The 72089-nt window shown below is 35.7% G+C and overlaps 3 protein-coding genes across 3 annotated transcripts; all 3 read right to left on the reverse strand.

The window, feature by feature from the left end:
* Positions 1-28200: 28200 nt before the first annotated feature.
* On the reverse strand, positions 28201-33087 carry LOC120316936 (vomeronasal type-2 receptor 26-like). Its single transcript, XM_039363102.1, has 5 exons — positions 32953-33087; positions 30886-31113; positions 30049-30177; positions 29821-29947; positions 28201-29099 (listed from the first exon to the last, which is right to left on the reverse strand). The coding sequence occupies exons 1-5, from the start codon at positions 33085-33087 to the stop codon at positions 28201-28203; spliced, it is 1518 nt and encodes a 505-aa protein (XP_039219036.1).
* A 32-nt stretch (positions 33088-33119) lies between these two features.
* On the reverse strand, positions 33120-48039 carry LOC120316937 (vomeronasal type-2 receptor 26-like). The gene is made up of 7 exons (XM_039363103.1): positions 47239-48039; positions 45029-45256; positions 42969-43095; positions 41370-42231; positions 36452-36482; positions 34973-35212; positions 33120-33803 (listed from the first exon to the last, which is right to left on the reverse strand). The coding sequence occupies exons 1-7, from the start codon at positions 48037-48039 to the stop codon at positions 33120-33122; spliced, it is 2973 nt and encodes a 990-aa protein (XP_039219037.1).
* A 15303-nt stretch (positions 48040-63342) lies between these two features.
* On the reverse strand, positions 63343-70658 carry LOC120316938 (vomeronasal type-2 receptor 26-like). Its single transcript, XM_039363104.1, has 4 exons — positions 69858-70658; positions 67914-68141; positions 65009-65135; positions 63343-64244 (listed from the first exon to the last, which is right to left on the reverse strand). Exons 1-4 carry the CDS (start codon positions 70656-70658, stop codon positions 63343-63345), a joined length of 2058 nt encoding a protein of 685 aa, XP_039219038.1.
* Between the last annotated feature and the right edge of the window lie 1431 nt (positions 70659-72089).

The following is a 72089-nucleotide window of genomic DNA, read 5'->3' on the forward strand; positions in this document are numbered from 1 at the left end:
ACCCTGGTGCTCACCTTATTTTATATATATATATATATATATATATATATATATATATATATATATATATATATATATATATAATCCAAATTTCTTTTTCTGACAAAGAATTAAAGAATTAAATTGGGAGACTAAGATGGCCATCTTCTCCAATTTAATTCTTTAATTCTTTGTCAGAAAAAGAAATTTGGATTTGTAATGTTTCGCACTTGCGACTTGAGCCTGCTTAACGCCCCTAGTTGGGGGCTGCAAGGCAAAAGAGATTGTAAAAAAAAGTAAAACTACAGTATAGCAGTTAAAAAATGTCAAGGTGTAATCAATTAGACATCTGTCTGAAAAACTTCCTGTATATATATATATATATATATATATATACACTCTCACCAATGTACTAACATCCAATGGATTCCATAGAAATAAGATTACAAACCTAATCCAAAAAGAAACCCCCACTAAAATCCAAGACAAAGAACAAGAAAACGGCAAAGCCCTCCTCCCATACATAAAAGGCACCACAGACAGAATCAGTAAGATCCTCCATAAACACAACATCAAAACAGCATTCTGCACAAACAGAAAAATATCCACCATCCTTAGAAACCCCAAAGATAAAATTGAATTAGAAAATCAAGGAGTATACGAAATCCCATGCACCACTTGTCCCACCACATACATCGGACAAACCAACAGAAGAATAAGTGCACGCATTGAAGAACATAAGAACTCAGTCAAAAAAGAGGAACCAACATCTTCCCTGGTCCAACACCTTAAAGCCACAGGACATGAAATTGACTTTAAAAATACCAGAACCATTGCCAAAAGTGAACATTTTAATAACAGAATAATCAGAGAAGCCATCGAGATAGAAAAACGCCCACACAGCATGAACAAGCGAGATGATACCTCCCGCCTACCAGCCATTTGGAAACCTGCCCTTATTGACAAACGACTCCCTAACCCCAAAATCTTAAACCCCTCTGCAACTCAGACTAACCTGAGCACAACCAAACAGAACACTCCCCCAGCCAATCAGAGCACAGCCAAGCCCCTAACCATTCAGAACACACCTCCACCCAATCAGAACACAGCCAAGCTCCCATCCAATCAGTTCATACCCTCACTGGCAGTTAAAAGGAAGAAACAGCTAAAACCACACATTGCTGCTCAAAGCAAGAAGCTAAAAACACCAGCCTGAAGATGACGAATGTGACTTCGTCGAAACGTTGCCAAGACACTTCCAATTTTACGCGGGAGAAAACCCGAACAACCAAAGACCTATATATATATATATATATATATATATATATATATATATATATATATATATATATATATCGATAGATAAAAAGGCGATCACCAGGTAGTAAAACAACAAAGTTTTAATAAATAACCAACCTTTCAATAGCTCAAAATCTGCCATCATCGTCAGGGTGTAAACCAGTCAATGGGGAAACTTGCTTATAAATGCAGCTGCGCCTGCACTCGGCTCATAGATCTCATGATGGGCCCCCGCCGGCCGATCCTTGCCTCACTTACAAAATCAGATCATTCATCCTTACATCCTTTACTTACATTTGTGTCACAACCCACCTCCCCATTCCCTTGTGTCCTCAAATCGGGAGGGAGGGAACATTCTGTATTTCCCCAGTTTGGAGTATCCTTCCCATTAATGGATCGATTTTCCTTCCTATATTTCTTCCTCTGTGGACTTGCAGTTCACAGAGGAAGAAGAACATCAGGGCAAGCTGGCATTTCTTGATGTCCTAATTCACCGCCAGCCAGATGGGATCCTGACTACCGGGGTCTATCGCAAGCCCACACACACTGATAGGATTTTTCATTACAACAGAAACCACCCGGTGGCCCACAAAGTCAGCTGTATTAGAACGCTCTTTAGGAGAGCAGACTCCCATTGCAATACAGCCAAGGCCAAAACAGAAGAAAGACATAATGGGTATCCTGCAGACATAATGGAGGGTCGTATCTTTCTCATATCTGCAGACATAATGGGTACCCTTTAAAATTCATTAAATGCCATAGCACTCTATCCAGACCACCCCAAAATTTACCAACTGGGGTGTTACCATCTGTATTACCCTCCCTTACATCAGCAACATCTCGGAGGCTACAGCCAGGCTATTGGCACCCTATGGTGTAAGGGTTGCACATAGACCCAACCAGATGTTGCGTTCCTGTATTATGAGACCCAAAGACCCACTCCCCACTATTGAAAAGTCTGGAGTCATCTACACAATTAATTGTGGTGATTGCCCCAGTAATTACATGGGAGAGACTTCAAAGAGGGTCAGAACAAGAATTCAGGAACACAAGCTGGCAATAAGAAGAGGTGATACTCCCACATGATGGAGTTTGGCACAAGTTTAATTTCGATGATGTGAGGGTAATTGCTAGCAACACTTCTAAAAGTGGCAGGTTGGTCAAAGAGGCTTGGTTTTCGGATAATAGATCTATCAATAGACATGTGGATTGGCATCCAGCGCATCTGGCCATGAGGGCATGGGAGACACGTACTCGATCAGTGTGGAGAAAACACCCGAATAATAGAAGTCTCGAGTATCCATCAGAAGGGACTGATAGTGAAGAAAAGAATAATCCACAACCCAGAGTCCTCTTGACTAACAACCCACACATACACCCATCACAAATTAGAAAGCTCATCGATGTTAGTAGCCCACCCCCCAATGCTTTGGATGTCTCCTTATGTCATGCTTAGTACCTGGAATCACGGACAACATGTATCCCAATTGATACGGAGCACACTTGCCACCCCAGCAACTGTACCAACCCCCGCATCCCAGACGATGCCCCTGTTATAACTCATCTGGGAATGTATGCGAACCTAGAAGGGATGACGACTGCGGCCAGTAAAGTGGTACCTTTAAGATCTCCGCCACGTCACCATGCTGACCAGGGCTATCTGAATAGAGTCGTGCTCCTGAAGAACGCACAGAAGACGACTACTTACAGCCGCTCCATCGCAGGGGTAGTCACGTGCTCCCAAAGAGTGGCACAACAAATACAAGGGGGTGAGGGAGAGGCAGTCAGATTGGGAGTTGCGCCAGACCATACAGGCTCTATGCTAATACAGACACCCTGGAAAACACCTATTGTAATGGAACAACGTGGATCCCGGATTCAATTGTGTGATACATTGGGAACCGTGGAGGGAAACAAGAGGATGGATGAGGTTTATTACAGGGATTGTGGAAATGCTGGAAGGATGATAGAAATTAATGTGTTGGAACATGAGAACCAATGTAGGATCCCCGGGGCGAAATATTGTGATAACAAAAGTATGCCGAAAGAGTGGAGGAAAGAAGCATCTTGAAGAGTATAGGAAGGAAAATCGATCCACTAATGGGAAGGATACTCCAACCTAGAGAAATATAGAATGTCCCCCCCCCCCGATTTGAGGACACAAGGGAAAGGGGAGGTGGGTTGTGACACAAATGTAAGTAAAGGATGTAAGGATGAATCATCTGATTTTGTAAATGAGGCAAGGATCGGCCGGTGGGGGCCATCATGAGATCTATGAGCCGAGTGCAGGCACGGCTGCATTTATAAGCAAGTTTCCCCATTGACTGGTTTACACCCTGACAATGATGGCAGATTTGGAGCCATCGAAAGCTTGGTTATTTATTAAAACTTTGTTGTTTTACTTCCTGGTGATCATCTTTTTATCTATCAAAATGTATGTACCCAGGAATCATTCCTCGATTTTTAGTGTTATTTTTAATATTTATGGAAGAGCAGTGTTGCTCGCAGCCAGAAGGTGGGAGAAGCTTGCTTGCCGCATTTCGGATAACTACTGAAAAATAGCCTTTCTACACAACTGTATTAGAGAAGACCTCGCCCCCAGGTCGTTAAGAAGGAAGCCCATTGTTAACTCTTTGGATTGTTGACGTGTTGTTTGCCAGTTCCAACATGGAACTATGCGGGCACTTATTAATGACCTAACAGATGTAACAGTGATTTAACCCAATGTGTTCAGAACTATCAAGAGCAATGCTGTGCCGAACTCATGAACCAACACTTTTTGATGTTAAACCAACATATCCGTTTGGTCTTTGATAACACAAACCGACATACTACAGATAGACTCTGAAATAGAACTGAGAGGCTACGTGAATTAAAAAAGGATGCCATCCCCCTGGATAAACTGGTGTATAATCTCTCCAGTAAGGTACTCACCCACTCCCAACTTTCCCTGCTACAACGGGATGTGGTTATAATTTAATGGATGCTCGCGCCCTGGATTTTATGGCGGCGCTAGAGCCCGCAGTATATCGCATTGGAATGGAGGAAGTTGGAGACTCCATTAGGCATTGGGTGATGAGTCTACTTATAAACCATAAACATCACCAAACTCTATCTAGGGATGAATTGGAGGCTCTTGCCCAATTCAAGGAGGATGATGCCACCCTCGTATTGCCAGCTGACAAAGGGAGGGCTACGGTTGTCATGGATAGAGCCCATTATATCAGCAAGGCATTAGGGTTACTCAGTGATACAACAGCCTACAGGATCATAAGTGGGGACCCCATGGTGACTCTTAAAAATCGAGTTAATAAGGTATTTAATGCCCTGAAACGTAGCCAAAGACTGGATGACAAAACCCTTATGAAGATACGTCCTAGTGATATGGCGGTAGCTAGATTTTATGGGTTATCACAAGGAAGGGGTTCCCCTCCACCCTATTGTATCATTTAGGGGCACCCCTACATCAGGGTTGGCCAAATGGCTGAGCTGTCGCATCAGCCATTTGGTCACAGACAGCCAGACTACTGTAAAATCTGCGGAGGAATTCCTGAATAGGATTAAGACCTTGAGGATAAAGGATGATGAGGTGATGGCGTTGTTTGACGTCATCTCCCTCTTCACCTCTGCACAGGGGTTCTGGCACCTTTTTTGGATGGATCCTTGTAGGGTAGGCAAGGCGGTTGTATAATATTAACATAATATTTGGTAAATAGCATGTTGTCTGGGTTTATATTTACAAACAATCAATAACAATTCGTTTCTATAATTTTCTAATTCATATAGTAGCTTTCTTTGATTTTCTCTTCTTTCAATAATATTCTCTTTTATCAACCTTAAATTAGTATATTTCTTAGTATTTTAATAAATAGCGATAGAATATAAACAGTTTTCTAGTATTTCTACAAATAACAATTACATCAATATGAAGCTTCTTTTCTAATTAATCATCTTAATCACCTTGTCATAGATCCTGTTTTTAAAGTTCTTATTTAAATTTGTTTTCCCCACAATGTTCAAAAACATTTTTACCTGTTAAGATTTTCTTAGAGTTAATTATACTTAATTACATCCTAACAATTTTACATTTCTCATATCTTAAAACAAAAACAAAAAGAAAAGAAAAAAGAAGGAAATAATATACTACTTGAAAAACATGTTCCTCTTAAGTTAAAGTACATTTATGTCCAATTTTTCAAAATTCTTTTTAACCACATTCAAACAAATATTTAATTTTTAAGTATTCCATCTAACAGATCCACAGCTAATCTTTTAGAACTATTCAAGACATTCTTATTAATTGAAATTTTCTCAAAATCCATTACACTTAAGTATCTAAAACATTTCCCTCATATAAATCATGCCAACATTTTTATATTTCTCATATCATATAAAAAAGGTACTATGTTACTTGAGGAGCCTATCCCTCTTAAACTAAATTTCATTTATATACAAAATTTTATTTCTTTAACCATATTCAAACAAGCATGTAATCTGTAAATATTCCATCTGATAAGTCCCATCATCTAATTTCTAATTCTAACTTTAGCTCTTTTTTTGCCAAACATCTTTCCTAATTAATATGATCTGCTGGACCAAAAGATCTTCCCATAGTTTTGTAGATATTGTTGTAAATATAAGAGATGAGTCAAGTAAGGTGTTTTTGTGGGAATGTTTCACCCCTTCGTATTCCTTGAAAACCTTTTTCTTTCTCTCTCTCTCAGTTTTCTCTTACCATTTTTTGTCTCTCAAGTTCTCATAGTTCTCCTGACAGCTCTATAATCCATTTTGTCTTTTTTCTTGTCCTTAGACTTATTTTGCAATCCTGAAATATAAGTTGTCTTTTCCATATCCAATATGTCCTGCAAGTTTTTCTCTGCCTAGGTTAAATCATATTTCCTTCTATTGTTGAATTTCATCTTTAAATCTCTTTCCTCTGGTTTATGTTCAGTTATCTGCTTTACTTGATCACTCTCTTTTTATTTTCTGAGAATATTTTTGTTGTGAAGTTAAATTAAAGATGTGTTCATTTAAATTTTCAAAGTTATTTTAATTTCCTCATGGTTTGAAGTCATTTTCATTTGTATTAGTTGTAACATAGCATACATTTTCTCCTGGAAAGTACTTATTTTTTTCTTGATATGTTTTTTTCTGCAGATCTCTGATGTTCCTTCATAGCCAAAAATCAAAGTTTTCATTTCTTTCCAAATTTTTAGAGTCATAGTTCAGTAATCCAGGAAGGTCAATTTTTTTTCTAAGTTTTATGGTTTTTGCTTTCTAAATAGCCCAAAATGTTTTCTTTTCTTTATTATAGCTGTTCTTTGTTTAGTTAAAACAATGAAGGTCACAAAAAACAAATTATCTTTTCCTGGACTTGCCAGTTCCTATATTAGATCAGCTATATTTGTATATTTTCATCCACCACTAGATGTCAGCACCAATTCATTTTTCAGTTTTCAAAACAAGCAATTGCCTTCTGTTTTCATCAATATTTTTTTTACCAAGTAAATCTTAACTAATTCCACCAATTTCACACTTATTCAGATTTAAGTCTTATATTCATTTCATTTCAGTATATTTGTATCACCCATAAAAAATTAATTCGCCACTTCTGTCAGTAGGAGGGTGGAGCAAAAATCCCCCTCTTTTCACTTTTGCAGGATTTTTGCTTCTTGGTTTTTTTTTTTTTTTTTCAGGAAATCAATTATCTAGTAGAACAGAGAGAATCTGTATTCTTACCCAGTTCCAAACTCGTTGTTTACAATCAAGTTTAACTTAGTGCTTTTTGGCATTGGCTGCTTGTAGCTTGGGCCTAGACTCTGGAGGGAAGCTAGCCTTTCTTCTGTTGGTTTCTGGAGGGCTTTCCCCAAATGACCAGATGGACTGCCATCTCTCCACGATCAGCGAGGCTTCCCTCCTTTTTTGTCGCCTCTCTGGGGTGACTTTAGGCCCATTTAGGGTCCCCAAACAGAAAAGAATCAGCTGCAGGGTGAGGAGCCCCATGATTCCTCTGCTACTTGCACTACTCTGATTGTTTCTATTTAATATCCTATTATGATTTATGTTGATTGCTATTGAGTATCCTATGACTATCACTGATTGTTGTATCTTATGATTTATGATGACTGTATTTATGATTATGATTTATCACTTGTTGCTTTTATGTACACTGAGAGCTTGTGCTCTGGAGACAAATTCCTTGTGTCCAATCACATTTGGCAAATGAAGAATTCTATTCTATTCTATTCTATTCTATTCTATTCTATTCTATTCTATTCTATTCTATTCTATTCTATTCTATTCTATTCCCCATTTTTCTGATACAGAAACTCTGGGTTGATTCACATGCATGCCTTCAAATAAAGAGACAGTAGCTTATAAAAGTCTTTTTCTTTAGACTCATCGTTAACTGTAAGGCCTTTGTTTGTTTGTTGCCAGAGAATGACTGCCAAGTGGAAAGCTGTATAGAGATTTAAATAAGAAGAGTTTATTAGATGATCATTGGGGCCACATGCATGCACATAGATTACATATAGAACAAGAAAATTATTTTTCTTTCTACTTGACTTCTGCCATTCTATCATCTGCATCATTGCTATCCAAGTAAGGAAGCACTAATTAAACTAGCAGATCAAAAACATTTTTACTGAAAGAAAACTGATCAAACTAATCACCAAAAATACTTTGTATGTTGTAATTCCAGATTTCCCTTTAATATCAATAAAATCTGACAAATCAATAAATCATGTAGTAAAATTTAATGGGGAACCCTGTTTAATTACAGATAGAAATGAATTCCTTGAGAAAGGAATTGTTGTATTGTATTTAGAGGGAATTGAGTGAGAACAAGGCTAAAACTAAAAAAATAATAATAATGATCACCAAAGCACTATTTGAACTTTGGTCACAGTAATTAGATCACAGAAAATTAAATGAGGCATATCAGCTTGATTGGAAAAATTTAGTTTGAAAGTAGATCCTGACAATAGGTAACAAAACCGTACCTGTCTTGTAAAGGTAAAGGAAGTCAGATCAACTTTTCTTTAACCAAATAAAGTGTCACTTAGAGATGATTCCTAATCTTATTGAACCATGTCCAGTAAAGGACAAACAGACAACATCATTTAAATTATACTATGAGAACAGAACTGAATATGGACTGTGTGAGAGTCTTTGGCTTCAAGGTCCATCTCAGAGATTGTAAGAACAAAAAGAACACACACAACTGCCTGTGACATTGCCACAGTAACAATGATGATGTATAGAATGGAATACTTTGGCAAGATTAATATGTCAAGTACAATTTAAGTACTAGGTACAATTGTGTTTCCACAACTGGAATAAATGAAACATTGTTGACAACATAGTTTAATTCACTCTTTTTGTCAACTGCTCCCTTTTATTAAGATCTGGTCTAATTATAATAATGTAACACTTGGGGAAAAAGATAAAGGCCAGGAGCCCAGCACTAGAGGCCAGGATGGCAAAGATCTCCACAGCTATTGTATATTTCCCCTTGGTGCTTATGTAGGCAGGGACAAATGACAACCAGACACTGCAAAACACTAGCATGCTGAAAGTAATTGATTTGGTTTCCTGGAAAGTGTCTGGTAACTTCCTAGCTAGAAAAGCTGCAATAAAACTGACAAAGGCCAGGAAGCCCATAAAACCTAAAACAGAATAAAACATTGCAACTGAACCTTCATTACATTCTATAATTATTTCACTACTTATGGACAACATATCAAAATCTGGGAAAGGGGGAGAAGTTCCAAGCCATACAGTACAAATGGTACTTTGAATAAGACAACAGGAAAGAACAATGAAAAGAGACAGTCTTTTCCCAACCCATGTCCTCATCTGTGATCCTGGTTTAGTGGCCATGAAAGCAAGAACCACAGTGATGGTTTTGGCCAACATACAAGAAACAGCCACTGAGAAGATGATCCCAAAAGCAGTCTGTCGAAGAAGACAGGTCATCTTCATGGGTCGACCAATGAAAAGCAAAGAACAAAGGAAGGAGAGGAGAAGGGAAATAAGAAGGGTGTAGGAGAGGCTGCGGTTGTTGGCTTTGATAATGGGTGTGTTGTGGTACTTCAAGAAGATTCCTAGCACAAAGATTGTGCTAAAAGAAAGCACAAGAACTGATGTGACTAAGCCTGCCCCCAAAAGGTCTCCATAAGATAGATAAGTTACATGCTTTGGTATGCATAAATCCTGGTCATTGTTTGGATATTGACCTTCTGGGCATTGGAAGCAATCATCCATATCTGGAAAGCCAAAAACATATATTAAAGTCAAAACATAACAAGAATGCCCTTAGTATATTGCATGATATTATGGTGCCCCTATTGATATAAATGATGCAACTGTTATGATTGAGCTTCAGTGGAATCATTTTTTTTGGTAAAAAAATTATACTAAAGAACACATTATTATTAGATAGGCAGAAACTTTATTTGCTCATTGAGCACCAAAATAACACCCAGTAAAAGAAACAAAGCAAAGTCAACCCTTAACATTAATGAATTCCATCAACCATTTGTGAGTGAAGGTTACATTTAATGTAGTAACATTTGCTACTTTTGGAGAGATTAACCTTGTTATCTAAGAAATAAAGAAATACAAATTATCAGGATGCCCTGTATATTTAGATTAAACAGGTAATCAGTATGTGGTGAATGTTCCTATAGAACTGACAGTGCATGGACCATAGTTTCTGAAGCACCTGTAGTATATCACAGGGACAGTTTTAAGTTTCATAAGGGATATTCCTTTATTTCCCTTCTAAAACAGCTGAGGAGAACAGCATTCAAAATAACAGAATAACAGAGTTGGAAGGGATCTTGGAAGTCTTCTAGTCAAATACCCTGCTCAAGCATGAAACCCTATACTAGTCCAAACAAATGGTTGTCCAATCTATTTTTAAAAACCTCTAGTGTTAGAGCACCCACAACTTCTGGAGGCAAGTCATTCCACTGATTAATTGTTCTAACTGTCAGGAAATTTCTCCTTAGTTCTATCTGCTTGATTAGTTTCCATCCATTGCTCATCTTTGGGGTAGATCCTTAGACATTGTGAGTAGGGGAGACCTGATAGCAGTGTTCCCATATTTGAGGTGCTGCCACAAAGAAGAAGGGTTAACCAATTCTCCAAAGCAACCTGAAGACAGGACAAGAAGAAATAGATGGAAACTAATTAAGGGGAGAACTAACCGAGCCGAGGTGGCGCAGCAGTTAGGGTGCAGTACTGCAGGCCACTTTAGCTGACTGTGTTCAGCAGGTCAGCGGTTCAAATCTCACCGGCTCAAGGTTGACTCAGCCTTCCATCCTTCTGAGGTAGGTAAAATGAGGACCCAGATTGTTGGGGGCAATGTAAATATATATATATATATATATATATATATATATATATATATATATATATATATATATATATATATATATACATTGCTTACTGGTGTACACCGCTTAGAGAGTGCTCGCACTTAAAGCGGTATATAAGTCTCATAAATAAATAAATAAACCTAGAAATGAGAAGTTATCAGTGGAATGGCTTGCATTTGCAAGTTGTGGGTGCATCATCACTGTAGATTGGATAATCATTTATGTGAAATGATATAGGGTGTCCTGCTTGAGGAGAGATTTGGACCAGAAGACCTCCAAGATCCTTTTCAACTTTGGTATTCTGTTAAAAAAGGAGAAGAGAATGAAGAGGAAGCTGTCTTCTAGGTATCCTGCACCACTGCAGCAGGAAATGCACTTATTTGCACAAAACATGGTAGCTGTCCACCCAAAATATGGTTCTCACACTCTTCTCTAGTTCATTGAAAAGTAAACCCTAGGCAGAGTACATTACAATTATCCATATGTTAGGGTTAGTGTCTGAACAACAGTAATAGCTCTGATTAGCATACCAAACAAATAGCTGGTAATAGATACTTCAAGCCAAAGAGTTATTCAGAGATCATGTGGCATCAGTTAATCTAACAGCATATCAAAAGTACTTGTCTTTTTTTCTTACACCATTAAACATTTTTTGGAATAGTCAGTCACCAATTCCAATACCAATGAAATCCACTAAAACAGAAGTCCCCAACCCCCGGTCCATGGACCAGTATTGGGCTGCGGCATGCCAGCAACAGGTCCACACAAGGAAAGTCCCATCCACAGGATGCAGGCAGAACACAAAACCATGCCCCTTCCAGTCTGCAGAAAAACCTTTCTCCACGTAACTGGTCCCTGTGCCCAAAAGGTGACCTCCACCCTTATGCAGGGTATTGGGCTTGAACTCCCTGAAAAAGAGTTCAAGCCCAATACCCAAATATCCTCAGGGATCCTCCCCTTCCCAAACTCTTAATCAATGAGTGAGGGGGTGGGAAGAAGTCTGGAAAACCACAAAAACCGCTTTGAAAAAGGCTTCCGAGACATATAAAAAACAGGCAGATAAAAAAGGGGTCCCGACCCACAGGTTGAGAACCACTGGTATAAAGTTTCTTGCTCAAGCAGGGGATTGAATTAGAAGACCTCCAAGGTCCCTTCTAACTCTATTCTGTAAATAAGAATGGCCTAGTTTTGAGATCATATTTCCCTAGTCCCATATTTCTTGTTGAATTGAGAAACTGTGAAAAAATCCTAGCTTCCCCTAGCCCCAGTGTCCCTCTACTAAATGTTCCTCCCTCCCTCCCTCCCTCCAATTCTTTTTTTACCTGTCTGGTCAGAGATCTTCCCCTTTGGACATGGAGTGCACTCATAGCAGCAAAACAATTTTCCTTCAATTTTGGTCTTTCTGTAACCTGAATGGCACTTCTGATTACAGACTGAAAGGGGTCTTTCCTGTTCAAAAATAATAATTAAAAAAAAAAAACATTTGCAATATAGAAAAAAAATTCAAATGTTACACCCATTAAAGGTATAGATCAGTGGTTCTCAACCTTTTTAATGCCGCGACCCCCAACTGGTCATAAGTCGAGGACTACTCAACTGGTTGTAAGTCGAGGACTACTCAACTGCTGCAGCACCGTTTGCAGAATGGAACTTTTGGTGGGCTCAGCAGGGCAGAGACAGCCTGAACAATTCCTATTGGCTTTTGAAAGCCAATAGAATTAGACTCTGTTCAAGAGAGTCTATTCTATTGGCTTTCAAAAGCCAATAGAATAAAAGGGAGTAGCACAGCTAAGGAAAAGGGGGAAAAAATGGTGGACTGCATTGTTTGGCGACCCCCGTGAAATGGTCGTTCGACCTCAAATGGGGTCCCTACCCACAGGTTGAGAACCACTGGTATAGATACTCATTCTCTCCGATATGGCTGAAACAAAATATACAATAATGAAAAATCCTGGGAAATTTGAGAGAAGAAAATCCCTCCTATTACTTAGACTGGAGTCAATTTTGTGACATTTGCAAGCAGAAAGGTTGACAGAAAAGGTGTGTTAATTAAAAAAACCCCTGAAAATTAAATAATCAGCTCTCATCAAACATAGAAGCAAACTGTTTCCTGAAACACTCAGATGAATCTAGATCATGAGTGTCAAACTCGCTGCATCACGTGATGTGTCACGATGTATTGTGACTTTTTTCACATTGCCAGAGCTGTGAAAAAAGGCTAGCTCTCTGCATGATGCAACTGGCCCATGAGCCAGCAGTTTGACACCCCTGATCTAGGTGAAACAAACCTCGGGATATCATGTTATGAAATTTCCCCTTTTAATTCAGCAGAATTTATGTTGAGTTGGTGGACCAATCTCATTCTTTTTGACTTTAGTACTGATGTATTTTTCCATTGCATTTATCTTTTATTTCTTTATTTATGCATTTATTCCACTTCCCCTCTAGCCTAAGGCTGGGAATTTCCATCCAGAGTAACTAGGTTCTGCCAAGGAAAAAACTAAAGATGTAAATCTGATAATAAATTACTGCTACTGAAAACATTAAATCTTAGCTAATTAAACTCTCCAAGTATCATTTGCTTTAATAAAGCAATATTTTTATATATTTATTTTTTTCTGGAGTGTTAGAGAGAGGCATTAGGCAAACTTTTAGGAGCAATATTAAAATTGTTGCTATACAATAGCAATATCTACAAAGCAAATGTTAAAGAAGTGTTAAGAAGTGGACAATTCTTCAGAATGAAGGGAAGACAATATATGCACTTTCTACTGAGGTATGAACCTGAATATTCATGGCTGGTCATAATAAAATTGAACCAAACCATTTTTGAAATAAGATGAATCTCACCTGATTAAACCGGTTGGGCCAAATGATCTTCTCTTCAGAAATAATCAATGGTTTGTCAGAGAGGGTTTCTGGATCTATCCTTCCAACTTTGACTCTAAGAAATGTTTGGTTTGGAAATATGATCCAGTTTATAACATCAAATCCTGCAACTATTTCCCCATTGTTATCAAAGGAAATCTCTCCAGTACTGCTATTAAATGATATGCTCTGCAGAAAGTGGTGGAGCTTTATAAACAGGGGATAAGAAAGATAAGAATGCATTTCATTAAATCAGCATCCATATTGTAGTTAATTGTCCTTCAAAACTTGCAGTGGGCTACTGTAATGGAAACCAGCAATTCAGCAAATAAAACATTTTATACACTACTGGTAAAGTATTTAGAACTAACCATTACTATAAGATTCCATTAAAAGCTTGCGTATATTACTACCAAGGCATGTAAAATGGGGAACTTTATATTTTATTACTACTGAATGATTTTTGAGCCACTCCTAGCTTTTGTATCATTGCGAGGTTAGTGTCCGTGTTTCAATGGCATATGTTAGAGCAGGTAGTACACATTAATCAAAAACTTTTCTCTTCAGGAATAGGGGAAGATTATTATGCTTAACTTGCTGAATGCTGGCCAACCACATTTGACACGCTATTCATTTTCCTTTATTGTATCATTCCTTTGAGATTCATTGGCCAAAATATATGTAGTGGTCTACTATGTTCTTCTCCAGATATATATATATATATATTTCTTTAGTGAATTTATTAAAAAATTAGTGAATTTATTAAACAGAACCTGGCTCTTTTTCACATTTATTTGTAAGCCAAATGGCTCTCCTGTTTCATGCAGCTCTTCTACAGTATATTTCTTTGTAGATCTTCTGGGTCTTGTGAGAAGAGAATAATATCATTTGCAAATCTTAAGTGATTTAAATAGGTGCCATTGATTTTTATTCCATCTTTTGCCCAGTCTACTTTGCAAAATACTTATTCAAGGTAGGCTGAGAAAAGGATACATGATATTGTATCATCTTGTCATATACCTTGTTCTATGTTGATTTCCATTTTAAGATCATTAAGGCAAATTGTTTCTGGTTTTTTTTTTTCATATAATGATTGTAGTAAGTTTATATAAGCAGTGACTACACTTTGGTTGAGCACTGCATTAGTTATTGTTTGCTGGAATACTGAGTCAAACACCTTTTTGTAGTGAATGAAAGCAATGCACAGAGGCATGGCATATTTGTTGTGCCTTTCTTTCTTTTCTTTTTTTTGGGGGGTAAAGATTTTATTGGTTTTTTACAATAACAGTCTTAGTGCCTGATGTATAGCGTGTTGTTTTGGTTCATATTTTTTTTAGAAAAGAACATACAATTAATAATAGTTAATAAACAATCAATAATAATTAATTTTTATATTTTCATAATTAGTATATCAATTTATAATATATTTCCTTGATCTTCTCTTCGCCCAGTAGTATTCTCCTTTTACAACATTAAACAAATATAATTTCTAATATTTGATATTTTCCATATTTAAATGATTAAATAAAAACATTTTTGTCTATAATTATACCAACAATAGTCCATATGTAGCATTTTTTCTTATCAGCTTATGTTATTTTCATAAGAGTCATCTTATTGATTCACCATGTATCTTATTTTCATAAATCTTGTTTAAGCTCAATTTCTCCATAATATTCAAACAATTCTTATCAATTATATTTTTCCCAGTATTTAAATATCCAAATTTTCCATTTAAATATATCACCCCAGTATTTTCATCTTTCATATATTATAGAGATACTATACTACTTATCTATCATAACATCTATCCATAACATCTTTCTAGTCAATTTATATTTCACTTCTATTTGTAAAAATTAGTTAAATCACTATATATCTTTTTTTTCAGAGTTCTTATTAAGACTAATTTCCCTTCAATATTTCAATCATTCCTTAATCCTAAATCTTTTCAATCTTAATTTGTATTTAAAATTCAAACTTTTCCTTCATTTACAACATCCTAATATTTTTACATTTTGTATCTTATCAAAAAATTCTATATTACTTATATCTCTTATCCCACTTATTCTAAAGTCCCTTTATGGCCAAAGTTATTTGTTTATTTAGCCATATTCAAACAAGTGCTTACTCATACAATATTTCATCTGGTAGTGCAAATGCAGTCTCTTCAGCCCATCTCTAATCATCCTTTGCCAAATTGTTTTTCAGATTAATATTTTCAACTTTTTCAGTTCTTGTATTTTTGTAGTTAATTGTTAGGAGTAGAGGATACATAGTAGATAGGATATATGCTTTTTGTCTCCCAAACAATGATTTTCCTAGCAGTGTCCATTTTGTTAAGTCTTCTTTCTTCTCAGGTTTCTTTTGACGTTGTAATGCATACTTATTGTTGTATCCAAATCTTGTAAGCTTTTTCTTGTTTGTATTAAGTTATAATTCCCTTCATTTATAACTTCACCAGTTGAATTATTTTTTTTTCTAGTTCACATTCTGTTGTCTGGATTGTTTGTTCATTCTTTACCATCATTCTTTGGATGTTTTTTGATTGTAGATTTAAGTTAGCAGTATATTCAGTTATAGTATCAAAGTTATGTTTAATCTCCTCATGGTTTAAGTCTATTATAGTTTGTATCTGTCGTAGCATTGCATAAATTTTGTCTTGGAAAGTATTTGCCTTGTCTTGAAGTATTTCTAAAGGTCTTTGATCTTTCAGGCTAAATCTTTCAGGAATAGATATTAAGTGTGGTTTTCTATCATTTTTTAATGTCATATCCATCTTATCTCTCCCTTTTGAGTAGTCCTTCATAAATGCCATAGTCTCTGTAATTAGTCTTGTCAAGCTAACCAAAACTCAAAATACATACAGTCCAATTTTGTATAGTTCTTGTTTTTATATATAATTTTTGTAATCCACTGTAATTTTCAGTTGTCAAGGTTTCAGTAAAAACAATGTTTTATAACAATTCTTTCTTTCAGGAGTAAATTGTCAATTCAATATATTTAGCCAGCTTAAATCTTTCCTGTAACTTTCCTTCTCAATAATTTATCATAGATCAAAGTTTTTAAACAGTTCATAAATTTAAACCACAATCAAAGTATTTCTTTTCCTTCAAAAACTTTCCAATCTTATAGCTGGCCCAGTATGCAATCTCTTCTCTGTTCCTTAGCAACTATCTTCTTAAAAGTTATTAGAGTTCATGGGAACAGATTTTTTTGTTTTGTTTCTGGGCATTGTCTTTAATGTGCTATATTCTCATTGTCCACTAGATGTTAGCAAATATTTATTTTCCAGCTCTTTCAGACAAAAAGTTATTATTATTTTTCTTTTTTTATGTAATTCAATCAAAATCCTTTAGAATATAATCATAGCAGTTTGTTTTAGTTTCTACGTTTGATCAGATTGTAGTATTTTGAATTTAATTTCAATAAGGTTCTTTCCTCCTTAAAGGTTAATTTGCTGCTTCTGTCTATGGGGGAATGAGAATGTAGTCCCCCCCTCACTTTTGGAGGTTGTTTGGTTTGGGGATCTTTCCCAGGGACTGGTTGTAAAATAAGGGAGAAAAGATCAAATAATCTCACCAGTTCCAAGCACACTGTTCCCCGTTGTTCTTGGTAGTGCTCTTGGACTTCAGCTGCAGTAGCTTGGGCTAGATGCTGGCATGTGGCTAGCCTTTCTCCTGTTGGGTTCAGAGGACCTTCCCCGGATCAAACAAAGTGATTGCTGTCACTTTGTGATCAACGGGATGCCCCTCCTTCGCGGTCACCTCTCCGGGGAGACTTCAGACCCATCTAGGGATCCCCTGGCAGGGCAAAATTAGCCTTGGGGAGCAGAGGCCCACTCTCACATGGCCATGCACTACAAGCAGAAACTGGAAGTCCATTGTGCCTTTCAATGACTTGCTGAACAACCTGGATATGATCCATTGTATGTAGCCATTTCTGAACCCTGCTTGCTCCTTTGGTTTGTTCATCATAGAATGTTCTCAATATTTTTTTTTATATTATCTTGGTGTAAACCTTGTAAATGATAAAGAAGGCTTATTGGGCAATAGTTCTTTAAAACACTTCGGGCTCTTTTCTTGTGTATAAGAATCACTTCAGCATTTTCCCATGCATTGGGAATTTTTTCTCGAGTATAGTTTTACTAGTATCTTGCCAAGTTTGAATTTGCTAGAATAAAATTGTATTTTACATATTTTTTCAGGGAAAAATAAGGATGTAATTTTAATTATTTCTGATCATTCACCACAAATTGATAATAGAATAACTATATTTATAGTTATAAGTTAATAGCATTTTATCTACAATAGAACTGATGCTAGAATTTGGAGAACAATGACACATTTAAGCAATGCAGTCAAATTTTCTAAACAATAAAAATTAGAAGTTAACTCTAAAACTTGAAAGAAAAATAAAAATCATCTTATTGTGCAGAAAACAAAGCACAAAGTATACAAAACATGAAACTAGTGCTCACCAAACACATTGTGACCATCACTTGAAAAATATACAGTTAGATTAATCATAAATATTGGAATTTACTAAAAGCTGAATATATGTGTGATTGGCTTAAGGATGAAAAATCTGATATTGAAGCAATGCAGTCAAATTTCTAAACAGTACAAACTAGAAGTTAAGATAACTCTAAAAGTAGAAAGCAAAATAAAAAAATATATATTATCACATAAAAAGCAAAGGACACACAGTTGGTGCGCATCAAACACATTGTGACTGTCACTTGCAAAATATGCAGCTAGATCAACCATACACACTGGAATTTAACAAAAGCTGAAAATATATCTGATAGACTTAAGGATGAAACAAGGCTGATAGACAACTTTGCAACTGAATCAATGTACTGTATCTGCTGAGATGTTCTAAGCAGTCTGCTCACCTTCCATGACTCTTGATTGAGGAATTTCTGTTTCCTCACTGACCTTTGCTGGCCTTGGAAAGAGTAAAGAACATGCAGAGCATGTGCGATTGCATTGACAGCAGTGTAGACACTGTAGCTGTGGGCAGTCATGCTGGTTTCAAACACAGTCATGGGGAGTTTCTCAAGTTTCTCCTCCCCGGTGCAGATAGTCTCATCCTCTATAGAAGACACTGGGAATATACAATTAAATGTCTGTTGCCAGAAATCTTTTAAAAAACTGTCCTCTTTGTCCAAAGTTGGGTTTCTCATCTGAACAAAATTTTGGAATCCTGATATCTCCATTGATTGTACTGAAAGGGACAGAGTTCCATGCATGAAATTAATGTCCCAACTCCTTTGAAAGAGAACTGATGAGAAGTCAACATCTGCTGTCATCACCCAGACTTTTGTACCATAATCTATATTACTAAATTCCAACATGTTGAGTAAAAACCTTAAATTTAATATACTCTGAAATTCCCCATGAAGCAACACAACATTAGTTGTGCTATTGAAAACTGTTTTTAAAATTGCATGTGATCTCTGAACAGTTTTTTCATCCTCACTGAGAAAGCCATTTGGTATTTTTTCTATAAATTCAAAACAGACACTTTTTTGGGAAAACATGGGAAGAATATTCCTCCATAATATATCTGCTATATTGCCAATATTAAGGAAAAATACTCCAATCCAGGTCCAGCCAAAATGCAGAAGAAGCTGGAGAAGTCCTTTGTATTGACTAATTGTATTTGGGAACATCCAGTAAAAGAAATGTGATGGAGGTTGGGTCTTGATTTCTAGAGCAGAGCTATATGCAACCTAAATGAAGCAAGGAAACAGGAAAAGTATAAGCAGTTAGGTCCATTGGGCCCTGTGACTTTTTAAAAATTAATATTCTTCATACATTTAGAACTTGAAATGATATCATTCAGCCATTGCATTTTATGTCTGCTAAACATATAACAAATGTAATAAAATATTAGAAAAGTAAGCAACTTAAATGAAATATTAGAAATGTAATAGGTTTAAAAACTAGGCATGAGTTTTCATCAGTGAACTCACCTGTACAAACTTGTAAGGTGTCATGATGGTAGCCATATCAAGAAAAGCAACAGAACTTGGTCCCTCAATGATGGCTATTAGATTATTTTGAAGATGACATTTATAGTTAGCGATGAATGCATCTGAAGCAAAGAGGAGCTCCATTGAAGCTTTGTAAGTATGTTTTGGACTGAAATAGTCATTATAGATGTTGAAGCCTAAGGTGATGTTAGGTAAGATGAGAGGACTTTGATTAATCTCTTTCACTGCAAAAACCAAAGCTAAAATGTGTTGATAGCTCTGAGTCAGTAATCTGCAAAATGAATAAATAGAAAATTACTATATTGCCATTGGAATTTCAGAACTTTTAAGAAGGAAAGAGTCTTCTCTAATAGCTGCTATGGTATAATAAATATATTAATAGTGAAAGATTGAAATATAGCTTTAAAAAGGAAATAGAAAACTTGTTCATAATTTTAAAATACACAACTGCTTACATGTGATCCAAAAGCATGTCCTGGAATGGGTGTCTTCTGAACTCTAATATGTTCATATAAATGAAAGACTGTGAGAAAATGCCACCCAGGAGCTGGTCTCCTGAATAATAATATTTAAGAAGATTACTAATAGGTTGGGTCCTGGGGCATTTTAGCACTGGAACTCTGCAGACACTCTTAGGAAGGGGTACTAATACCAATAATCTGAATATTATGATCATGAACGAAAATCTCCCCATAAAAGAACATTTCTCCATCTTTACTTAGATTCTAAGTCAAGGCAAACCATATCTTACTAGCCTGGTAATATAGTGTCTCTCTGCAGCATCTGTATTTCTGAACTGGGATATTTAACTTCTTTTTATTTTGGTCTGTAGCATCATCAACAAATACCTGAATTCTCCACAGAGAAAGTGAAAAGCTTCTCAAAGAAGCTGCAGACCAAGTCACTATTCATAATTATAGGGTAAGCTTCTGGGTGATTCCCATGCAATTTCTCTCATTGATTCTCAATGATTTCACTACCAGAGATCATTAACTGAAAAGAAAGGTGTATGTAATTAGAGGACGGAGGAGCTGAGAAGTGGAACAAAAGTTACACTGAAAAGAAATCCAAAATTTTGGTGTGTCTCTCTTTGGTTTTTCATGCAAATTTTCTTATATTGGTGTCCTTTAACTCAGTTGAGAGACTGAAATTTAGACCCAATTATATAAATCCTTTAGGTTTTTTTGAGGATCACTAGCTATCTAGAGTCAGAAGAAAAAAATTCTTTTCTGAATCTCACACCTTTCTCCCAGATGAAGGAGATGGAGGAAAGTGGCTGTAGTTAAACAATCCTAAGTCTTTCTTTCTTTCTTTCTTTCTTTCTTTCTTTCTTTCTTTCTTTCTTTCTTTCTTTCTTTCTTTCTTTCTTTCTTTCTTTCTTTCATAATAATAATAATAAAAAAGTTGGAAGGGACCTTGGAGGTCATCTAGTCCAACCCCCTGCTCAGGCAGGAAACCCTATACCATTTCAGACAAATGACTGTCCAATCTCTTCTTTAAAACTTCCAGTGTTGGAGCATTCACCGCTTCTGGAGGCAGGTTGTTCCTTAGTTCTAGGAGTTCTTACTTCTTCTTCTTCTTCTTCTTCTTCTTCTTCTTCTTCTTCTTCTTCTTCTTCTTCTTCTTCTTCTTCTTCTTCTTCTTCTTCTTCTTCTTCTTCTTCTTCTTCTTCTTCAGAAATCAGGAGATTCAGACAATTCAACTGAGTATAAAGATTTATTTCAAGTTTAAGCTCTGTACAAGAATTGGATGATCTAGCAGTCAAGAGAAATAAGCAGAAGATAAGAGAGGTATTTAAGGTGGGTTGGACTTATGACCTATGACATATTTGACCCCCCCCCCTTTGCCTCAGCCTGGTCATCTAGTTTTATGTCTAGTTTAATGAAGAGAAGGACGAGGGGGGACATGATAGCAGTTTTCCAATATTTCAGGGGCTGGAACAAAAAAGAGGGAGTCAAGCTATTTTCCAAAGGGCCTGAAGGCAGGACATGAAGCAATGGGTGGAAATTAACCAAAGAGAGAAGCAACCTAGAACTAAGGAGAAACTTCCTGACAATTAGAACAATTAACCAGTGCAACAACCTGCCTCCAGAAGCGGTGAATGCTCCAACACTGGAAGTTTTTAAGAAGAAACTAGACTTTAAGAATCAGAGGCTTGAAGGAAAATATGCCAGAAAATTTGAGAAAGCTGGTGGCAAAAGATATAGCTCTGATTTTGGGGTGTGAACCTGAAGAAATAATGAGAGATATAGAAAACATATTTAGAGTTAATTCATGGATTGCAAAGCAAAGAAATTTACCGAGAGATGTGGTGATTTATTTTGCAAGGAGATCTTTATGCAATGAAATAATACAAGTGTTTTATAAGCAGAGGTTTCAGATTACTGATCAAGATGTCATAATATTAAAAGAAATTCCTCCAAAAATTTTAAGAAGGAAGGATTTTGCTTTTTTGGCTGATGAGTTTAAAAAACGTCAACTTCTGTTTAGATGGGAAATGCCAATTGGAATAGTGGTGAGCTATGCGAGGACATGCTACAAACTTAATACAATTTCAAAGGCGAAAGAGTTTTATATTTCTGTCCTGGGAGCAAGCTCACCATCATCTCCACAATCTAAAACTGCAGAGGTGAAGTTGGGAGAACAGCCAATTGAAGGTGTCTTATCATTGGGGGTTGGAGAAATACAGGCTGAATTTTTACATCAGCCTTTTGTGATAAAAGAAACTTCAAAGGAACAGAGAGTAACACGAGCAGCTCATAGACACAAGGAGAAGGAGCAACAGAAGATGGAGGCAAAAGTATTAACACAAGAATCCACTACTTCTGAGCCTGTGGGAGGAGCAAGATCGAAGAGATCTTCAACAGCAGATCTTCATGCAGTCTTTTCCAGGCTTCAGGCCGGAAAGAATGGTAAAGTTTCTGACTTGGAATGTTAATGGCTTGAATTCTCCACAGAAAAGAAGGAAAGTATTTCATTATTTGAAGCAATATAATACTGATGTTGTATGTTTGCAGGAAACTCATATTGCTTTAAAGGACCAAAAGTATTTGTTTAATTCTTGGTTGGGTTTACATTTTATATCCTCAGCTCTGGGGGAAAAAGGGGTGTTGTTATTTATGTAAAGAAAAACCTGTCAGCTAAACTTATAGACTCTGGATCTCAAGGAAGATATGTTTTTATTGAGTTGGAGATGTATGGCAAGAAACTTCTTATAGTGGGTTTGTATGCTCCTAATCAACAACAAAAACAGTTTTATAAATTATTACATCAAAAATTAACTTCATTGGATTATAAATCTATTATCTTGATGGGAGATTGGAATGGTGTTTTAGAAACAAATAAGGACAAGAAAAGATCTTCCATGCTCTCCAATCAAGCTAAATTACCTAAGACTTTTTTTTTATTTGAAAGATGACTTGGAATTGAGAGACATTTGGCAGGAATGAAATGTGGAAGAGAGGGACTTTACCTTCTTTTCTGACAGGCATCATTCATTTTCAAGAATTGATTTTTTTTATTACTACTGATTTATATTTTAGTGTTAAGTATATTAAAATTTTTCCTAGAACATTGACGGATCATAGTCCTGTATGGTTGGAATTATTTGTGGAGAAGGGGAATAGAAGATCTTGGAGGTTGAATGAGAACTTATTCAGGGTAAACTCACAGAAGTGTAGAGAATATCTGAAAGAATTTTTTACTTTGAATATGTATAAGGGTACTTCAATTGCGATGGTGTGGGATGCTAGCAAAGCTTTTATGCAAGGAGTTTTGATTCAAATGAATAAAGCCTACAGGCGTAAACAATTGCAGAAAAGTAAACAGCTGGAAGAGGAGATTAAATTGAAAGAAAGAGCATTAATTTTGAATGGATAACATAGATAGATAGAATAAATTATAAAGGTAAAGTGGTTTCTCAACAAGAGCTGATTAAAAAAACTTTTTTAGATTTTTATACAAAATTATATACTGGTGAAAAGATACAGAGTTTGGATATAGATAAGTATTTACAAGAAGCCCATTTTCTTAAGCTTACAAATGATCAACAAAATGAGATTAATGGCTTAATTACTTCAGAGGAAATTATTATGGCTATTAAACAATTAAAAGTCAGCAAAGCACCTGGTACAGATGGATTGACTGCAATCTATTATAAAACATTATCTGAGGAATTGTTAGAACCATTAAAAGAACTTTTTAATAGTATATTATTGGATGCAGAGATACCTCCATCTTGGAAAAGGGTGTTTATATCACTGATTCCAAAAGAAGATCAAGATCTTACTCAACCAAAAAATTATAGACCCATATCTCTTTTGAATACAGATTATAATTTTTTTTCTAAAATATTGGCGAATAGATTGATGATTGTTTTGAAACAAGTGATTCATACTGATCAATCTGGTTTTATAACTGGAAGATATATAAAAAATAATGTTAGACAAATTGTTAATTTAATTGATTATTTGGATAAACATAACCAGATCCCTGCTGCCTTGATTTTTCTAGATGCTGAAAAAGCTTTTGATCAGTTAAATTGGCATTTCTTGTTAAGAGTAGTAGAGAAGATGAATTTTGGGGATAAATTTTTGCAAGCCCTTAGGAGTATTTATCAACAACAATCGGCTCAAATTATAATTAATGGAGGATTAACAGAGGTTTTTCAAATTGGAAAGTTACAAGATAGGGATGTCCGTTATCTCCTTTATTGTTTGTTTTAACACTAGAAATCTTGTTAATAAAATTTTGTGAATCAACTACAATAAAGGGAATAATGATAAATAAGAAGCATTATAGGTTAAGAGCTTTTGCTGACGATTTGGTAATTACTTTATCTCAATCGATTAATTTGGTTTTAGATTTGCTACAAATTATAACTCAGTATGGGCAAGCTTCTGGTTTTAAGGTTAATAATAATAAGACTAAAATATTATCTAAATATTTGACTATTAAGGAAAAGGAAATGTTAGTTAGTTTGACTGGTTTTGAAATTGTAAAAAAGGTTAAATATTTGGGGCTGTATATAACTGCTTCTAATGCAAAATTGTATAAAAACAATTATGAGACATTATGGATTAAAGTGCAGAAGGATTTAAATGATTGAAAAAAATTACAATTAACTTTGTTAGGGAGATTTCTGCTTTAAAATGAATGTTCTACCAAAATTTCTTTTTTTTTTGTTTCAAATGATACCTATTCTGAAAAAAAGGTGTTAATTTAGATGAATGGCAGAAGGGTATCAATAAATTTATTTGGGCAGGGGAAAAAAACAAGAGTTAAGTTTAAGATTATTCAGGATGTATGTGAAAGGGGAGGATTTAAGATGCCTAACTTGAAATTGTATTATGATGCTGTGGCTTTAACATTGATTAGTGATTGGATTAATTTAACAAATCAAAATATACTTTCTTTGGAGGGAAGGGATTTATTATATAGATGGCATGCTTATTTAATTTACAATAAGAAAGTAGATAGGGCTTTTAAGTCCCATATTTTAAGAACTGCTCTATTGCATGTCTGGAAGAAATATTATTATAGATTAAATTATAAAATACCAATTTGGGGGATTCCTGGACACACAGTAGAGGGGATATTGAGAGGTGTGAAGTTGGATAGGATTTCTTATAATCAATTGCTTAAATTGGAACGGAAGGATTGGCAATTAAAATTGCTAGATGAATTAAGGCAAGAAAATATTGTTTACTCTTGGTTTCAGTATAGGCAAATGTTAGATAGATGGAGTTTAGACCAAAAGGTTGGTTTTACTTTGGAAGATGAGAATTTGATAAAACAAATTAGAGATCAAAATCGAGCTCATATAAAGAAAGTTTATAATGTTTTAGTGGAATTGGACTTAGAGACGGAATTAGTTAAAGATTGTATGATAAAATGGACTCAAAATTTTCAAGAGCCGATTTTATTAGATACATGGGAGGCAATTTGGGTTGGGAATGTAAAGTTTACTCAGGCCCAAAATTTACGAGAAAAAATTTATAAAATGTTTTATAGGTGGCATTTGGATCCACAGAAGTTGTCTCGCATGTATCCTAATTTACAACCTAAATATTGGAGATGTGGATGCTTGGATGCAACTTATTACCATATTTGGTGGACATGTAAAAATATAAAAGCCTTTTGGATTAAGATTTGGTGGAACATTCAGAAGATTTTTAATGGAAAGATAAAGTTTTCACCACAATTATTCTTGTTAGATTGTGATGTTAAAGAAACTATTTTAATGTTGAATCTTATTACGGCAGCAAGGTTATTGGTTGGACAATATTGGAAGAAAGATTCTTTGCCTACTATAGAAGAATGGTTGCTTAAAGTTTCTAATTTAGCAGAAATAGCTAAAATTTCTGCTTATTTGAAGGATCATTCACAAGAAAGATACATCTTGGTGTGGAGAAGATGGATAAATTTTGTACAGAATAAATATGGGATTAGAAAGTATTATTTAGTTTTTGAATAACTTAAAGTTTAAAGTGGGAATTATTTATATTGTTATTTCTGTTTTTGCTTGAATTTTTTTTTATATATATATTTGAGTTAAAGTATTTTAGGGATTTTATTATTTGTATAGTTGGATAAGCTTAGTTAGAATTTGTTTGTTTATTTTTTAACCCTGTAATCAGCTCTGGGAAGTAAGGGGAGGGTTTGGGGAGGGAGATAGGGGGGGATATTGTATTGTATTAAAAATTTGTATAAAACTTTTCAATAAAAAAAAGAAGAAACTAGACAGCCATTTGTGCAAAATGGTATAGAGTTACCTGCCTGAGCAGGGGGTTGGACTTGATGATTTCCAAGGTCCCTTCCAACTGTATTATTATTAGTAGTATTATTAGTATTATTATTATTATTATCTCCTACAGACAATTGTTAAGTGAATTTTGTCTCATTTACAGTCTTTCTTGCTACACCTGTTAAGTGAATAACTGTAGTTGTTAAGTTAGTAACACAGTTGTTAAGTGAATCTGGTTTCCCCATTGAATTTGCTTGTCCAAAGGTTGCAAAAGGGGATCACATGACCCTCAGACACTGCAACCATCATAAATATGAGTCAGTTGCCAAGCATCTGAATTTTGATCACATGACCATGGGAATGCAATGGTTGTAAGTATGAAAAATGGCCATAAGTCCCCTTTTTTCTATGCTGTTATAACTTTGAATGGTCACTAAACAAACTGTTGCTAAGTTGAGGACTACCTGTACAAATTTCCTGTATTTTTTGGTTACATTTTAATAAGGAGACTGGGACATAATTATATATGGTCATTATACCATTGCTACAAAAATAATTCTAATGGTGGGCCAAGACTTTTGCACAGTGCAATATGTGCCCTTCCTCAAGAAGTAATTGCTCAGCCTAGTTGTTTTTGATAATTATAAAACAATCTCCAACTTCTTCTTTCTGCAGGATCAGTAGTTATGAAAGGCACTTGAAGACATGGATTACCAGTGCTAGTTTCAAACTGGGATCAAGCATTAATATTAAACCACATTAGACCACACTGATGTACTATTCTAAAACCTGATTAAGGGGCATGCAGACCTCCTGATTCTAAGTGATCTCTCAGCTGTGTTTTGGACCACCTCCAAGAATTAAGTATGATGAAATTGTTTGGCTGTAGTTTCTCTTCATTCTTCAGGGGCAAGTTTCAGAAAACCTTTCTCTTTGAGAACAGGGTTCCATCATACCCAGGGTTCCATCCTACTCAGGATGAACTCTGCTGGTACATAGGAAAGCCACTAACTTCTGGCTATTTCAGAAAGCCTTTGGGAAACTGATAAAATAATGATACATCTGTTGTTATTGAACATGTCTTTCCTCAGAACGTTGCTGAATGTGATCCCACTATCACAATTACCACGATCTGTTTTATGGTTTAATTTTTTTATTGTATTGAAGTAACTGCCACTTAGAACAAACTGGTATTGAAACACTTTATTAGTCCAAGTAAATAAATAAATAAATATAGGATTGTTAACTGAGTATCACATTTTAATCAGGCAAAATAAATCATTTACTGAGTGGAATGAATGAATGAATGAATGAATGAATGAATGAATGAATGAATGAGTCAGTCATTCATTCAGTCAGTCAGCTAATCATTAATCACAACAGGAAAAAATGGATATTGGAAATAGATATTGAAATTACAATCTTATCAAAAGTTTCTTGGAGTACAGCCCATTGGCCTCCCTAAAATTTGATCTGTGTGACTATTTAAATCCTCATAGATAATAGGACCAAGAACAAACATCTGCCTCCTTCCTTCATAGTTATCCCTGTATTTAGCTGGTAAGTCTACAAAATCAAGATAACCAGAGTCACTTGGCTCAGAATAAAACTGTTCACATGATCTGGGACTTTATATCCAGACTTTCATAGGAAATGGACAATTAAATCCTCCCACCAGTGCATACTGGCTCTCTAAACATTTTAAGGTGGGGAACTGAAAGAGGTGAATCTAGTTCAGGCATCCAATTTTATATTAATTTAAAATGTTCATGTATACAGCTAACTGCTGGAAGTGGCATTTAGACTACAAAAAATATCATTAATAGCTCACTGAAGCTAAAGGAAAAGCCAGTAATGGTTTATTCCATTCATTGTTTAGAATCTATATGATTTTTGAATTGTTAGCTGAATGCCATAAGTCTTTAGTGCTTTCTTCTGAAGAGTTCCTTATTATTTAATTCAGGTTTCACTATAATGATATAGATTTTTGGAAGAAAAATACAAATCAGTAGGCCAGCATTGGAGGCCAGGATGGAGAAGATCTCCACAGCCACCATATATTTCCCCTTGGTACTTAAATAAGCTGGGAAGAAAGACAACCAAACAGCGCAGAATATTAGCATGCTGAAGGTGATAAACTTGGCTTCATTAAAAGTATCAGGCAGTGTCCTGGCTAGAAAAGCTATTACGAAGCTCACAACAGCCAAGAAACCCATAAAGCTGAGGACACAGTAAAACATGATATTTGAGCCTTCATTACATTCTAATATAATTTCTTCAGGCAAAGAATGCATGTCAAGATCTGGGAATGGAGGAGCGACAGCCAGCCATGTTATACAAATAATTATTTGAAGAAAAGAGCAGGAAAAAACAATGGAGTTGGCCAGAGGTTTCCCCACCCACTTCCTTATTTTGGAATTAGGCTTGGTGGCTTTAAAAGCTAGAACCACAATTACAGTTTTACCCAAGACGCATGACACAGCTATTGTAAAGATGATGCCAAAAGCACTTTGTCGAATAAGACACATCACCTTCTCAGGCTGGCCAATGAACAGTAAAGCACAAAGGAATGAGAGCAGGAGAGAAACAAGGAGAGTATAAGTGAGATTCCTGTTGTTGGCTTTGACAATGGGAGTGTCTTGGTACTTTATAAAAAGTCCAAACACCAATGCTGTGATTAAAAAAAGTGAGAGTGCAAGAATGGTCAAACTAATCCCTAATGATTCTTTGTGTGACAAATAGATTATTTCTTTCGGAAGACATCCATCTTGTCCATGATTTGGAAATTGTCCTTCTGGGCACTGAATGCAATCATCCATGTCTGAAAGAGAATTCATGTCTACCATCAATATGTCATATTGCCAAAGTCCTTAAAAAATCAGTTAAGATGTGTCTAAAAGAGACAGCTTTAGTCTTTCCCATCACTGAATTATGCTATTGGCTGGGAAGTATTAGTTTATAAATTGGAATATTTAGTAACCCCATTGTATAAGTCACTATCATATATCTGAAAATTATGATTTCCTAAGGACATCCTTGGTATTTTGTTCTGTCTGTTTTGTATGCAATGCATTTTACTCATGTTATATATGTAACCTGGTTTCTTATAGTTTTAACAATATACACAAAATAATACCATGCATATCAGAGGTTATATAGGACTATATCTTCATTTGCAGATGCTACCATCATGATTTAATTGAACAACTGTTAAAATATAAGGTCAGCTTTGCACCTTACATATACCTATCAATATTGTGGGTGGGTGTGTTTGTGTGCGTGTGAGAGACTTTTGAAGACAGTATTAACTCTTGGTGTAAATATTTTAGGAATTGGTTTGCCATTTTCTTCTTTCCAAGACCAGAGAGTCAAAGTCATCTAGCTGATTTCATACCATAAGGTGGAACTAGAGCTTATGGTCTCCTGGATTCTAGTCTGGTGTCTTAACCACCATATCAAATTGGTTCTCATATCTGTATTTGTTTCTGTATCTATATTTACACAACAAATGTTTCTGACCCATTAATACATTAGGTTCTTACCCTTCTGATTTGAAATCTTCCCTTTTGGACAAAGAAAGCAATCATAGCAGCAAAATGGCAGGCCTTCCTTTTTTCTCTTACTAAAACCTTTAAAGCAGTTGTCATTGCATATTGAAATGGGACAGGCCTGAAGGTAAAAAAAAAATAGAAAGACACCATTTAAACAATGACAAATATAATTAATTTGTGTTGGAAGGAAAAAGGCAAAACAAAGGGGGGTTGGCTTACCTGATTTGAATTTGTATGTGGCAGCTTGCTATTTGGTTTGGATAAAAGGATGAACGTTACTGATAAATTTGGAGTTAGAAGGGCATAATTTAAGATTTGGGTGGCATAGATGTCTATGATACAATAAAGCTAAGGTTAATGTAAATATTAAAAATAAGTTTGTTAGATTTGAGCAACAAATATAAACCTAGACTGTACTTTAAAATACCTTTGTAGCTCTTAGCATAGGAAGCATTTGATAGAAGAGAAATGCCTACTAAGTGTTGACTTACTTTGATATATTAGAATTTTGTCAAAAGAAAATGTAAAGTAACAGAAAAAGAAAAACTGGTGATAGAAGGATGTTCAAATCAACGGGTTTTATACATGAGTTAGTAGAAAGATTTAAAGTAGATAAGAGAACTTTTGGTTTTGAGCAATGTAAGACTGAATTTGAAATGAAATTGTGTACAAATGATGAACATGTTATTGCTGAGATGCCTGAACTTTTACTGAAATATGAAACAGAAGAAGTAAAAGAAGGAATGATAAAATGGGCTAAGTTCTTTGGTTGTAATATATACATGGATCAGTGGGAGAATATGTGGTCAAAAGGTTTGAAATTAAAGAGAATTTTTATAAAATGATGTTTCATGGTGCATGTCACCTGAACTCTCTAAATGTTTAAAGGATCTTCAAATGTGTGCTGCAAATGTAGCATACACAACAGCTCCTGCAACAACACCATCCACACCACCATAATGTTAGCACTGCCTTTTGTTAGGACTGGCTGTGTGCAATCCATTTTTTCTTTGGTGAAAAGATCTGGAAACCCAGAACAAATGCATTAACTTATACCTGATTGAACTTGCTAGGCCATATAATATTATTCTCGTCAATGGTGAATGAAGTATTTGATGACACATGTGGAACAATCTTTCCAACTTTGACTCTAAGAAAAGAATTGTTTGTAAATGTCACCCAGTTGATAATATCAAATGCAGCTATTCTTTCACCATTTTGGTCAAAATAAATATTTTCTCCAGCACTGCTGTTAAATGAAACTTTTCTTAGAAAGTGATGTAACTAAAATATAAAGGGAGAAAATTCATAAGGATAACTAATAAGTGGAGGATGTGCTATTTTTAGGAAGGAAGGAAGGAAGGAAGGAAGGAAGGAAGGAAGGAAGGAAGGAAGGAAGGAAGGAAGGAGAGAGAGGGAGGGAGGGAGGAAGGAAGGGAAACATGCAAGAGGTACAAAGTACAAACAACTATTCTATGAACAATGTTTGGAGTATCAGTAGTATAACAACTTTACTTAATCTTTCATTTGCTACTCCTTTTGTTAAGACTGTGCAAAACATTGAAGAGGTCCTTTGTTTTGTTTATGCTTTGAGTAAAAAGCCTTTTCAAAACCACACAGCCTCTCATTTTTAAAGAGTATAACAAACCTTCCATATTGCTCTGTTCTGTGTCATTCTGACAGATTTTCCAATTGAGGAACTTTCAGGATGGGGTTTTCAGGAGTTAATCCAGGGATGAATTGACCTTGTCATGGTTTAGTCTACTGCAGCTCTCATGACATTGTTGAACCAAAAATCTCTATGACTGTAAAGATATCTAAGTTGGTACAGATACCAAATCCATGCAATTAGATACAACTTGTAATTGTTCAGAATCCTAAAAAAAAAAAAAAAAAAAAATCTCATTCCCACTCTAGGAAGATCTGGGAGACAGGCCTTGCTGAGGATGTTATTTCAAAAGGAGTTTCATTTACCAGGATCCTGTAGCAAAGGCTTCTCAGTGACATTATCTATCCATTTCCTATATAAAAGACTACTTCACCCTAAAGAGTTTCCATAAAGAAGTAACATTTTAACTTGGAGAAATTTATTATTTTGGGTCTATATATCCTTAGATATATAAGATTTTGAAAGGTATATAAGAAGGATTTGAAACCTTGTTTGTTCAATAAACAAGGTTTATTTGGAGGAAGGGTGATAAACAGATGTTGAGAATGGTAATAGGGCTGTTTTAGTACAAATTGTTTAGTAAAGCTATATGGTAGATAGGTTTAAGTTAGTATACTTGTAAAAGATTATTTTCATTGTCATTGTGAATATATTGTGGTACACATTTATTTTATTCATGTTATTTTCATTTTATGTTTTATTTCTTGTAATTTTCATTGTTGTTCATATCTTATTTGTTAATATTTAACTGTAGTTGGATTCTTGAGGCAAGATATTAAAATAAAATAAAAAAAAATGCTTTCTTATTGCTTTAGGATCTATTCTGCTGGTTAGAATCTGTCCCTGTGATGATTGTTACTATTTTCTTGTTTTTAATCTGTTTATTTGCTGTGAACAGGTCATATTATTTTTATTAATAATAATAGGAAATGGCTAATATTTCTTTGCAGAGGCAAAAATAGAAGACTCTGTCTTTGGTTTGTTTAAGATTGCAATTCAGCTCTAGCCTTCATTCAATAGCATCAGCTTCAGAAAGTGGGGGGGAGAAACCCTGCATAGATCATCCATCTCGATCCTAACAGTTCATGAAGGAAGCAAGCCACCATGACATCCCTTAGGGCTGGAATTGTTTAATGTTTGCTAAGTGATTAAAGTAGACATCATAATAAACATTCTACTAATCAGTTAACATAAGATGAATCTGAGAGCTGGAATGAAAGGTTTTTTGTACTCAATCATACATAACCCATTTAACATGAGAAATAAAATCAAAATCACATACAAACAGTACAACAGCAAATATCGTCCATAGGTATCACCAAATTCTTTGAAGTCCAAAGTCATGCAAGACTATTGGTGAAATAAAAAGAAGAAAGATCTTCATCCAGTCTAACACCTTATTTCCTAAGTAGTTTTAAACTTGTTGCATGTACATATTTTCCATTTGGTTTTACCTGCCTTGAATGTTGATCAAGAAGCTTCTTCTCTTTTGACAAGGTGTGTTGTTTGGAATTCATCACATGTATTAAGTGCAGGGCATGTGCCACGGTATGGATAGCATTGTAGATACTATAGCTGTGAGCAGTCATTCTTATCTCAAAAACAGAATCAGGGAGAACGTTCAGCTCCTCCTCTCCAGTGCAGGTCCTTTCAGGTCCATATTTGAGTTTGGGTTAGACAAGGAACATCCAAATACACTTTCCCAAAATAGCTGGAGAAAGCCATCTTCTTTTTCTGAGCTAGGTTTTCTGGTCTGAAGAAATGTTTGGAATCCCAATATCTCCTCAGAGTGAATTGCCAAAGCGAGAGCACCATGAAGGAAGTCTATGCCCGTATTCCTTTGAAAAGGGAGGGATGTGAAGTCCATCTGAGCAGTCATGATCCAAACTTTTCTCTCAGCCTTAGTCAATCTATCATATTCTGAAAGTGCGATAAATACTCTGAAAACTAGCATTGTCTGCAGTTCTCCGTGCGTGAATAAGACATTGTAACTGCTTCGCTCAGTTATCTTATAGGTTTCAACCCCTTTTTCTACAAGATTAAATGTGTTACTAGAAAAACTGTGTTTGGGTAAGTTTTGAATAAAATCAAAGCAAATGCCACTCTGAGAAAAAAATGGAAGGACTTTCTGCACAAGCCTTTCCCCATTCTCATCTTCAACATAAAGCACCCCTATCCATGTCCACCTGAAATATAGAAGTAAGTGAAGAATTCCATTGTATTGATGAGTCCAGTTTGGAAACATCTGTTGAGCAAAAGCTCCTTCATGTTTGTTATCCATTGCTGGAGAAGAACCATACATGAGCTAAAAGAGATTTGAAAAGGAAAGCAGGTTTGCAAAATACATTAATATGTATGTGTGTGCATGTATGTATACATACACACAAATTAACACAAATCAAAGATGCATAGAAAAAGAAAATAGAAAATAGAAGAACAAAATATACTAACAGGTAAATAAAGAGCAAGTTTATCACATATGCACTATAAACTATTATAATATATAGCTTATTGATCCTGAAGAAATCCATAAAATTCATAAAATTTGATAAAAATGTGATAACTGTCTCTCATGTCTCATTTTTTTCTAATGTGGCAGAGACTATGTTAATCCACATTTCAACTGTTATATTTTCTTGAGTTTTTCAGTGTTGGACAATTATAATTTTATCTGCTGAAATTAAATAGATAAATGGCATTTTCTGAAATGGCATATTTTTAAAAATGTGATTGTCAGACATTTACTCTGAGAGAGGAGAAATTATTAACTATTTGCAAAACTACTGAGAGATTATTATCTACTTGTCAAATGCAGTTCCATCTCTTTCTCTCTTTCTCTCTTTGTCATCTATCTCTCATTTGTCAATTATCTATCTATCTATCTATCTATCTATCTATCTATCTATCTATCTATCTATCTATCTATCTATCTATCTATCATCACCTATTTTCACCTATTTCAGGTGAAAATAATCCTGCTTGCAAAACACCACTTTACTAGATCAAGGTGGAACTGTACTCTGCATTGTGGACTATCCTGCTCTAATTTTAGATAAATCCTTGTACTCAAAACATGAAATCAAGTCAAATGTCCACTTCATATTTAAACTCCAGATGTCAAGCTTCTGTCAAAACAAAGTTCATTCAATCGTGTTTTTAATGAATTTCAGAAATGTATATTCTGTTTCTTCATCTAATGTACTCAAATACATTTATTTAGAAAATGAACATAGCAACCATTTAAAAAAAATAGCAATCCAAATTACAGCAAAACAAAAATCCAACATTGGAACTGCCAAAATGTAATCATTAACATATATAAATAGCAATGCATAATCAACAACACACAAAAAAAAACAGGAGAAAGAGAATCGTGAACACAGAAGAGTTAAAATTAAGTAATGAAATACTATTAGGTAGTGAGGAACAAAGTTGGCAACCAAGAAAGCCCAGGAGAACGTAGAAAGTACTTACCTGCGGAATCTTATAGATACTTAGAATGGTGGCCATATGGCGGCAGACATTTGAGTCAGGTCCTCCAATGACTGCAATTGCACTACTCCTGCTATCACACTTATAATTTGGAATGAACTTCTTCCAGGTAGAGAAAAGTTCCATTGAGGCAAGATAAGTTGAGCTTGCACTCAAGTGACTGTTATAGATCTGGAAGCCCAGAGTGATGTTTGGCAAAATGTGTGGGTTTTCATTGATGTCCTTTATTGCAAATGCCAGAGCCAGAATATGTTGGTAATTCTGAGCCAAAATCCTACAAAAGTGGATGTATTATTGGAGAGAAACTCTATGATAAAAAACAAAGCCACCATCTAGAATGATGCTTTTTGTTTCAAACAGTATCTATTTTGGTAGCCAACACATCATTTTAAGCAAGAACCGAAAACAGATAAAAAGCCCTTCAAGATGCAAAGAAATGAGGAGACTTGGCATTGCCTGTTTTGAAGTTGCATTGTCCAACCTGCTCTTTAATTTGGATGGAAGAATTCATGTTGCTGAGAAATAAAATAATGTTAGAAGGGCACAATACATAGTTTGGATGGCATAGTTTTCTGTGGTTTAATAAAGTTAAAGTCAATGTAGATTTAAAAATCACCATATTAGAAGTGCCATATTAACAATATGTAATAGATCTTTATCTAGAATGTATAAAGGTACTCTAAATTTGTGTTTGAAATGGGCAACATGAAGGACCATTTTATCATGACTGGTAGATTTTAGAAAATCAGAAAACTTTGGGTTCAAATACATAAAAACACAAGGAATTTTAAACATAAAAATATAGCCAGAAAGATAAATCTATTTTGTCTTGCCACTTGCTAAACATTTGGATTTGTTTTGCCAGGACTGTACAATTAGAAAAGAACCATGGAAGTTTATCTCTGCTGCAAGACTTATGCACAAAAATGAGAAGTCCCTGAAATATCTGCAGCAGAGGGATGATTGATGAAGATGATAGAATTAGCAGAGATGGCAAATTTAATTTGTTTGCTTAGAGAAAGGTCAATGACTACATTTATTATTGATTGGAAACCCCTTATGGACTTTTTCCTGGAAAGGAAAAAAATAAACTGTGACTTATGGCTTTGATACATAGAAATAGTATATTATGGACAGAAGGAAATTATGATGTAAGCTTAGAGAGGGGGTAAAATATATAAAGTATGTACTTATAACTGTTATTAAAAAAAATCAGAAGCCACTTCTTTATTACTTTTTTCTTTTTCTTTCTTTCCAAATCCCTTTTTTTCCTCTTTCTTATTACTTTTCCCTAGTTTTCTTTTTGTCAATTCAAAATTTATATTGTTATTATACTGTTGAAAACATCTTTAATAAACATTGCATTTTTTTTTAAAAAAAAGAGTTTCTCTGTTTAGGTTTAGGTTAGGTGCTATATTTCTCTTTGCATATAAACCCAATAACAACTCTGTTTTATCATACGTTTTCCTGTATGTGTTTTTTTAAATCTCTCCTCTATCTAATATAAAGATGCCTTTGATTCAACCTATATTGTCCTCAAGCATTTTTCTAACAACATTATAGCATTCAAATTGTAATGCTTATTCTAGGACTTTTTTTTCCTCTTGAATTCCCACTCCAGTCAGCTTAGGCAGTTAGTTAGATCAACTATCTTAGATTTTCCCTCCAAGATTTAACCATGTTCAACCCCCTCCCCCCCACACACACACCTATTGTTAGACTAGTCAAAGTTGATTAAGTATGTTCTCTGAAATTACATATATTCAGATAAAGGGAATAATACATTTGGTATGACAAGAGGAACAAGGCAATATCCATGGCTGTTGGGTGCCTTCATATATCAGAAGGCTTGTTCTATACAAGACGTGGCTGAAATGTTCAAACTTGTTCCAGAAGACAAGATAAAAAAAACATAATGTTTAAATTATTAGAAAGCAGATTTTGGTTGCACACCAGAAATAATTTCCTAATGATAAGAACCATTTAACTATAAAGGACACTTCATCAGGAAATATTTTCACAGGAAAAAAAAATCTTTCCAGACTGGCCATAAGGCAAAAAAAAAAAAATGTTTAGCAAGTGGCAAGATAAAATAGCTTTATCTTTCTGGCATAATACTTATTTTAACTTGTTTTAGTTTCGTTTCTACCTGGCTTCTTTTACGATGTGTTGCATTTATGTATACCATCCAGAATCACTCTGTGCGTAAGATGGGTAGTACCTAACTTCGACAAAAATAAATAAAAGTGATATACAATAGATTAAGCATTATCAACCTAATCTAGAAAAAAGATGCCATACTATAAATTATACATGACTGTATCATCAGAACAAAACTCTAATAATGAAATGCCTCTTAAGTTCTCTTTTGAGAACTTCCTTACATGATATCATCTAAGAGATCCAGCGAAGGAGCCATTTTAAAGGTTATTGGATGTAAAAAGACATAACTCTGAGACATAATACCAGCAATGTTGAGTTCCCCTGGATGGTAATATTTATGAAGAATAGGAAGTAGAATCTGGATTCCTAGCAACATTAATACTGATATCAAGACCACTATTATGCTGCATTAAAATCTGCTTTCTGGGAAGTCTTTCTGCCAGCTTTGTTGGAGTAGTCAAAGATATTTGAGTATCATAAAAACTGGATAATTATTCTCTTATTAAACACGTTGATGCAAAAGTTGGGTGTGCCAAATGTCAAGCAAATGTTTATCTTTTCTAATTGGTAGAGGCTGGATTATTAGAACAATTTAGTCTTAATAGTGTTGCTGCAGCCCAAGGACTCACTTTAATGAAAGAATGAAAGCATCATGATGATCTTGATAATTATAGGATAGATTGAACTGACAGTTATTTAGAACTGCAAATGTTTTGTACAGGACTTTTTTTCTCACAGAACGCCCAGAACAGAGTTCTGACACTTTTTTTGGATGGAACCTTGTAAGGTAGGCAAGGTGGGTTGTATGACATGTGTGAGTTCTGGCACTTTTTTTTTTTTAGAAAAAAAGCACAGGTTTTGTAGAATAGGTTGATTCTAGATAAAATTAATCAAACTTGCTTTTGGTTTGAATTGACTAATGCCTAATGCATTCAATACGATGGCAGTTAATTGCAATGAATCTACTACATTATAACATAGACCACATTGGATCTATACTTAATGTTCAATATCTTTATTGTTTTTCATTCATTTTGAATGAAAACATAATGGAAAATAAGTATTTCCTTGATTACTTAAGTGAAAAAAGAATCAAGTCTATGGGTATGTAAAGCAACAAATACAATTTATAGTATTATATATGAAGAGAGAGTCCAGAATAAATCAGCAGACTAATTAGGAAAGAATAAGCAAGATGGGTGGCATAAAGTCTAATAAATAATTAAATAAAAATAATATAATAATTCAACTTAGTGATTAATCACGTCCATAATATGAAGATCCTCATTGGCATCTTCATATTTCTACATATATAATATAGCTTTTCTCTATTCTAATTCTTTTACTGATATGTTGGCATGATAAATATAGATTGTTTTGAGATTGCTTTGTTCTATTTTAATTCTTATTCTAATTCAATTAAAATTGAATTAATTCTAACTGAAGAAACAATGGATGGAATCTAATCAAGGGGAGAAGCAACCTGGAATTAAGGTGAAACTTTCTAACAGTGAGAACAATTAACCAGTGGAACAGCTTGCCTTCAGGAATTATAGATGCCATTGTTGCATGAGTAGACTGGGTGGATTTTTCAGAAATAGAATTTAGTCTATGGAAGGATGTGAAACACCCCGTTTGTCTATCTTTTCATGTTGCTCTAAAGTACTTTATCATTTTCCTGGTAGGTTGCATAAAACAGGATTGTGAAGGGCTCCATCATCCCAAAACCTGTTTTAGTTCCCCAGACTTCACTATGAAGAGATATTAATTGTATTGGGGAATATCCAATGATATTGGGATTATAATACTTTATTTGGGTCAAGGATTTACTAAGCTATTGGGTAGCAAGGGTATAATCTAAAAATAATAATAACAATAACAATAATAGTTATTTGTCCCAAAAGGATTTTGTGATCACATTTATGGTGCATTATTTAGTTATAACAAAATCAAAACAATTTTCTGTTTCAACTGAATAAAAGTGCGATGAGTGTAGTAAGACTGTGAACACATTTAAGGCAAGAATAATGTTTATGTCACATCTTGATTTAACTGATTACCTTTGCAGAAAGCTGTCCTGAAAAACAAAGCTCTGATCATATAGATCAATTGTTGGTATGGAGAATCCATACAACATGATATGCAGCTTTGCTACTGCTTATAGACAGAAAGCTGTCAGTTTAAAGCTGTTGCTTTGCAGGCTTGGGTCCAGAGCAAGTCAGTTAATTTTTTGTAGGTGTTTAAATCCATGGATAAGTTGTGATCAGTGTCTTCTATCAAGTTAAATAAAAAATAATTTTAACACAATATATAACCTAAGCCAGACATGTCAAACTCGTGACATCACGTGACGTCGTGCAACATATCGGAGCTTTTTCGCCATTATTGGGAATAGGGTGGGCACGACTCCAGTATGATGAAAACGGCCTGTGGGCCTGCAGTTTGACACCCCTGACCTAAGCACTTTAACTCATACTACTCTAGGAAGAGTTCTATATAACTTAATTCATATTGTTTGTTTAATAAACTTTGTGATATTAGCCACAAATATTCTCTGAGGACACAGAGAGCTTGAAAATGATAAAAATTATCACTCATTTGGTTTGCTTACATAATGAAAGCCAAAGCAAGTTGATAAAACCTTCATTCTTATTTGATTGTATTTACCATGGGAGGAAAACAGCAATTGAAATCAATCTAGGAATCATCCTATGAAGAGTTGACAAAGGAGCACGTGAAAGTAACTTGATCAAAAATTGTGCCATTTATGCTGAACTGGACTCTGACCTAAATTAACTCATTAGTATCTTTCCAGACTGACCAGGAAACACTGCAAAAACATGCTGAACACCCCAGAAAACAAAATAAAAATAAAAACAGAAGTCACAGTTATATCCAGTTGTCCTCAACACATACAGCTTCATTTTTGCTACAGATATTTTGTTGACAAAGACATAAACATGAAAAGTGACAGGTGGAAACCCTATTCCAATCACCCCCTGAATGACAATTTAGGGTTACAGGAGTCTCCTTTTAATTGTTAAATTGACTACAAATCAGACAGTTGTCTTCCACTAATTCATTAATCATGGAAGTATTCTACCTATAACATACAATCAACCCTCACTCCTTTCTGAAAGCATAATTACATCCTTGAGTTTTCTTGAAGAACTAGCAAGATTAGTATCTTCTATCATGCTAGAATACTTGTGATACAGTGCCAGAATTGAAAGATTTCCCTCTCAAATATTCTTTGTATGAAAACATGCCGTAATGGCCAAACCAAAGAAAAAATATTTATTTTATTTATTTATTATATTTATTTTCTACCCATCTCATCTAGAGGTGACTATATGAAACATGGTCTATCCCAAAATAGAGGGCCCCATTGCTGTATGAGTAGACTGAATGGATTTTTCAGAAATAGAATTTAGTTTACGGAAGGATGTGAAACACCCCTTTTGTCTATCTTTTCTTGTTGCTCTAAAGTACATTATTACTTTCCTTATAAGTTGCATAAAAGAGGGCTCCATCATCCCAAAAGCTGTTTTAATTCCCCAGACTTCAGGTAGGATTTCACTTCACTATGAAGAGATATCAATTGTATTGGGGAACATCCAAGGATATTGGGGCTATAATGCTTTATTTGGGTCAAGGACATACTAAGCTATTGGGAAGCAAGGACATAATCTAAAAATAATAATAACAATAATAATTCTTTGTCCAAAAAGGATTTTGTGATCACATTTATGGCACATTATTTAGTTATATTGTGGTTCTTAGTTGGAGAGTAGGTGTTGGAATGTACATCAGTTGCCAATATTTTTTTTAAAAAATGTGTTTCTCCCTACCATCCTACTGTAACTATTAAGGAAAGATATGCAGTTGTAGAGAAAGATACATAACTGCTGAATAGGTGCTCCTAAACCTTTTTAAAACCCTAATAATACATAGAGAAATATGCCCCATGCTTCAGATAATCATCCTAAGCAAAGTTTGGAAAATATTAAAGGTGATGGAAAAGAGACTATCAACCAACCCCATCCCTTCCCACTCAAAATAAATCCTCAACACAAAAGATAAGTTTCCACATTTATTGAACAGCATCCTATGTAGATTGTTATCCTGAAGCTCCCCTCACCCATCCCCAAATTGAGGGGTTTTAATTTTTCCCTTTTATTGATTCCTTCTTGTTAAAGATGTTCCAATTTTTAAGTCAGGTTTCATCAAAATGATAAAACATTTTGGGGAAAAAATGCATCCCAGTAACCCAAAACTGGAGGTCAAGATGGAAAAAATCTCCACGGCTACCATGTATTTTCCTTTGGTGCTCAAATAGGATGGAATGAAGGAGAGCCAAACACTACAAAAAACCAGCATGCTAAAGGTAATAAATTTAGCTTCATTGAAGCTGTCTGGGAGTTTCCTGGCTAAAAAAGCCACAGTAAAACTGACAATAGCCAGGAATCCCATGAAACCCAGAACACAGTAGAACATGGTAGAGGAGCCTTCATTACATTCCAATATAACCTCTGTATTTGATGAGTACACATCAGCATCTGGGTATGGAGGAGCTGTTGACAGCCACGTAGTACAAATCATAACTTGAATAAGCAAACAGGAAAGGACAATGGAATAAGCCAGCCTTTTCCCCAACCATTTCCTTATCTTGGATCCAGGTTTGGTGGTTATGAAGGCCAGAACCACAATTATGGTTTTGGCCAATATACATGAAACTGCTAGTGAAAAGATGATACCAAATGCAGTTTGGCGAAGGAGACATGTAACCTTCCCTGGTGGCCCAATGAACAATAAAGCACAGATGAAGGAGAGCAGGAGAGAGATCAGGAGAAGGTAAGTGAGACTCCGGTTGTTGGCTTTGACTATTGCGAGGTCTCGATGCTTAATGAAAAGCCAAAGCACCAGTGAAGTCAGACAAGAAAAGAAAAGAGCCAGAACAGCTAAAGACACCCCTAAAGGTTCTTTCAGAGATAAGAAACTTAAAGTTTTTGGAATGCATAAACGTCGTTGAGGATTTGGATACTGATTTACCAGACATGGGTAGCAGGTGACTGCATCTGAAAAAGAAAGTGCACAGTCAATTATGTTGTCAGGTTGTCAGAGAGACTCAATAGAACCTATAAAACTGCCTTATCATTTTATTAGGATTATGCTCTTACAATCATTGCAGTATCCCTATGCTCACACGATCAAGTATCTATATGATTCTGGAAAAAGACAAGTTTGCTTCCTAGGATTGATGTTATGACTGATAGTGTCAGTCCTCCCAGGAAAATCAGACAGGAAACATGACCAAATTAACTAATTCTACTTTATTGTTAGGCTACCTTTAACAGAACCTGGTAAGTCTGAAGGAATCAATTTCTTGTCCCCACTTTTAACTACTTGATCCATTAGAGAGGCTTTTTTTATGACTATTAAGCAACTGCAGGGTCCTGCATCTCTGATTGCTTCCTGGGCATCTTCCTTCCTTCCTTCCTTTCTTTCTTTCTTTCTTTCTTTCTTTCTTTCTTTCTTTCTTTCTTTCTTTCTTTCTTTCTTTCTTTCTTTCTTTCTTTCTTATTGCTTGCTTGCTTGCTTGCTTGCTTGCTTGCTTGCTTTCTTGCTTTCTTTTCTTCCTTCCTTCTTTCTTTCTTTCCCTAAGGACAGTCATACTGTATATTCCATTGCAGTTGGGTCTTATTTTCCAAATCAAACCCAAAACATTCCACACTGCAGAGTCCTATTTTCTCCTATGTACCTGCTACAGCACAGACACAATGTATAAGGATTTTTTGTATCTAGCATATCTTACCCTTGTGATTTGATATTTTTCCTTCCGGACATGGAAAACAATCATAACAGCAAAATGGCTTCCCTTCTTTCTTTCTTTTACTATAACCCTCTTGGCAATTGTCATTACACAATGAAAGGGGATACCCCTAGAAACAAAAAGAAAGAATAGAATGTAACACAGAAAATATTTTATAGTAGCCTTGGATGCACTGTTAAATATAGTTTGGTTATATTTTTAGATGTCATAATGCATAAAAGACTCTCCCATTGTTTTGTCCTTCAATGTCAATTCACACTTGTCTCTAAATAAAACCCCAAGAAAATCAAATATATTTTGCTATATTTCATCTTCTTCCAATATAATCATGATAATATCATGATAATCTTATTCTATGGCCTTTGAGTTTGACAAATTCTTAGTATATTTATAAAGAGATGATACTGTAAAGAAAATCAGAAATATATAGAAAAATCGTTGACACTTATAAATACAGTATCATGTTTTCTAATCCTGTCGTGATGATAATGGCACAACAGAATTTACCATTGCAATGAACAAGGACATACATTCAATTTTGCAGCTACTAAGATTGTTGGCTGAGTAGATACAAAGACAGACAAAGAAATGATTGAAGCCGGAAATGGGCCCCCTGTCAGTCAATAGGAGTGCTAATTTACTACCAGGTTATTAAGTACTTAGAAGGTGAGGAGTTGGCAGCAGAAGGAAACAGCAGCCAAAGACTTAACAGCTCACCATCAACACCTGAATGAACAACTAAAAGCCACACACAACCAGGCATTCCTCACCATCCAGTCAGAGCTGAAGAAGCTTCTTGGATGAGAAGCAAAATGTCTTCAAAGAAGAACTGGAAAGTCCAGTTGTCTGATGAAAAAAATACATTTGGGACAATCATGACCTGCATGTCTGAGAATCTCCATAGACACAGCCAGGCACCAAATAAATACCACACAGAATAGCCCAAACTAAATAGAGACAAGTTCTCTAAAGATGGGCTCCAGAATGAGTCCAAAATCTTGGAAAAATTAAATCTCTGGTCCTGGTGACCCATCCAGATTCTGTAAGGTCACTGAAGATGCCAGAGTCTAATTTGTTCAATATACTGATTTCTGTTCATGAACAGAAGAGAACTGGCAGGAACTTTAGGAAAATTTTCTGCAGTTTGAATCAGTCTTGCTTTGCCTAATATTAGGGCACATTCCAATAAATTATGTCTATAGGCAATAGGGAGGTACTCTAATTGGTTATTCATGCCATGGTCATCTCCCATTTGTACTATTGCAATGTGCTCTAGTTGGGGCTACCCATGAAAAGTATCCAGAAGCTTCAGCTGGCACAAAATGTGTCTCTATAGGCAATCTTAAGCACCCTTTTGGGTGCTTTGGGTGCCAATTTGCTTCTCAGTCCAATTGAAGGCAATGATTATGACCTATAAAGTTCTACATGGCATGGGACCAGACTACCCACACAACCATCTTCATCCCGTTACATCAGCCCATGCCAGCTGGTGAGGAAGGGAAGCTATGCTGCAGACCCTATCAATCAAAGAACTCTGACTGCTTGGAACTAGGAAGAAAGTCTTCTTTACTATTGCCCCTGCCCTGTGGAATATTTCCCAACCCCCAGAGATGAGGCAGGCCCCCATTCTCCTTGCCTTTCAAAACTGAGTTAAAACAACTCATTGTGTGGGGATCCCAGAAAAGCACAAAGCTGGTTAGTCCCTTGAAAGACATCCATTCATTAATTTTAATGTGCCTTCTTTTATATTTTATTTTTTATATATATCCTGTTCTTATAGTTTAACATTTTATTGTACAGCAGCCAGCTTGCCTCTTTGAGGGAGATGGGCAGTTTAGAAACATGGTATGTAAATACATACATACATACATACATACATACATACATACATTCATACATACATACCTTCTATATTTTTAATTTTAGCATGTTATTGTACAGCGTCCAATAGGGAGTCTTGAGGGAGATCAGCAGTTTAGAAATAAATAAATGTTCTAAATTTTCAGTAATGTCTGAAGACAATGAAATAGATGCATACTTACCTGATTAAATCGGACAGGCCACACAATATGACTGTCATCAAGGAAAATTCCCCCTTTTGAAGAAGCATGTGGGTCTATCATTCCAACTCTGATTCTACGAAAAGACTGGTTTGGGAAGGTTACCCAGTTTATAATATCAAATCCCACTATTTGTTCACCATTTTGATTAAAAGAAATAATATCACCAGCACTATTGTTGAATGAAACTTTTCTTAAAAAGGGGTGGAGCTGAAACTGAAAGAAACATGCAAAGAAGATAGAGATTAGATGATGATGATGATAGATAGATAGATAGATAGATAGATAGATAGATAGATAGATAGATAGATAGATAGATAGACAGACAGACAGACAACATGCATTTTCAACATTAAGATTCTATAAAATTAAAAAGTATGAGACACTTTAGCATATTGGATAAAAATAATATTTATATTGCAGAAAATGGGAACAACAATCAATAAAGATTCAAGATTAAATAGCAAATCATGTGGGGATTATATTCAACTGGCAAAACATATTATCTATTATTATTATTTACAAGAATGCACTTAATTAGATTGGTTCCAATTTTGGAAGACACTCAATTCTTGATCAAAATAATTTAATTGTTATTACCTTCACATTTTTTTGTTTTTAATTCTGTTGAGGCTAGGAAGAGATCTCATAGCCACACTGCCCATGTTTCCAAATCCTCTATGAAGTTCTGCCTTCATATCTTGGACAATAAGTTGTTTTAAAATCATATTCAAGCCAGAAATAATTACTGATGACATTCATATTTTGTTAAAAACCATGGAGGAATGGCGTATCAGCAGTCAAGATATCTCTTTTCAGATTAGTGTGATTCTTGCCACTGTCAGCTATCCCAGTTCCAGTTTATTTCCTTATTGTTTTGTTTTGTTTTAGCAGGTAGTTAAATCATAAAGTGGTATGCAAGAGATGAAATATCTGTACTTGTTTTTTTCATTATTGTCATAATTTTCTTTTAGCAGAAAATTACTTTCATCAAAAAGTCATAATTTTCTTTCTTTCAGCTTATCTGTACTTTTATGTTGTATTACACTAACTCATTAATTACAGTTGCAAACAACTAATGCATCTTTCCTCACTCTTGTTCTTGGTTGATGTTCCTTACGTTTGTGTCATTCCAACTTTCTGTTTCTCTACTCTCATCTCCTTCCCTTCCCTTCCATGTGAATTGAGAGAAGAAAGACTTTAAATCAGAAGACAAATAATGGAATAAAATAAAAGAAAAGGAAGGGAGAGAAGTAGGGAAAGGTGGAAAAGTCCTCCTCCTCCTTCTCCTCCTCCTCCTCCTCCTCCTCCTCCCCCTCCTCCCAGCTTACATCCTGTGACAATATCTTTAACACCATCAAACATCCACATGTGCTATCCCAGGTTCTTGCAAGGGATTCAATAGATGGATTAAAATGCTAAATCCAGCCTAAACATCTGGGTGACAAACCATAATAATAATAATTTCTTGTCACAAAAATGATTAGGTGGCTAGATATAATTTGTTTAAAAGAGGTAATTTTGATAACTTGGCCAATTGGTTTGATCATAATATAAATCTATCTTAAACAGAATCATTTTTTTAACATCTGATGCACTGTGAGCCCATCATAGATTAAGTTGGCATGCAGATAGGTCTTCTACTGATTATAATGTGAACATGCAAGTGGATAAGGAGACATTAAGTCTAAGTTACTTACTGATTATCTCAAGTCTCTTCCTATCTGAAAAGAGGGAATTTGAATGTGATAACCTTCTCTTCAATAATTATTATCTCTGTAATCTTATAATCTTATAATTCATTTATTAATCTTAGAATGAATTTGTGATGCTATATTAAGCTATCCAATGTATTTTCCCTTTCAAAATCACAACCCAAAGTGACCAATTCTGTGCTTAGCTGTAAGTCTAACTTTAATGAACTCAGATTAATAAAGCAAATGACTAGACTTCAGCTCTGATTGTCAGACTATTTTACATCCCAACGACATGAGGAAATCATGGTGAAATTCCTGCAAGACAGCTAGCTACACAATCTGAAACACTTCATTAAAAATTCAGAAATGTGCTCACTCTTTCTTCTAATGAAGTCAGGAGAGACTTTGAGTTTAGGTTCAAAATTCATACTTTTTCATTTAGAGTTTTGGTAAATTGTTTTGTGTTGTGGCACCAGCCTCCCATTTTGTTTTTACCTGCCAGGAAACTTGATTGAGAAGATTCTTCTGCTGCGCGCTTTTTCCTATTTGTCTCTGCTTGGACTGTGATAAATACATGAAGTGCAAGGCATGTGCTACAGCATAGGCTGCATTGTAGATGCTGTAGCTGTGGGCAGTCATCTTCATTTCAAAAATTGTCCCAGGGAGACTTTCCAGTTTTTCCTTCCCAGTGCAAAGTCTCCTAGACACGTTGTCTTCATTGGGTTTGGGTAAAGAACAGTCAAAGGCATGTTCCCAAAAGATCTGGAGAAAATCATCTTCTTTTTCTAAGGTGGGATTTATGGTTTGAAGAAAAGTCTGGAATCCTAACACATCTGTTGAGTGAACTGCAAAGGATATAGCACCATAGATGAAGTCTATGTCCTGTGGTTTTTTAAAAGAATATGACACAAAATCCATCTGAGCTGTCATAATCCAGACTTTTCCTTTTGATTTGTCCATGTCAAGATATTCTGGAATTCCTAGCAATAAGAGAAGAACTGACATGGTTTGTAGTTCCCCATGTATGACTAAGATATTGGAAGTGTCCCTAGTGATAATCTTGTATGTTTTAATCCCATCTTCCACAAGAGTTTCAATAGCATTAGAAAATCCTTGTTTAGGGAGTCTTTGAATAAAATCAAAGCAGATGCCTTTCTGGGGAAACAACGGAAGTACATTCTGCACAAATCTCTCCCCATTATCATCATCGAGATAGAGCACTCCGATCCACGTCCACCTAAAATGAAGAAGCAGGTGAAGAATCCCTTTGTACTGATGAATGCCTTGGGGAAACATCTGTTGGACAAAAGCATCTTGGTTTTTGTAATCCAGCACTGGAGCAGAACCATAGGACAGCTAAGGAATTGATAAGAAAAAGAACATGTTTCCAAAACAGGTTTCTGTGCTTCTGGTGACATATGGAGGTGACATGTTAGTTAAATTTTGATGCTGATTCTAATATAACTACATGGAAGGGAACTCAAATATTGAACTCTCCTCCTCCAATTTTTTAATTATCATATCTTTTTATAGATTAGAAACTCTCAGTCTGCAGTTCATATATAATTCTTCTCTTAAATACTATATAACAAATCAAAACTACACTCTGCAACCCATCTGAACTGTTATCATTTCCGTATTTGATTTAGGATATCTAATAACTCAACAATTCCATTTAAATTCCAGTTTCCTGTTATACTAAGACTTTTAAAAAATGTCAAGTCACATCCTGGTTGTTAAATCATTCATTCCTGATATTTTCTTTGAAGGTTTACAACTTATCTCCTACAGTATAACAAAAGAAGAGGCAATCAAACTAATTCATATAAAAGTTATTCATAAAAGTACCATTAAATCAGTAGCCCTCCTTCATGGATTACTGCCTTGTCATGGCGAAGGGGCTTGCATAACTCAATGAAGCTATGAGCTATGCCGTGCAGGACCACCCAAGATGGCCAGGTCACAGCAGAGAGTTCTGACAAAATGTGATCCACTGGAGAAGGAAATAGCAACCCATTCCAGTATCTTTGCCATGAAAACTCCCTGGACAGTACCAAAAGGCAAAAAGATATGACGCTGGAAGATGAGCCCCTCAGGTCAGAAGGTGTCCAATATGCTACTGGGGAAGAGCAGAGGGCTAGTACTAATAGCACCAGAAAGAGTGAAGTGACTGGACCAAAGCTGAAAGGGCGCTGTAATATCCATGAATCAAGGCAAACTGGTCGTGGCAAACAAGAGATGACAAGACTGAACATTGACATCTTAGGAATCAGCGAACTAAAATGGACAGGAATGGGTGAATTTAATTCAGAGGACCATCAGATATACTACTGTGGGCAAGAATTCCTCAGAAGAAATGGATTAACCTTCATAATCAATAAAAGAGTAGGAACAGCAATACTGGGATACAATCCCCAAAATGACAGAATGATCTCAGTGGGAATCCAAGGCAAACCATTCAATATCACAGTAGTCCAAGCCTATGCCCCAACCACTAGTGCTGAAGAGGATAAAATTGACCAGTTCTATGAAGCCCTACGGCACCTTATAGAATCAATACCAAAAAATGATGTCCTTATCATCATGGGGGATTGAAATGCTAAAGTGGGAAGCCAAAAGATAACTGGAATAACAGGCAAGTTTGGCCTTGGAGTACAAAATGAAGCAGGCACAGGCTGATAGAATTTTGTCAAAAGAATACAATGGTCATAGCAAACACTCTTTTCCAAGAGACAGCTCTACACATTTGTGATGCTATATTAAGCTATCCAATGTATTTTCCCTTTCAAAATCACAACCCAAAGTGACCAATTCTGTGCTTAGCTGTAAGTCTAACTTTAATGAACTCAGATTAATAAAGCAAATGACTAGACTTCAGCTCTGATTGTCAGACCATTTTACATCCCAACGACATGAGGAAATCATGGTGAAATTCCTGCAAGACAGCTAGCTACACAATCTGAAACACTTCATTAAAAATTCAGAAATGTGCTCACTCTTTCTTCTAATGAAGTCAGGAGAGACTTTGAGTTTAGGTTCAAAATTCCATACTTTTTCATTTAGAGTTTTGGTAAATTGTTTTGTGTTGTGGCACCAGCCTCCCATTTTGTTTTTACCTGCCAGGAAACTTGATTGAGAAGATTCTTCTGCTGCGCGCTTTTTCCTATTTGTCTCTGCTTGGACTGTGATAAATACATGAAGTGCAAGGCATGTGCTACAGCGTAGGCTGCATTGTAGATGCTGTAGCTGTGGGCAGTCATCTTCATTTCAAAAATTGTCCCAGGGAGACTTTCCAGTTTTTCCTTCCCAGTGCAAAGTCTCCTAGACACGTTGTCTTCATTGGGTTTGGGTAAAGAACAGTCAAAGGCATGTTCCCAAAAGATCTGGAGAAAATCATCTTCTTTTTCTAAGGTGGGATTTATGGTTTGAAGAAAAGTCTGGAATCCTAACACATCTGTTGAGTGAACTGCAAAGGATATAGCACCATGGACATCACCAGACAATCAACACAGAAATCAGATTGACCATGTGCTCTGCAGCCAAAGATGGAGAATCTCTATACAGTCAGCCAAAGATGGAGAAGAATTTTTTCAAGAGAATACGATGGTCATAGCAAATACTTTTTTCCAACAACCTAAGAGATGGCTCTACACACAGACGTCACCAGACGGTCAACACATAAACCAAATTGACCATGTCCTCTGCAACCAAAGATAGAGAAGCTCTATACAGTCAGTAAAAACAAGACCAGGAGCTGACTGTTGCTCAGATCATGAGCTTCTCATTGCAAAATTTAGGCTTAAATTGAAGAAAGTAGGGAAAAACACTAGGCCACTCAGGTATGAACTAAATCATATCCCTTATGAATATACAGTAGAGGTGACAAATAGGTTTAAGGAATTAGATCTGATAGACAGAGTGCCTGAAGAATTATGGTGGAAGTTTGCAACATTGTACAAGAGGTAGCGACTAAAACCATCCCAAAGAAAAAGAAATGCAAGAAAGCAAAATGGCTATCTGAGGAAGCTTTGCAAATAGCTAAGGAAAGAAGGGAAGCAAAAGGCAAGGGAGAAAGAGAAAAATACACTCAATTGAATGCAGAATTCCAGAGAATAGCTAGAAGAGATAAGAATGCCCTCTTAAATGAATAGTGCAAAGAAATAGAAGAAAACAATAGAATAGGGAGAACCAGAGATCTCATCAAGAAAATTGGAGATATGAAGGGAACGTTTCAAGATGGGCATGACAAAGGACCAAAATGGCAAGGGTCTAACAGAGGCAGAAGATATTAAGAAGAGGTGGTAATTTTGCCACTATACAAGAATGAGCTTAGCATCCCTGATAACCACGATGGGGTGGTCACTGACTTCGAGCCAGACATCCTAGAATGTGAAATGAAATGGGCCTTAGGAAAGCTGAGCAACAACAAAGCTAGTGGAGGTGACAGTATTCCAGCTGAGCTATTCAAAATCTTAAAAGATGATGTAAAAGTGCTACACTCAATTTGCCAGCAAATTTGAAAACTCAACAGTGGCCTCAGGACAGGAAAAGGTCAATTCCAATTCCAAAGAAAGGTGATGCCAAAGAATGTTCAAATTATTGCACCTTTGCACTCATTTCACATGCAAGTAAAATTATGCTTAAAATCGTAGAAGCTAGACTCCAGCAGCATGTGGATCAAGAATTTCCAGAAGTACAGGCAGGATTTCGAAGAGGCAGAGGAACTAGATATCAAATTGCCAAATACTCTGGATCATGAAGAAAGCTAGGGAGTTCCAGAAAAACATCTACTTCTGCTTCATTGACTATACTAAAGCCTTTGATTGTGTGGATCACAACAAATTGAGACAAGTTCTTAGAGAGATGGGAGTACCAGACCATCTTATTTGTCCCTTGGGAAACCTATATGTGGGTCAAGAAGCAACAGTGAGAACTGGACATGGAACCACTGATTGGTTCAAAATTGGGAAAGGAGTCCTGCCTATTTAACTTACATGCTGAGCACTTTATAAGAAAGGTAGGGCTAAATGAATCAAAAGTTGGAATTAAGACTGCCGATAGAAATATCAACAACCTAAGATATGCAGATGATACCACTCTAATGGCAGAAAGTGAAGAGGACCTAAAGAGCCTCTTGATGCGGGTGAAGAAGGAGAGTGCAAAAGTTGGCTTGAAACTCAACATTAAGAAAACCAAAATCATGGCATCCAGCCCTCTCAATTCCTGGTAAATAGATGGGGAAGAAATTGAGGTAGTTTTTATCTTCCTGGGCTCCAAGATCACCATAGATGGGGACTGCAGCCAAGAAATTAAAAGACGCTTGTTCCTGGGGAGAAAAGCCATGGCAAATCTAGACAGCATACTAAAAATCAGAGACATCACCCTGCCAACAAAAGTAGATATAGTCAAGGCCATGGTTTTCCCAGTTGCAATGTATGGCTGTGAAAGTTGGACCATAAGAAAGGCTGAGCGCAAAAGAATTGAGGCCTTTGAACTATGGTGCTGGAGAATACTCCTGCAAGTCCCCTGGACTGCAAGGCGATCAAACCGGTCTGTCCTAGAGGAGGTCAACCCTGATTGCTCTTTAGAAGGCCAGATCCTGAAGTTGAAACTCAAGTACTTTGGCCACCTAATGAGAAGGAAGGACTCACTGAAGAAGAGCATAATGCTGGGAAAGATTGAGGGCAATAGAAGAAGAGGATGACAGAAAATGAGGTGGCTGGATGGAGTCACTGAAGTAGTTGGCGTGAGCTTAAATGGACTCCAGAAGATGGTAGAGGACAGGAAGGCCTGGAGGAATGTTGTCCATGGGGTCGCGATGGGTCGGCATGATTTCACAACTAACAATAACAAAATTAGTATCCAAATAAAATCAACTAAGTAGCAATAAAATTATAAACAATAACATTGATTTTTATAAGACCAAAAATTAACATCTGCAGCATTTTCTAAGATACAAGTTTTTATGCATATTTATTCATATATAAGATGGCTTTGTTAACAGAAATTTCCATAATGTACATATATTATATATATTATTTCAAGGAGTGTAGGTGTTTTTATATACAAAAACGGCAGACACTTTTATCATAGGAAAAAAGGGATAACTATTTAAATAAAGATTGTTATGTTAGAATTTGAAAATCTGTAGCAAATGAAAACTGTTCAAGAAATCCTTACCTGTGGAAGTTTGTAGATACTTAGGATGGTGGCCATATGGAGGCAGACATTTGAATTAGGTCCCCCAATGACTGCAACTGCATTGTTTCTACTATCACACTTGTAGTTTGGAATCAATCTCTTCCAAGAAGAGTGAAGTTCCATTGAAGCAAGATAAGTCCAACTTGCACTGAAATGGCTGTTATAGATCTGGAATCCCAGAGTGATGTTTGGTAAAATATGTGGGTTTTCATTGATTTCTTTTATAGCAAATACCATGGCCAGGATGTGCTGGTAATGCTGAGTCAATACCCTACAAAGAAATATATAAATTGTATAACATGTAGTACATGATACTGGTAGTTGAAGTTGGTGCATATTGAACAATTGATGATGCACTTAAGTTGATTAGATCTCCCCTAAGATGGGAATCTTTGCATCCTTAATGAGTTATTTTTAAAATCTGAATTTGAATTTAATCTGGGAAATTAATTGTGCTCCACAGTGATAATCTGCTAAAATGTGATTATTCATTAATTTGTTTTATAGCAAATGCCAGATGTATTGGTAGTGCTGAGGAAGGAGGGAAAGAAGGAAGAAAGGAAGGAAGGAAGGAAGGAAGAAAGGAAGGAAGGAAGGAATAATAGGATGACATAAATACTTTTTGGAAAACTGTTTTCAATGTAATTTTCAGAAATTGTTGACTTGGAGTGTATATATGTACAATATTCAGATTCATTATTCCATGCATGTTATCATACTAGTAACCTACAAAGAAGTATATATCTTTTTATCAGTATGCTTCAAAATGTGATATCTGTTTATTTTAATGAAATATATGCTAACTAATGCTGCATCTAAGACTGATCATGCAACTACTATCATGGATAGTGTGATTTTGGGTTGAAAAATACAATCTCTGTCAAGCACCCTTTATAGGTGAAGCTGCTCACATGAATCCAGGAAACTGAAAATTATAAATCATGCCTCAAGACTGGCCCTTCTCAACAGTAGTGCAAAAGAATGATTTTAGTGAAAGTAATGAAATAGGGGATGTATGAATGTATCTTCAGCTACTAAGATTCAAAAGATCCCTGTCTGATATGCTAGAACAAAAATGTGTCCCCAGAATTAAAATGTAAGATCGTGACATTATCTAGTTGGGTAATGAAATATCTGCAAGCAAACAGTACAAGCTCAGAGAACACCAAAAATGCCCAAACCATCTTGACCCACAGATGTCCTCCTTTATTAAAAAGTAAGAATCCAGATATCTCTTTGAGTGCTATCCAGAATCATTCAAAAATTCACTCTTCCAAGCTTTCTCCATTTGAATTATATAGAAAAAGGAGTTTGTTTATTGCAAAAATCAGAACTGCTTGTCATCTTTCATGAATTCTACTGCGGTCTACCAACATATCCCTCAATTACTTTCCATCCATTCTAAGTATGTCAAAACTTTCCAGGGATGGTCACTATCAAAAAAAGAGACTGCAATTCATGCAACAAAATATCTTAATTGGCTTTGAGACATGGAGGATAAGGAGCAGACAACTAAAACTATAGTAATGCATGATAAGAAAAATAACTCAGATACATTCTTTCATATTCATAGCCCTCCCCACACCCCAAAGCCTGAAAATGAAATGGGAATGAACCCTTAAATTATGGTATTAAAAGATTAATTCTATTGTTTCTAACCTGTCAGCTTTACAAAAAATTAACACACACACAGGTTTATAACACACACACAGGTTGAGACAGAGAAACACACATAGAGAATTTTATAATTCACTCCCATATATTATTATGAAATTGCATTACAAAGACCACCTCTAATATTAAGCTTTTTTAGAATGTGCAACAATTTTACAGTACAGAAGACATTATTTGGGGAAAAGAATATGGAAAAAGAATTTAGCAATAAAATGTTTCTTAAAAGAAAGAAAGTAAATCGTATAGAACCCATCTTGATATGTTCCTTGAAGCTTAAAATGAACCCTGCACAATGTGTAAGAAGACAGGAATAAATTCATATTAGACACTTCAATGCATAAATCCACCAAAATAAAAACAAAATAAAAATAACCATTTGAAGAATATATAGTGTATTTTATATTGTTTTATTTTTTAAGTAAGTAAACCAATAACTGCTTACATAATATCATCAAAGAGCTCAGAAGAGGGAGCTTTTTCAAATGTTATTGCATGTGAAAGCACATAATTCTGAGAAGTAATGCCAGCAATGTTGAAGTCTCCAGCATGATAATATTTATGAAGAGCCAGGAGAGGTATCTGAGTAGCCCATTGACCCACAGGACACTTGCATAGCACAGAAGGCAACATCACTAATAACAACACCATTAACATTAACATTCTGCATTGCTATCTGCTTTCCAATATCTTTCATTGAAGTATAAAACAAAATTCAAGAAATGTCAGTCTTGGCTGGGAATAGCGATTCATTCAGCAGAAATGGTAATGCAAATACTCTTGTTTCAAGTTACATTAGCCGTGAGGAAGCCTTGTATGAATGATTCATGAATATCAACAGCACATTTTAGTCTCCATACACATTTATGCTATTTAATGCCATGGATATCACCCAGACAAGAAGCAGAGATAATAATTATTATTTTGTAATTACATATGAGAGAATTACTGTCTGCAGAAAGGTAGGTGAAAACACTGCATTAATTCCAGCTCTTGTTTTTGAACTTAATTTCCATTGAAATAAATGAAAAAAAAAGAACATTATGGTTGATTTCCCCTTTGAGTTTAGTAAGAACAAAAGACCTTTCCTTCCTTCCTTCCTTCCTTCCTTCCTTCCTTCCTTCCTTCCTTCCTTCCTTCCTTCCTTTCTTTCTTTCTTTCTTTCTTTCTTTCTTTCTTTCTTTCTTTCTTCTTTCTTTCACTGTATTCAAGATATCAGACTTTTCTTTTTGATAATAACCAATATCCAGGGATTTCTAAAAAAATTAAAATAAGCCATCACATTGAGATGAAAAATATTGGTCACCTGCTCAGAGTTTAGACTTTCTGCAACAGGAAGAAAAACATGATTTTTTCAAATCTCAGGGTAATTTCTCTGTTATTCTTTTTTAGCAGGGCATCAAATTGAGAACTGTAGTCTGTTTGGAAAGTGCATGTTTCTTATACTGGCATAAAATAGTGCAGAATTCAAATTTAATTTCTGAAATCTAAAAGGAAAACAAGTTTTTCCTTACTTTTTTCCCCATAGAAATGTGCATTGTTGGCTTCCAGTTTGCGATCACGGTGCTGGAGGATGGTTAGAGTGATCACTCCCTCCACTGTCTGGTTTTCTCCTGCCTGGGGACCCTGAAAAGGCTCAGAAGTCACCCTGGAGGGGCAATGAGTGTGAAGATGACTCCCAAGCAATTGTGGAAGGGCAGCAGCCCTCCTGTTTGATCCCGGGCAACTCTTTGAACTGACAGGGAAAAGATCGGCCATTAACATGGTCCATCACTAAGCTGCCACCAGCCATGGCCAAAATTACTAACCAGCATTTCAAAAGCACTGCGGAGGAATTGGGTGAGATCTTACCTTCTTTGTATCCCAAGTATCTTCCTGTAAAAAGCTTCTTAATTGCTTTCCCCTGTGAGGGAAGGGAATGTTTTCCTCCTACCCTTCCTCTAAAATGGTGGCATCTGACTACCTCGGGGAAATAAAACCTTGAAAAGGACAACTAAATAATTGGATTTACACTATCTGATATTCAGGGACCCAAAAGTTTCCTACTCTTATGGGGATTTGCTACTCTATTAACTCATAAAAAAGATGAAAAAGAACTTAAATTGGATAAAAACCTAGCCTGGATTTGAAAAAGGACATCTTATTGAGGACATCTTATCGCAAAACATGGTACAGCAAGTGAATATTTTTGACAAAAAGACCTGCTCATAGCCCAGATCTGTCCTTGGTATTATCTAAAAAAGATTAAAAGCTGAGAGAACAGCTGGATGGTGAAATTGCTTTTTAGGATTCTGGAGATGAATACTCTCTGACTCTCACTTAATGAATAGCCTTCACTAAAAGACCATCTAAAACCATATCAGAAGTGGAAGGGGACCAGCAACAAATTTCGGCTAATTAAAATTTATACTTAAAAAAATTCTTGAAGCTACTGAGATAATTAAAGCTAGACTGAAAGACAAAGACACCAGCTTAAACCTACAAAGTAAAACCCTGATTCCAACCAAAAAACTTACAATTCAAAAAACAACAGAAGCAGAAGAAATTAATGCCAAGACAGAGGACTCTAAAGAACAACAAGTATAATGTACTGAAAATCTAGACAACCAAACTCTGATTGCAACTAAAGAATCTACAACCCAAAAAATAACAGAAGCGGAAGAAAGTAATACCAAGATGGAGGGTGCTAAAGATCAACAAGTACAGCCTACTGAAAACCTAGACAACCAAACAACAATCATAAAATTGGACATGACTTTCTACTTACACTAAAGAAATCTGAGGAAGAAGACCAGATTGAATTGAAGACAAATATACTATTGGATCTGGGCCACCAGGACGACAACTTAATGACCATAAATAAGCCAATTTCTCTGGAAAATTGATAATTAGATGGTCTCCTTTGATTTAAGTAACATGCACAGGAATGAAGGGAGATCTATCTGATGATCTAAAGGCATTGGTATGGAAGTCTGGTTGGCATAAAAAGAAAGCTAGAGTTAGATTTTAAAAATAGGGTCTTTTGATTTATTAGAGAGGATCCTAAAGTCTCAACTAATGGGCTAAAGCGAAATTTTGAGATGAAGGGAAATATGATTATTAGATTTAACAATGGTTGGAAAATGATAAAAATAAGGGATTAAATCCTATTGAGGATTTAGATTTATAAGGGAAATGAAAATTAACTATTAGGAAATAGCTTCAAATCATTGTTTAGCCCAGGTAACACAGATGATGGATTTGAAAGAATAAAGGACACTCTATTAGTAAGTGGTGATGTACTAGGATGAGAAATAGAAAATGTTTATGAAATAAAATAAGAATATATTTAAGTAAGTAATAGGTGTATCTTAGATATTATAATTTTTTATGTAGTAAAATAAAGGAAATTTGGGTTACCTGAAATTTAAATACTATGGATATTAAAGGTTAAATTGGAATACTGTAATTAAAAATTAGGTAAAATTTAAACACAGGACATGGATATGTATAAGCAAAAATATATTGATGAATGTTTTAACTGATCTTGTTATAATTGGAAATTTACTAGCTTAAATATGATATAGTAAATGTTAAGGGAAATATAGAAGGAATTTTTTTTGATGATGTAACCTGAGATATGTATTAAAGATTTTGTTATTGTACTATTGACTACCCAATCACCATGTTGCTTTCCAAATACTCAAATGTAAAACTGGAAAACCAATAAAAACTTGTAAAAAAAAGAAATGTGCACTGTTTAGTATAGATAAGATAAATTAAATAATTTATTGATTTTTTTTTTCAGTTTAATGACTGAAAGTATCCAACCCAATCAAGTGTAGGTTTCTACAGTAAATCAATACAAAGCACCAAACAGAAACCCAAACAGTTGCACAAAAAAGTTTAATAAACTTTAAAAAAGAAATCAGAAGTCATCCTTTAGTGCAAAGTCAAGCTAGACAACTGCATTAATTCAAGGAGAAAAGTGACTTTCATATTAAAAATAATCTGATGAACATACCAAATAATCCTTCCTCCTCCTATTTTCCCTACAACAAACTTGGAGAGAGTTATGCTCAGAGAGAGTGACTTGTTCAAAGTCACCCAATGAACCTTCATGCCTAAAGCAGGACTAGAACTCATAGTTTCCTGATTTCCAGCCTGGTGATGGAGAAGATTGCTGAGAAACAAAAAAGAAAAAAGAAAAGAAAAACAGCTGGAGTCTTTGGAATAAAGCATTTTTTAAAATTGATGGAGAACTTGCAAAGTTTAAAGGAAAACCTATGATGCCCTGACACAACAGTGCTCCAAAGTGGATTTACATCTTCAGAACTAGCCTCCTTTCCTTTGGACCACTTCAGAGGTGATCTCTGAAATATGTAAATTTGTCTTGAATAAATGGCTCATTGAAGCATTTTACAAAACTTTGCATTTTTTAAAATAGTTTTCTTCCATCCTTCCTTCTAGACAGAACAGCATCTTGTTTATAATTTCTAATTCTAATATTTGAATTATGTCTCCCAATGACTGCAACTGCATTGTTTCTACTATCACACTTGTAATTTGAAAAAAAAGAAACATCTTCTGTGTGGAGAGAAATTCTATTGAGGCAAGATAAGTCCAGCTTGCACTAAAATGGCTGTTATAGATCTGGAACCGCAGAGTGATGTTTGGCAAAATATGTGGGTTTTCATTGATTTCTTTTACAGCAAATATCCCTGCCAGGATATGCTGGTAATGCTGAGTCAATACCCTACAAAGAAGTACATAAGACATGAGCATATGCTTTAAAATGTTCTAGTAAAATATTATTAAATATACAGTATATCAAACAAATGATGTATCTGTTATGATGGGAAGTGTAACTTGGGAGAAAACAATACACTCCAGTAAGGTATCACTTCTTGAAATTTGTATGTGAATTTAATTTGGAACGTCTACTCAGCATGCACACAATAATTTTGCAATTTTTTTGAAAATCTGCATCTTCCTGCATTCAGTAAAGACACCATTCATACATTTGTGTTAAAGATTATAAATGACACTTATTCATTCACAAGGCTGAGTAGAGAGTTCTGCATGATTTATGATGCTAAAACCCAGTGTTCTAGTTCAATCACATGTTGAATATCTTAACATGAGCTCCAGAGCATTGTTAAAATTAGATTCATATGGGACTCAGAACATTTGATTCAGTATGCACGAAGAATTTATATTTGCATTATCACATGGATATAACACCCATCCACTTTTTCACTCACACATAGACATGCAGACACACAAACACATGAATGCGCTAAGAAGATATTTGGAGAAGAAGGAGAAGCAGGAAGAAGAAAAAAATCCTGTTAAAAAGTCAAGGATTGGGAATACTTAAGTTCTGTTTATTACCCAAGACACAAACAAGTTCCCAGAATTGTTCATCTCCAGAATTCTGTTCCAAACAATTTGCCCAAAACTGAAAATATAGTTTATCAGTTTTGAAAAGTTGGTCAGTTTCCCTAATGTAGGGAAAAAATCTATTGCAATAGATATACATTATAATTCAGCAGATGTAATTTTGAGAGCCAAAGCAAACGATTACAAAAGAATCTTGCTGTTGAAAAAGATGTATCTTAAAAAATAAATTAGTTAACATATATCTACATAAGGGCTGCAACTCTTGTTTTCAAATAAATATTATCAGAAAACATTTCCTGCTTTTGTTGGAGAACCAAAACCTTATTAGCACACAACAGTCTTTAAGATGTTGCAAAATACAACTTGAGCTCTCCAGCCTCAGAAACAACAGGGAGGGACACAAACATTATTAAGAACAGAATGTATGGCTTCTATTAATAAAAAAACATGCTATCATTATGCCTCTAAAACTAGAATGAGGTCATATTACAAATGACATGAATCAGAATAAAAGTTCATCTATAAAGCAACTTGCTCAGATAGAGAGTCAGGAGAGACACACATTGTTATTCAAATATATCCCAGGTTCTTACGGAATATCATCGAAGTACTCTGGAGATGGTATTTTTTCATATGATAATGCACGTGATAGCACATTACTCTGAGAAGTTATGCTAGCAATGTTAAATTCTCCAAAATGGTAATATTTGTGAAGAATTGGAAGAAGCACCCGAGTTGCGTGTTTATCAACAGGACATTTGCTAGCTGTGTGAGGTAAAAAAGCAAATGCCAACATTATTATCACCACCATCTTGTTCACTAATTAAAAAAAAAATGATAATGGATAAATTCTTAGTGAAACATCTCGATTTAACTGACTACTTTTGCAGAAAGCTGTCCTGAAAAACAAAGCTCTGATCATATAGATCAATTGTTGGTATGGAGAATCCATTAAACATGATATGCAGTTTTGCTACTGCTTATAGACAGAAAGCTGTCAGTTTAATTATGGTTATTTTGATAATAATTATTTACTCAAAGCTGCTGTTGCTTTTCAGTCTTGGGTCCAGAGCAAGTCAGTTATTTTTTTGTGGCTGTTTAAATCCATGGATAAGTTGTGATCAGTGTCTTCTATCAAGTTAAATAAAAAAATAATTTTAACACGATATACAACCTAAGCACTTTAACTCATACTACTCTAGGAAGAGTTCTATATAACTTCATTCATATTGTTTGTTTAAGTAAATTTTGTGATAGTAGCCACAAATATTCTCTGGGGACACATAACAGGGAGCTTGAAAATGATAAAAAATATCATTCATCTGGTTTCCTTACATAATGAAAGCCCAAGCAAGTTGATAAAATCATCATTCTTATTTGATTGTATTTGCCATGGGAGGAAAACAGCAATTGAAATCAATCTAGGAATCATCCTATGAAGAGTTGACAAAGGAGCACATGAAAGTAACTTGATCAAAAATTGTGCCATTTATGCTGAACTGGACTCTGACCTAAACTAACTTATTGGTATCTTTCCAGACTGACCAGGAAACATGAAAGATCACCATCACCCCCTGAAATGATGAATGACAATTTAGGGTTACAGGAGTCTCCTTTTAATTGTTAAATTAACTACAAATCAGACAGTTGTCTTCCACTAATCCATTAATCGTGGAAGTATTCTACCTATAACATACAATCAACTCTCACTCCTTTCTGAAAGCATAATTACATCCTTGAGTTTTATTGAAGATTAGTATCTTCTATCATGCTAGAATATTTGTGATGCAGTGCCAGAATTGAAAGATTTCCCTCTCAAATATTCCTTGTAGGAAAACATGTCGTAATGGCCAACCCACAGAAAAAATATTTATTTTATTTATTTATTATATTTATTTTCTTCCCATCTCATCTAGAGGTAACTATATGAAACACGGACTGTCCCAGGATAGAGGGCCCCATTGCTGTATGAGTTGACTGAATGGATTTTTCAGAAATAGAAGGGCATAATCTAAAAATAATAATAACAATAACAATAATAATTCTTTTTTTGTAAAGATTTTTATTTCAATTTTCTATACAGTTAGTACTTTCAATACATTATATATATATATATATATATATATATATATATATATATATATATATATATATATATATATTAAAAATAGAAAAGAAAAATACCTTTAAAATAAGACCTTAGGTGTCGCTCGTCTATCTCCCCCCGATTGCATCCACCCTCTCAACCTTCCTTCCTACTTCCCTACTCCCTCTCTCCTCTCATCTCCTCTCTTCCCTCATCCCTTCCTCCCATCCAACTTCCTTCCATCCCTTCCTCCTCCCCTCTCATCCTTCTTTGGATACAGTTCAGGGGAAATACCCGAGTGGCACCTCCCTCTAAATTACTCTATCTGTTTTATACATTAATATTTCTATATATCTGACCTACTTAATCCCACCCATCCCCTCCCGCCCTACCCCCCCTTGCTTCCCAGAGCAAAATACAGGGTTATTGTAAACAAAACAAACACAAGCTATAACTTTTAAAACAAAAAAATATATACAATAAACAAATTCATACTTAACCCTTAACTCCCTCTAAACTTTAAAAATAATAATATAAACTAATCTACTATAAATCAAATATTATAAAATTCTATATATAATAATTATTACATCAAGAAAAAATTAATCATAAAATAAATGGAACTTTAAAGTTCCATACTTATATAATAATAATTCTTTGTCCAAAAAGGATTTTGTGATCACATTTATGGTGCATTATTTAGTTATAACAAAATCAAAACAAATTTCTGTGTCAACTGAATAAAAGTGCTATGAGTGTAGTAAGACATATGAACACATTTAAGGCAAGAATAATGTTTGTTTGATACTCTTTGGCTTAATTTAGATTTTTTTGAACATTTAACTCTTGTTCATATATTGTGGTTCTCATTTGGAGAGTAGGTATTGGAATGTACATTAGTTGCCAATATTTTTTTTTTAAAAATGTGTTTCTCCCTACCAACCTACTGTGACTATTAAGGAAAGATATGCAGTTGTAGAGAAAGATACATAAGTGCTAAATAAGTGCTTCTAAACATTTTTAAATCCTTAATAATACATAGAGAAATATGCCCCATGCTTCAGATAATCATCCTAAGCAAAGTTTGGAAAATATTAAAGGTGATGGAAAAGAGACTATCAACCAACCCCATCCCTTCCCTTTCAAAATAAATCCTCAACACAAAAGATAAGTTTGCACATTTATTGAACAGCATCCTATGTAGATTGTTATCCTGAAGCTCACCCGTCCCCAAATTGAGGGGTTTTAATTTTTACCTTTTATTGATTCCTTCTTGTTAAAGATGTTCCAATTTTTAAGTCAGGTTTCATCAAAATGATAAAACATTTTGGGGAAAAAATGCATCCCAGTAACCCAAAACTGGAGGTCAAGATGGAAAAAATCTCCACGGCTACCATGTATTTTCCTTTGGTGCTCAAATAGGATGGAATGAAGGAGAGCCAAACACTACAAAAAACCAGCATGCTAAAGGTAATAAATTTAGCTTCATTGAAGCTGTCTGGGAGTTTCCTGGCTAAAAAAGCCACAGTAAAAGTGACAATAGCTAGGAATCCCATGAAACCCAGAACACAGTAGAACATGGTAGAGGAGCCTTCATTACATTCCAATATAACCTCCGTATTTGATGAGTACACATCAGCATCTGGGTATGGAGGAGCTGTTGACAGCCACGTAGTACAAATCATAACTTGAATAAGCAAACAGGAAAGGACAATGGAATAAGCCAGCCTTTTCCCCAACCATTTCCTTATCTTGGATCCAGGTTTGGTGGCTATGAAGGCCAGAACCACAATTATGGTTTTGGCCAATATACATGAAACCGCTAGTGAAAAGATGATGCCAAATGCAGTTTGGCGAAGGAGACATGTAACCTTCCCTGGTGGCCCAATGAACAATAAAGCACAGATGAAGGAGAGCAGGAGAGAGATCAGGAGAAGATAAGTGAGACTCCGGTTGTTGGCTTTGACTATTGCGAGGTCTCGATGCTTAATGAAAAGCCAAAGCACCAGTGAAGTCAGACAAGAAAAGAAAAGAGCCAGAACAGCTAAAGACACCCCTAAAGGTTCTTTTAGAGATAAGAAACTTAAAGTTTTTGGAATGCATAAACGTCGTTGAGGATTTGGATACTGATTTACCAGACATGGGTAACAGGTGTCTGCATCTGAAAAAGAAACATGCACAGTCAATTATGTTGTCAGGTTGTCAGAGAGGCTCAATAGAACCTATAAAACTGCCTTATCATTTTATTAGGATTGTGCTCTTACAATCATTGCAGTATCCCTATGCTCACATGATCAAGTATCTATATGATTCTGGAAAAAGACAAGTTTGCTTCCTAGGATTGATGTTATGACTGATAGTGTCAGCCCTCCCAGGCAAATCAGACAGGAAACATGACCAAATTAACTAATTCTACTTTATTGTAAGGCTACTTTTAACAGAACCTGATAAGTTTGAAGGAATCAATTTCTTGTCCCCATTTTTAACTACTTGATCCATTAAAGAGGCTTTTTTTATGACTATTAAGCAACTGCAGGGTCCTGCATCTCTGATTGCTTCCTGGGCATCTTTCTTTCTTTCTTTCTTTCTTTCTTTCTTTCTTTCTTTCTTTCTTTCTTTCTTTCTTTCTTTCTTTCTTTCTTTCTCTTTCTTTCCTTCTTTCTTTCTTTCTTTTTCTTTCTTTCTCTTTCTTTCTTTCCTTCTTTCTTTCTTTCTTCCTTCCTTCCTTGCTTTCTTGCTTTCTTTTCTTCCTTCCTTCTTTCTTTCTTTCCCTAAGGCAGTCATACTGTATATTCCATTGCAGTTGGGTCTTATTTGCCAAATCAAACCCAAAACATTCCACACTGCAGAGTCCTATTTTCTCCTATGTACCTGCTACAGCACAGACACAATGTATAAGGATTTTTTGTATCTAGCATATCTTACCCTTGTGATTTGATATTTTTCCTTCTGGACATGGAAAACAATCATAACAGCAAAATGGCTTCCCTTCTTTCTTTCTTTTACTATAACCCTCTTGGCAATTGTCATTACACAATGAAAGGGGATACCCCTAGAAACAAAAAGAAAGAATAGAATGTAACACAGAAAAATATTTTATAGTAGCCTTGGATGCACTGTTAAATATAGTTTGGTTATATTTTTAGATATCATAATGCATAAAAGATTCTCCCATTGTTTTGTCCTTCAATGTCAATTCTTGCCCTATCAATCAAAGAACTTTGACTGTCTGGATCTAGGAAGAGAATCTTCTTTACTATTGTCCCTGCCCTGTGGAATATTTCCCAACCCCCAGAGATGAGGCAGGCCCCCATTCTCCTTACCTTCCAAAACCAAGTTAAAATAACTCATTATGTGGGGATCCCAGAAAAGCTCACAGCTGGTTATTCCCTTGAAAGACATCCATTCCATTAATTTTAACGTGCTTTCTTCTATATTTTATTTTTATATTTATTTATTTATTTTTATTTATATGCCACCCAATCCCAAAGGACTCAGGGCGGCGCACAAAATTAAAACAATCATCTAACAATAATACAATAAAATAATACAATCATGCCGCATGTCCGATCATATCCCCCCCCCAGGGACATCAGCCCCAGGCCTGCCGGAACAGGAGAGTTTTAACGGCTTTCTTAAAGGCCGGCAGGGTGGGAGTAGTTCCAACCTCGGGGGGAAGTTGATTCCACCAGGTCGGAGCCACCACAGAAAAGGCCCTTCCCCGAGGGCCCGCCAGTCGACATTGTCTGGCCAACGGGACCTGAAGGAGGCCCAATCTATAGGACCTCACCGGTCTCTGGGAACTGTGCGGCAGTATGCGGTCCTGTAAGTAACCTGGCCCTATGCCATGAAGGGCTTTAAAGGTGATAACCAACACCTTGAATTGCATCCGGAGACCCACAGGAAGCCAGTGCAGCTCGCAGAGGATAGGTGACACGTGGGCGTACCTTGGCGCGCCCACAATCGCTCTCGCGGCTGCATTCTGAACCAACTGTAGCCTCCGAATGCTCTTCAAGGGTAGCCCCATGTAGAGCGCGTTACAGTAATCCAGTCTTGAGGTGACAAGGGCATGAGTGACCGTGAGTAAAGCCTCCTGGTCCAAATAAGGCCGCAACTGGTGCACCAGGCGAACCTGGGCAATGGTCCCCCTGGCCACAGCTAATAGATGTTGTTCCAGATTTAGCTGTGAGTCCAGGAGGACACCCAAGTTGCATGCCTGCACTGAGGGAGGTAAATTTCCTCCCCCCAGGACTAATGATGGACCATCCATTTGACCTTTGGGAGGCAAGACCCAGAGCCACTCGGTCTTGTCCGGGTTGAGTCTAAGCCTGTTCACCCCCATCCAGACCCTCACATTTTCCAGGCACCGGCACATCACGTCGACTGCTTCACTGAAAGGACACGGGGTGGAGATATATAATTGGGTATCATCCGCATACTGATGATACCTCACCCCGTGTCGCTGAATGATCTCACCCAGCGGTTTCATGTAGCTGTTAAAAAGGATGGGGGACAGGACCGAGCCCTGAGGCACCCCATAATCGAGGCGCCTAGGGGTCGATCTCTGTCCGCCCGCCAACACTGACTGCGACCTGTCAGAGAGGTATGAGTAGAACCACCGCAATACGGTGCCGCCCACCCCCACCTCTCCGAGACAACGCAGAAGGATACCATGGTCGATGGTATCGAAAGTCGCTGAGAGGTCAAGAAGCACCAGGATAGAGGAATGACTCCTATCCCGGGCTCGCCAGAGGTCATCGGTCAGTGCGACCAAAGCAGTCTCAGTGCTGTAGCCGGGCCTGAAACCAGATTGAAAAGGGTCCAGATAATTAGTTTCATCCAAGGATCGCAAGAGTTGGGACGCCCCCACCTTCTCTACAACCTTCCCCACAAAGGGGAGGTTGGAGACAGGACGAAAGTTCTTCAAAACAGCTGGGTCCAGGGAAGGCTTCTTGAGGAGGGGCCTCACCACCGCTTCCTTTAAAGGTTGCGGGAAAGACCCCTCCATCAAGGAGGCGTTGATTATCGCCTCGTGTCACCTCCCTACTGGCAGAAACCAGCCAGGAGGGGCACGGGTGGCAGCATTCATTGCCCTCACGGCCTTGTCCACTTCATCAGGGGTCACAGGCTCAAACTTGCTCCAGATACATGACTAAGACCAGCCCCTGGCAACTCGGCTGGCACTGCCCAGTCGGAGTCCAGGTCTCTCTGAATCTGAGCGATTTTGTCTGAAAGAAACTGAACAAACTCCTCAGCTCTCCCCTGCAAGGGTTCCTCCACCTCCTCCACTTTAAGAAGGGAGCGGGTCACCCTAAACAAGGTGGCCGGGTGTGATTCTGCGGACGCAATAAGTGCGGAAAAGTGAACACGCTTTGCCGCCCTTATCGCCACTAAATAAGTCCTAAGATAGGCTCTTAATAGTGATCGGTCAGATTCAGAGTTACTGGCCCTCCAACATCACTCTAGACGTCTCTTGTGGCGCTTCATCTCCCGGAGCTCCTCAGTAAACCAAGGCACCCTCCGGGGACCACCACCACAGAGAGGTCGCAAAGGTGCAATTCGATCCAGGGCCCCTGTTCTTATAGTTTAACATTTTATTGTACAGTACCCAACTTCCCTCTTTGAGGGAGATGGGCAGTTTAGAAACATAGCAAATAAATAAACAAACAAACAAATAAACAAATACCCTCTATATTTTTAATTTTAGCATGTGATTGTACAGCATCCAGTGTCCAATAGGGAGTCTTGAGGGAGATCAGCAGTTTAGAAATAAATAAATGTTCTAAATTTTCAGTAATGTCTGAAGTCAACGAAATAGATCCATACTTACCTGATTAAATCGGACAGGCCACACAATATGACTGTCATCAAGGAAAATTCCCCCTTTTGAAGAAGCATGTGGGTCTATCATTCCAACTCTGATTCTACGAAACGAGTGGTTTGGGAAGGTTACCCAGTTTATAATATCAAATCCCACTATTTGTTCACCATTTTGATTAAAAGAAATAATGTCACCAGCACTATTGTTGAATGAAACTTTTCTCAAAAAGGGGTGGAGCTGAAACTGAAAGAAATATGCGAAGAAGATTAGATGATGATAGGTAGATAGATAGATAGATAGATAGATAGATAGACAGACAGACAGACAGACAGACAGACAGACAGACAGACATGCATTTTCAACATTAAGATTCTATAAAATTAAAAAGTATGAGGCACTTTAGCATATTGGATAAAAATATTTATATTGCAGAAAATGGGAGCAACAATAAGTAAAGATTCAAGATTAAATAGGAAATCATGTGGGGATTATATTCAATTGGCAAAACATATTATCTATTATTATTATTATTTACAAGAATTTACTTAATTAGATTGGTTCCAATTTTGAAAGACACTCAATTCTTGATCAAAATAATTTAATTGTTATCAGCTTCAAATTTGTTTTTAATTCAGTTGCAGATAGAAAGAGATTTCATAGCCACACTGCCCATGTTTCCAAATCCTCTATGAAGTTCTGCCTTCATATCTTGGACAATAAGTTGTTTTAAAATCATATTCAAGCCAGAAATAATTACAGATGACATTCATTTTTTGTTAAAAATCATGGAGAAGGGAACATCAGTGGTCAAGATATCTCTTTTTCAGATCACTGTGATTCTTGTCACTGTCAGCTATCCCAGTTCCATTTTATTAATTTGTTGTTTTGTTTTGTTTTAATGGGCAGTTAAATCATAAAGTGGCATGGAAGGGTGAGAAATCTGTCACCTGTAAGGGTGACAATAATCTGTTAATTATTGTCATAATTTTCTCTCAGCAGAAAATTACTTTCATCAGAAAGTCATAATTTCTTGATTGATGTTCCTTAAGTTTGTGTCTTTCCAATTTTCTGTTTCTCTACTCTCATCTCCTTTCCTTCCTTGCATCCTGTGACAATATCTTTGACACCATACATCACATCAACAGGTGCCTATCCCAGGTTCTTGCAAGTAACTCAATAGGTAGGCTAAAATGCCAAATCCAGTTTAAATATGACAAACCAACAGTAATAATTTCTTATCACAAAAAGGTAGGTTAGGTGGCTAGATATAATTTCTTTAAAAGAGGTAATTTTGATGACTTGGCCAATTGGTTTGATCATAATAAATCTACCCTAAACGGAATCATTTTTTTGCCTCTAATGCACTGTGAGCCCTTCATAGGTTGAGTTGGCATGCAGATAAGTCTTCTACTGATTATAATGTGAACATGCAAGTGGATTAGGAGACATTATGACTAAGTTACTTACTGATTATTCAAGTGTCTTCCTATCTGAAAAGAGGGTAACATGGTAACATTCTCTTCAATAATTATTATCTCTGTAATCTTATAATCTAATAATTCATTTATTAACCTTAGTATGAATTTGTGATTCTATATTAAGCTACACAATGCATTTTCCCTTTCAAAATCACAACCCAAAATGACCAATTCTGTCTTAGCTGTAAGCCTAACTTTAATAAACTCAGATTAATAAAGCAAATTATTAGACTTCAGCTCTGATTGTCAGGCCATTTTACATCCCAATGACATGAGCAAATAATGGTGAAATTCCTGCAAGACAGCTAGCTACACAATCTGAACCATTTCCTTAAAAATTCAGAATGTGCTCACTCTTTCTTCTTAAATGAAGTCAGGAGAGACTTTGAGTTTAGGTTCAAAACTTATACTTTTTCATTTACAGTTTTGGTAAATTGTTTTGTGTTGTGGCACCAGCCTCCCATTTTGTTTTTACCTGCCAGGAAACTTGATTGAGAAGTTTCTTCTGCTGCTTGCTTTTTCCTATTTGTCTCTGCTTGGACTGTGATAAATACATGAAGTGCAAGGCATGTGCTACAGCATGGACTGCATTGTAGATGTTGTAGCTGTGAGCAGTCATCTTCATTTCAAAAAGAGTACCAGGGAGACTTTCCAGTTTTTCCTTCCCAGTGCAAAGTCTCCCAGACACATTGTCTTCATTGGGTTTGGGTAAAGAACAGTCAAAGGCATGTTCCCAAAAGATCTGAAGAAAATCATCTTCTTTTTCTAAGGTGGGATTTATAGTTTGAAGAAAAGTCTGGAATCCTAACACATCTGTTGAGTGAACTGCAAAGGATATAGCACCATGGATGAAGTCTATGTCCTGTGGTTTTTTAAAAGAATAAGACACAAAATCCATCTGAGCTGTCATAATCCAGACTTTTCCTTTTGATTTGTCCATGTCAAAATACTCTGGCAATCCTAGCAGTAGGAGAAGAACTGACATGGTTTGTAGTTCCCCATGTATGACTAAAATATTGGAAGTGTCCCTAGTGATAATCTTGTATGTTTTAATCCCATCTTCTACAACAGCTTCCATAGCATTAGAAAATCCTTGTTTGGGGAGTCTTTGAATAAAATCAAAGCAGATGCCTTTCTGGGGAAACAATGGAAGTACATTCTGCACAAATCTCTCCCCATTGTCATCATCTAGATACAGCACTCCAATCCATGTCCACCTAAAATGAAGAAGCAAGTGAAGAATCCCTTTGTATTGATGGATGCCTTGGGGAAACATCTGTTGGACAAAAGCATCTTGGTTTTTGTAATCCAGCACTGGAGCAGAACCATAGGACAGCTAAGGAATTGATAAGAAAAGGAAAACATTTCCAAAACCGTTTTCTGTGCTTCTGACGACATATAGAAGTAGCATGTTAAATTTTGATGCTGATTCTAATATATTTACATGGAAGGGAACTCAAATGTTGAATTTTTCTCCTTTAATTTTTTAATTATCATATCTTTTTATAGATTAGAAACTCTGAGCCTGCAGTTCATATATAATACCTTCTCTTAAATACTATGCAACAGATCAAAATTACACTCTGCAACCCATCTGAACTGTTATCTAATAATTCAACAATTCCATTTAAATTCAAGTTTCCTGTTATACTAAGATTTAAAAAATTGTCAGGTCACATCCTAGTTGTTAAATCATTTATTCCTGATTTTATTTGAAGGTTTATATGTTATCTCCTACAGTATAACAAAAGAAGAGGCAATCTAAATAATTCATATAAAATAAAGTTATCTATAAAAGTACCATTAAATTAATAGCCAGATAAAATCAACTGTAGCAGAAAAGTTATAAGCAATAACATTGATTGTGATAAGACCTAAAACTAACATCTGCAACATTTTGTAAGATACAAGTTTTTATCTAATATACATATTTATTGATGTTTAATTTCCTCCATGATGGCTTTGCTAACAGAAATTTCCACAATGTACATATATTATATATATTATTTCAAGGAGTGTAAGTGTTTTTATATACAAAAAGGGCAGACGATTTTATTACAGGAAAAAAGGGATGACTGTTAAAATAAAGACTGATATGCTAGAATTTGAAAATCTCTTACAAATGAAAACTGTTCAACAAATGCTTACCTGTGGAACTTTATAGATATGTAGTGTAGTGGCCATATGGAGGCAGACATTTGAATTAGGTCCCCCAATGACTGCAACTGCATTGTTTCTATTATCACACTTGTAGTTTGGAATCAATCTCTTCCAAGAAGTGAGAAGTTCCATTGAAGCAAGATAAGTCCAACTTGCACTGAAATGGCTGTTATAGATCTGGAATCCCAGAGTAATGTTTGGCAAAATATGTGGGTTTTCATTGATTTCTTTTATAGCAAATACCATGGCCAGGATGTGCTGGTAATGCTGAGTCAATACCCTACAAAGAAATATATACATTGTGTAAGAATTCATACAATGTATTATATGATACTTGTGATAGTTTAAGTTGGTGTATATTGAACAAATGATGATGCACTTTAGTTTACTAGATCACCCCTATCATGGGAAGTATAAATTGGAAACATTCACATCTTTAATGAGTTACTTTTAAAATTTAATCTGGGGAATTAATTGTGCTCCACTGAGAAAATCTGCTAAAATGTGATTATTCATTGATTTCTTTTGTAGCAAATGCCAAAGCTAG

The sequence above is a fragment of the Crotalus tigris genome, unplaced genomic scaffold (genome assembly GCF_016545835.1).
Source record: "Crotalus tigris isolate CLP2741 ecotype Arizona unplaced genomic scaffold, ASM1654583v1 scf7180000019525.322107, whole genome shotgun sequence".
Classification (NCBI taxonomy): domain Eukaryota; kingdom Metazoa; phylum Chordata; class Lepidosauria; order Squamata; family Viperidae; genus Crotalus; species Crotalus tigris.

What these genes read in the sequence shown, in the direction of transcription:
- LOC120316936 (XM_039363102.1), bottom strand. Translation starts at nt 33,087, where the DNA reads ATGACTGCTCACAGCTATAGTATCTACAATGCTATCCATACCGTGGCA. An exon ending in TTGATCAACATTCAAGGCAG is followed by an intron (nt 31,114 to 32,952) that starts GTAAAACCAAAT and finishes TTTATATTTTAG; the next exon opens with TTACATCACTTTCTAAGAAA. An exon ending in CACATACAAATTCAAATCAG is followed by an intron (nt 29,948 to 30,048) that starts GTAAGCCAACCC and finishes TTTTACCTTCAG; the next exon opens with GCCTGTCCCATTTCAATATG.
- LOC120316937 (XM_039363103.1), bottom strand. Translation starts at nt 48,039, where the DNA reads ATGTTTCCCCAAGGCATTCATCAGTACAAAGGGATTCTTCACCTGCTT. An exon ending in AAAAATATCAAATCACAAGG is followed by an intron (nt 42,232 to 42,968) that starts GTAAGATATGCT and finishes TTTCTTTTTCAG; the next exon opens with ATGCAGTCACCTGCTACCCA. An exon ending in GTATCTATAAGATTCCGCAG is followed by an intron (nt 33,804 to 34,972) that starts GTAAGTACTTTC and finishes AATCTCTTTTAG; the next exon opens with CTCATGTATGGTTCTTCTCC.
- LOC120316938 (XM_039363104.1), bottom strand. Translation starts at nt 70,658, where the DNA reads ATGTTTCCCCAAGGCATCCATCAATACAAAGGGATTCTTCACTTGCTT. An exon ending in GGCCTGTCCGATTTAATCAG is followed by an intron (nt 65,136 to 67,913) that starts GTAAGTATGGAT and finishes TTTTGTTTCTAG; the next exon opens with GGGTATCCCCTTTCATTGTG. An exon ending in AAAAATATCAAATCACAAGG is followed by an intron (nt 64,245 to 65,008) that starts GTAAGATATGCT and finishes TTTCTTTTTCAG; the next exon opens with ATGCAGACACCTGTTACCCA.